Genomic DNA, 72089 nt, shown 5'->3' with positions numbered 1-72089 from the left:
CCATGCTGGGGCACCACCTTCAAGAATTTTTCAGTCGAATGAATCGACCACAGTGTTGTTTCTCTGGTTCTTTGTTTTTTCTTTTTTTGTGTAAGCTTAGTACTTATTCTATCAATCTCTTTTACAAAACCATCAAGTTACGAGGATGTAAACACACCAACACCAGATGTCAAGCAGTGGTTGGGGAACAAACAAACAAACACTACTGAAAACAGTACCTCTGCCTTCGCAAAGGCAGAGGTAATAAATAAGTATTACAGTTGATGGAGTCATCTGAATGCTAAACAGTTAATACTACAGAAACTAGCGTTAAGGCCTCTAGTTCTCAGGTGTGGCATGTGGTAAGAAGCTTGCTTCCCAACCACATGGTTCCAGGTTCAGTCTCTCCTCTCTTTTCTTCCTGGGGTACAGTAAGACACTTATTGCTATTCCTCTATCATAATCTAACCTCTCAGCTGGCATAAAGGCCCTTCCTCCAGTTCCACTCTCTCTCCCAGCTGAGAGGTCTTCGTCTCACAAGTTACTTGGTGACCCTGCTGGTGTAGGTGCCACATAAAAGGCTCCCAGTAAACTCTGTGAAATGGTTGGTGTTAGGAAGGGCATCCAGTTGTAGAAACCAGGCCAAGGCAGACTATGGACCCTAGTGTAGCTAGCTCTCCAGCTTGCCAACCCCTGTCAAAATGGACAGCCCATACCGGAATAGAACACAGACACTAAATGATGATGAAGACAGCAGGATGTGACTTGAGGAAATTTAGGCTGCTATTTCTAACAAGTGAAGCGACCACATAGGGACTCCCTCATCATTTTGGCTTGTGTTATCCCTAATTTGAAACCAACGGGAGGCTGCTATAGAAAATTTGTAAGCCATCAAGGGAATATGATGAAACTGTTTCATCAGTTAATTATAATAATCATGTGTAGCAAATGTCATTATCACAGTTTCTGCTGACAACTGTAAACATTCAGATGGCATATGCCGGTCAGTCGAGCACAGAGTGAGGCTGTAGAAGATGCTGGAACATATAACAAACAAACGTTGACTGCTATGGACCATGATGGTTGTAGAAGTAATGATGTGTGTCCAACCATAGAAAATTTGCTTCAAGTACATCTAACCATTGCAAAAATGGAAAATTGGACATTAAGTGATATATATATATATATATATATATATATATATATATATACAGGGTTGTCAAGTGATGGTGGGGGAAAACATAGACACACACATAAATACATACATACATATATATACATACATATATATATATATATATATATATATATATATATATAATGAATTGTAAATGCAATATATATATATATATATATATATATATATATATGTAGGTTTACAGTTATTCAACTATCTCTTTCGCATTCATACATTAAATATTTAGGTCTTAATTACAAAAAAGATATGAAACCATTATTCAGCAAGATGGAGCACTTAAAAGATGGAGCACGTAAAAGCACCCATTACACTCTCGGAGTGGTTGGCGTTAGGAAGGGCATCCAGCTGTAGAAACTCTGCCAAATCAGATTGGAGCCTGATTAATCGACTTAATCCCTTTGTCTGTCCTTGTTTGTCCCCTCTGTGTTTAGCCCCCTGTGCGTAATAAAGAAATAAATATAACCATACTGAATAATCACCATACGAGTGTGCAGTGGCGGACTGGGTCTAAAAAATATTGGTTGCCAGGAGACTAAGGGGGCCCACCCGCAACTACAATGCTATCATTTAATTTCTTTTCTTTTTTTTCGTTAAAAGTATTCTTTTTAACTGTCTACAAACACAGCCAGGCTGAAATAATTAATGCATTCTTCCAGGAGTGAATAAAAATTTATTTCTCAAACTTGAGGGGAAGGGCCCCTTAGATACTAACATGGGCCCCCATATATGGATTCTAATGGCGCAGGGGCCCACTTGCCATCGGGCAAGCTGACAACCTGGCCAGTTTGCCACTCTGTGTGTGTGTGTGTGTAGCTTGCTGAAACAGGCGCTCGTGTATTTGCTAATAGAGTGTGTGTGTGTGTGCGTGTGTTGATATTTATACAGTACAGAAATTATTGATCCTCTTCCTAGTAGCCCTTCTAACAAACCCCGGTATTGGGGTTTCTCCTACCGATTCTCATGGGCGAAACCGATTCTTAAAAAAGTGGGCTGAAATGGATCTATAAATACCGAATTATATTATATATATATATATATATGAACGGATAAATGTTTATCCCGAGTAGCAATGTACTTAATTAAACACAAATCTTTTGTTTCAGGTTTTCGTGATTGAATATTTTAAATTCAGTAGCAAAAATATCATGTCGGAATGTTGTCGAGAAAATCCGTCGATGTTCCAGAATGAAACGTGTATTTACAACATGAGAATCCGACATATGATAACATTTTTACCACATGGCAGTCAATGAAAAGATTAAACTACTACCATTTTAATTCGTAATCACATTAATTTCAAGCCATATGTTTTCATAAACAAGAGATTACGATTTCCATTCCGATTACAGCCTGAAATAAAACTTTCGGCGATCGTTGCTTCTTCCTACGAACCAATGACAACGCCTTTTCGCGGCCACGCGATCTGCTAGAAATAGCAACCAAATTTCCTTCAAAACGCACCAAATCGTCGAAAAAAGGATGGAGAATACGTTGGCTAGCGTAGTAGTTCTGGAAACAATTGGATTACTTTTGAATATAGGTTTGCTTTAATCAGGACTGAACTTGGGCAATAACAATACTAATCTACCTCTCTACCTATATATATATATATATATATATATATATATATATATATATATATATATATATATATATCGCATGTATATTATAGCGAACATTTAAAAGGGTTAAAATTTAAGGAAACTTCCTCCTCCAGAAAATTGGTTTCCATTCCAAGTTGTGGTTGCCAGCCAACAATGAAGCCTCCACATGGTCACTAGCCTTGCAAAAAATACACCCAAATCTTCCACAAAACACATTCTAACCATTTTTGAGGAAAACAAAAATAGATAAAGGACATATTGTCTTAGATACAGTATGTCTGAGAAAATGATGGGGCAATCACGGATCATTCGATAGGAATTTATCTGGGGCCCTAAACCAAAAACGTTACTGATATCGTTTATGCGTTTGTGAAAAATTTTAACGTAAATCTTGTTTCCTACCGGCTTTTGTTGTTTTTTTAATATTTTTTTTATCTTAATTATTGTAAATAGTTTGGTTTGGACGAAAGGGCCGTACCAGTAACCTTTGCAAGATCTCCAAATCCAGTGAGATTGACACAGATGGTCTTTTTGAATATCTACAAGAAAAACTTGATTAGGGAGGGAATTTGAAGGTGTCTGGCGTTTTGGGGGAAAGAAGGACTGGTCGGTTGTAGAGTTAGAAGTGAAGGGCCAGATACGATATGGATGGTGAGCGGAGAGAAAAGTGGGGGGGCGGGGAGCCTCACGAAGGACCAGTCTAAGGTCTTCAAAAGGAGACATTGGATAATGTAGTGCTAGGTTCTTTGCATATAAGGAGGAAATGGGATGATCACGGGTGGAAAAAAGCCTCTTATATAGTCTGCTCGACCAGTTGAACACAGGGTTCGATCTAATCAACTCTGGCCCTGTTCCAAAATTTGAAACTTTTGTTATTATAAAGCCAAAAAAAAGTCGGACGTTCTGAGTTCAAATTCCGCTGAAGTTCATTTTGTCTTTCATCCATAAAATAAGTAGCAATGAGGTACTGGGGTCGATTCCCACCAAATTTCAGGTTTTGTACCTTATAGTAGAAATTATTATTATTATTATTATTATTATTATTATTATTATTACTACTACTACTACTACTAGTACTTTACGGTAATTCCATGAATTGATTCCTGATAGAGACACCTGAAACAGATTTACTGCCGAGAAAAGGTAAATATAATTTGTGACGATCGTTGTGTTTTCAAGGGCATTAAGTAGCATGGTGGAACGACATGGAATCGAAACCGGGTCATGGACACTCCCAGTCAAACAGGAAATTACTTACTAAAACGTACAATGCTTCACCACTTACATGATAATAATATCTCGACAAATGTTATTTGCGTGTGTGTGGGTGTGTGTGAACATGTCGATGATTCTATGAAGGTAAATCAGACGATGACAGGCTTCAAAGGAATGTTTCATACACGTGTTATGCATCACCTGTGAGTGTACGCTTGATTGCACACCGAACACGCCTGAGAGAGAGAGAGAGAGAGAGAGAGAGAACAGATACATGCATAACGAGCTACATAAATAGTTACATAGCTCAGTATATATATATATACATACATATATATATATATATATCGAGAGAGAGAGAGAGAGAGATTATACATCTACTAAATAGTGGTACTAATCCGCCAGCTATCTGTTTCATGCCATTAGAAAATATAATTATCCGAAAACTTCTTCATCGCGGCAAACAAATTAATTACTTTTGAACTATAGAGTTATATTAATTTGCTTGGAATGTCTGTTGAACCCCAGGTCAACTCCGAAAAGCAAGAACTCCGTTCAAATGTAATTGAAGTATGAGTGCTCGACGTGTTCCTTCATTTTAAAAGTAGTGTGTGGCAAGAGTTGAAGGAGATTTAGTTGCTATTTCTAACAAATTGGGCCAACTGGTAGACATTTCCGCGTGGCTTAGACAGAGAGGTAGAGAGGTAGACAGGTGCGTAGATAGCTAGATAGATAGATAGATAGGTGTGGGGTATTAGAGGTAGATAGATATTTAGATAGATAGATACACAGGTAGGCAGGTAAGATAGCTAAATAGACAGAGCTAACAAACTGGAAAAGCAGGAAGTTGTACAACATAGCCGAAAGGTTTTTAATGAAATGGACAAGTGTCTTGCGTGACACCAAACATGTCACTCCAGCATTGTCACACTGACAAATAAAGACGTCAGCAATAACATGTCTATGTTTTTATATCCCTAAATGTGTGTGTGTGTGTGTGTGTGTGTATACATATAATGTGTTATATTTTTTTTATCGTTACAGGTGTATATTATACATAGAAACTGACACATTTGCAAAGCACCTCTCCACGTCATTAACAAGTATACATGAGTGAAATAGATTTTAACTACGTGTGTGTGTATACCTATGTGCGAAGATAGATAGATAGAGACATACAGATAGATAGATAGATAGATAGATAGAGATACAGGTAGATAGATAGAAAGATAGAGAGAGAGACAGACAGACAATGTGATAGAGAGATAGATATGTAGCTAGATAGATAGGTATGTAGGGTGTTCTTTAACCAGAGGTAAAGACACTGGACACACCTACCATCAAAGGTATCACATCTGTGTGGGGCCTCCCTCCCTCTTTTTTAAGGTAGTTGGGCGTTGAGAGATTTGACTGTTGCTTCTAGCGAGGCGAGCGACCACACATATAGATTCTTAGCAGAGCTTGTATGTATATACATACATATATATATATATATATATATATATATATATATATATATATATATATATAGATGAGATAAACAAAATGTGAAAACAATCGTGTTAATGTAAACTTACCGACATAGTTGTAATATTGTAATATCAGTGTCATAAACCTCTAGTATCAAATGTAAACATCACCATTATTATTATTATTATTATTATTATTCCAGCGATATTCATGAAATGTAAATATATAATATCACGGTGTGAAGTCTCCACCAAGGCAGGACATGTTTTCACTTTCCTTCATCATAGTAAATAAAACTTTGCCATACACCAGACGTCGCTTTTCGTATTAAGACGAATACCACAGGTTAACCGCTGGTAAATTTCGCTTTGATTGTTTCAGAATGTGTGTGATAAAGATGAGTTAATGTTTAAAGTAAAGAAAAGGTAGTTTGGGGAATGATAGAAATGAAAATACTGAATTCCTGTGGAAAAACTTAAACAATTCCGATGGAAGATAACGAGGTTTTTAGAACAGCGTAAAGAATCATGGGTGGGGGGAATTTAAGGGAAGTAACTCTGCATCTACTACTCCCCTGACATAGGTGCTGATCAAATTTTTAAAATCTTTGATATGTAATTTATGATTGCATAGTATTGGCACAAGGCCTGGAATTTATGGCGAAAAAAACTGTCGATTATATTATTCCTTGGTGTTTAGTTGTTACATTATTTTATTGATTTTGGAAGAAAGAAAAATGAAGTTGACCTTAGCGGGTGTTTGTACTCGAAATTAAAAAGCCGGAACAAATATTCCAATGTTATAAGATTCTCCTGAGAGAATACTTTTAACGAAGGATATTGTATTGCTCGGAAGTTTTTTGTTTTGTTTTGTTTTCGTTTACTTTTTTTGCAGGGTGGGGTTTATGACATCACACTACGTAGTCCATATGTCCGAAAAAGAAACGCACTCTAAAGTATTAGAGCAGTAATATATATTTTTAGGAAGTTAAATGTTACGTCCAGTCATAGAGTGACCATTAGTTTCGCACCTGTAAAGCGCTTAGCCTATACTGCTAAGCATTTTATAAGTTCAAAGCATATGGGAATTGTATGAACGGCCATAACATATAACTTCTAAGTAAGGCATGTGTAAAATTTGAATGAAATCGTTTGGGTAGTCCTCGAGTTTTAGTGATGTGCACATACACAGACACACATTCTCAGTTATATATATATATATATATATATATATATATATATATATATATATATATATATATATATATATATATATATATATATATATATATATACCTGTGGTTTAGTTCCTGTTTTTAAGGAACTAAACCACAGTTATTTTGTGTTCTTTGCTACATTGGTTTCTATTAACCCATTTATTCTATCAGAAGAATTTTTATTCATTAAGATAGAAGAAATACACTTAATTATATATATATATATATATATATATATATATATATATATATATATATATATATATATATATATATATATATTAGGCCTATACAAAAAATTTTCGTCAATTGATGTAATGTTATAGGTATGTATTTTTTGAGTGTTCAATTTGGTCTTCCACGAAAACTCCAGCTTGAACTTCAACTGCAAAATGTGGTTTAGAAATTGCCTATCAAAAGTGGCTGGAAGTGATTCATCATTGAGCAGGTAGATATATATTAAAACAAATAATTAAACAAGCAAAACATTTAACATCATTTTAGAACATTTAATCTACCATATAGCCATAGCGCAATGTAGTTATGATATATATGTAAAGTTTCTTACAGCTGTTTCTAGAATAGCGGAGCATGTGGACCATATGTTATTGAGTTCAGAAATCCACGTTAGCTATCCGCCATCGGAGAGAGAGAACTGCGATCATACTGGAGCACTGCCTTGAAGGGTTTTAGTCAAACAAATCGACCCCAGGACTTACTTTTTTAAAACCTAGTATTTAATCTATTGTCTCTTTTACCAAACCGCTAAGTTACTGGGACATAAACATACCAACACCAGTCGTCAAGCAGTCAGGTGGGAAGCAAACACAGACACAAAGAGACACAACAGACTGTTGAGGCATGTTGACCGGTTGAGATTGTTGAGACATTTTAACGGATTGTTACTATTCTATTGGACCTCTGTCTAATCATTAAAACACTGATTTAATTGATCCAGCATTAAGTGCTGCAACATGCATTTGCTGATCTTGAGAAAATCTCATCTCGCTTCTCTCTTCAAACATTGTTCATCTTCCTCATCCTACAACTTGCCATTATAACAACAAATTTTTATCGTTACGACTACCGACTCCGACATTCCATATTGTTGTTTAACTCATCAATCTTACCCGTTACCATTGGTAACTACACTAATTAAAACCTAACCGCAACATTTGGTGACCCTCGACTTCAACTAAAAACTTAACCGTTACATATATATATATGTGTGTGTGTATGTATATATATATATATACATATATACATACACACACATGTATATATGTATATATGCACTCATATATATACATCATATACATATGAATATATATGCACTCATATATATACATCCATATATATGTATATATATATATATATGTACATCCATATATGTATATATATGTATGTATGTATGTATGTGTGTGTGTGTATATATATGATATATATATATATATATATATATATATATATATATATATATATATATTATATATAATTATTTCTAGCCCACTCTCTATATATGTACATTGCATGCAAATCACACAGACATATGTGTGTGTATACATATACACCCCACGTTCGCCAGCGCGCATTTTTGTTTTCATATTCGTTTACTAAATACACTATCAAAAAAATTTGTGGGGGGGGGGGCTGTGATGAGATGACTCGGAACATTCACGATGTGAATTTTCCGATTCCCCTCCCCCTTTCCCCGTTCGCGAGCGCACATTTTTTTTTTTTTTCATATTCGTTTAGAGCAAGTTGTTTTACACCTATTACACTATTTTTTCTTTTTGCTCGGGTCACACCCTTTAGTTTGGTCATATAATTTGTGAAAATATATAGAGCATATTGCATGCATTGATGTGGTACGCTATATTCAAACATCGCCGAGAAAGAAGAAAAAAAAATCGCTTACGCAGCGCAACGTCAAAATAAAGAATTCTTCCACTATTGCCAAGCAATGTAACATCATCTGAAGCTTGATAAAACGACAGAAATAAGCTATATTTAGACATTATTATTAATTTCGCTGCCTTAAATGGAATAAAAAACCACCTGCTACAAAAATAAAGAAATATTGCGGATAATAACAAAATATTTTTTGGTACTAGTAAAGAATTTTGGACCCTGAAATTTGTCAGCGTCGGTGGTGTAACGGTTAGCATGGTTGCCTTCCAAGCAGTCGATCCGGGTTCGACTCCCGGCCGACGCAGGCGATAGCTTTTTATTTTTTTTTATTTTTATTTCAATTGTTTAATGGAATAAGAATACTGCTTCTTTCTCATCGTGTTGCCTTTCGTATATTTCATACACAATTTTAATACTGCTACTGTTTTGGCAGAAAGACAGAATTTCCTTCCTACAGTTGCCACCCTTCATTTACCTTTATTACTCATCTCATGTGCGACGGCCCAGGAAGGATATAATTCTGTCTCCGTAAAAGCATATGCTTCTTTTAGTTTGAAAAGTTCGCATATAATTCCTAAGAAAGAAATAGCGAGACGAGACAGAAAGTAGAACATACTTTGGTTAATGTCGGTTACGGTTAATGAAGTTGTAAACATTAACCCATACTTCTTACACATTTATTTGATATTTTTCTCAGCGAAGGTATTTTCCCGAAGGTCATTACAAAACGATCTTCAAAACTATCATCACCATATACCGTTTATAACATCACAATCGGCGTAGTTCCAACCAGTGTTTGGAGGTGAAGGTAGCCCGTGTGAAAGTTGAAAAGCTGACGGACAAATTGCCGTATTAAATATGATTTTGCACTTTTTTTGCACTTTTTAAAAACTTGTCTGAGTGCTCCACGGCGAAGAAAGATAAAATATATGGTTGCAAACACGTGTAGTGAAACTATTTTTTTTTTTGTCTTCTAGTTAATAACGGGGAAAGACTTCCGCCCCCCCCCCCATATCTCCGAATTTTTTTCTTTTCTCCGAAAACCCACGTTTTTGGCTACGGAGATTCCGGGAAAATGCCAAAACTCGGCATTTTTAAATTTCGGTCCCACCTCCCGTCCCCCTAATTTCATTTTTGACTTCTTTCAGAATTTTTTTTTTTTTTCGAAATATGCGGAAAAATACGGAGATTATGATTCTGAAAAAAATTTCTAAAAACTTTTGTAAAATTTCAACTCAGAAAAAAAAAAAAAAAAATTACCCCTCCCCTCCCTCGCAGTCTATAGCATAAACAGGAAGTTTTGAAACCCTTTCATTGCGCATGCGTTGACTGCGACGCTAAAAGTGAAACTTTGGAAGTGGTGTGGTGATGGGTGAGCGACATGGGGGTGAGGAGCCTGTTGTATGTGTATATATATATATATATATATATACACATACAACCGAGACCTTTGGAAATGGGCTGTGCGTGAGAAGACCCGGCAAGCCAAGTAAGATCGTTGCCAGTGCCCCTGGACTGGTTCTTGTGCGGGTGGCACATGAGATGCACCATTTTGAGCGTGGCCGTTGCCAGTACCGCCTGACTGGCTCCTGTAGGATTTTCGAGCGAGATCGTTGCCAGTGCCCCTGGACTGGCTTGTGCGGGTGGCACATAAAAGACACCATTTCGAGCGTGGCCGTTTTCGTGCGGGTGACACGTAAAAGCACCCACTACACTCTCTGAGTGGTTGGCGTTAGGAAGGGCATCCAGCTGTAGAAACTCTGCCAAATCAGACTGGAGCCTGGTGTTGCCATCCGGTTTCACCAGTCCTCAGTCAAATCGTCCAACCCATGCTAGCATGGAAAGCGGACGTTAAACGATGATGATGATGATGATGACAACATATATATATATATATATATATATATATATATACATACAACAGGCTTCTTTCAGTTTCCATCTACCAAATTCACAAGGCTATAGTAAAGACACTTGCCCAAGTTGTCATGTAGTTGGTAAGCAAGCTACTTACCAAACACCCACTCATATATATATATATATATATACACACACACGTGAAAAGACATTCAAGCGAGATCGTTGCTAGTACCGATGGACTGGCTCCTGTGCAGGTGGCACATAAAACACACCATTTCGAGCGTGGCCGTCGCCAGTTCCGCCTGACTGGCCTTCGTGCGGGTGGCACGTAAAAGCACCAACTACACTCTCGGAGTGGTTGGCATTAGGAAGGGGCATCCAGTTGTAGAAACTCTGCCAGATCAGATTGCAGCCTAGTGTTGCCATCCGGTTTCACCAGTCCTCAGTCAAATCGTCCAACCCATGCTAGCATGGAAAGCGGACATTAAATGATGATGATGATGTATGTATGTATATATTTACATGTATCTTTGTGTTTGTCCTCCACTATTGCTTGACAAACATTCCTTTAACTTAACAGCTCAGCAGAAAGGGCCCAACAGAATAAGTAGCAGGTTTAGAAATAAGTGCTGGGGTTGATTTGTTTGACTAAACCCCCTCAAGGTGGTGCCCCAGCATGGCTGCAGTCCAAGGACTAAAACAAGTAAAACACAAAAGACAAAAGAATAAAGATAATTTGAATGAAATATAAATTTATTGCAAAAACCAACAGGTCTTAATACCATATACGGCCTTGAAACTGGACCTTTTCTTTTTTAACTCGTTCCTTTTTGGACAATGCTACTGGATCATAGACATCATCTATGGACAGGTTAAGATCTTTCAAATCTTTTTCAATTTCGCTCAGAGTTTCAGCTTTGTATGCATCGAATATAATTTTTTCCTCCCTGTATTTTTCGCGGAGTTTCTCAATCTTTTGTATTTTCATTCGGAACGCTTTTTTGTGTGACCTCCTTTTCCTGTTGCCTTTCTTGGTCATAGGCCAATAGATATATTTAGGTACAGGAGCATATAGTATTCTTAGTTCCTTCGTTAACCATTGGAAGTTGATCATGTTCTGCTTTTTCAGAATTTTCAACATCTTTCTCCGTTTTGCTATCTTTTCAGACAACATACTTTTGGAAACTTTATCCTGAAAATGAAAAAGAAAAGAAACAAAATTAGCAACCAACATCATAAATGACACAACAGCGATGACTCCTACTTGCTCGTTAACCCTTTCATTTCCATATTTATTTTGAGATGTTCTGTGTTTCTTTCAATTAATTTTAAATATAACAAAGAATTTAGTAAAATAACTTCATTATCATTAACCCTTTAGTGTTTAAACTGGCTATATCCGGCCCAAATATTTTACTCATTTTATGCTCAAACTGGTCAGATCTGGCTTCTCACACCTACCCTACAATGTCATTCTAAAAATAAACAATTACATCTTTCAACTCTTGAAGCTACAGGATAATACCAGATTAATTTTTTTTAATGTAAATGAATAAGGATTACTTTTGACATATTAATTTGAATGGTAAAGGGTTAAGTTTGTGTTAGGAACAAAAATTGTGACTAAGGTTTGGTGGAAGATTTTAATTCAAAACTTATGAAAACAAGACATTTGTACACAGAGCCAGAACCAGTTTGAACCGGGTTGGTAATGAAAGGGTTAAACCTTTAGCATTTAGACTAGCCATATCCAACCAAAACCTGTTTTATATTCAAACTGGTTAGATCTGGCCTTTCACACCAACCCTACAGTATCGTTCCAAAAATTAACAGTTACCTCATCAAAATCTCACAGCTACAAGATAATGAAGGATTAATTTAAAACAATGTGAATAAATAAGCATTACTTTTGACAGAATAATGTGAAAGCTAAGGAGTTAACCCTGGTGCTACCATATTTCCATTGCAATCTACGGCCTTCGTTTCAACAAATTTTGAAAATAGTGAAGAATTTAGTAAAATAACTGTCATTGATATCATTGGTTCTCGTGAACTGCATTAGTTTTCAAGTCCCAGCCGTGGGACTTGAACCCACATTCCTTGAGACTTTGGCTGAGAGCTTTGTCATTAAGCTAAACTGCCTGCAAATTCAGACACAAAATAGCTAAATGGACAAAAACTCACCTTTCTGAAAGAAGTCAGATGCTTTTTCAAAGCTCGAATACGTAGAGTGAGGTAAGCAACTGTTAAATAGAGAAGAATTTTTCATTAAAATCATCACATTTAGTTTAATTAATCAGTTTCTAACAATCATTATCATTTACGTCCACTTTTCCATGCTTGTATGGGTCAGATGGAATTTGTTAGGTCCCCTGTGGGCAATGTGGAGCTGACGGGCAATATGGAAGCTCAGGAGAGACGAATGGTGGATGAGAGTTGTACAAGCCATGTACAGGTATGTTATCAGTAAGGTGAAAGTTGGCAATGAGTAGGATGAAGTGGTGAGACAGGATCTCCGGATGCTGGGTCTCACAGAGATGACAAGGGACTAAGACTTCCGGTGATTTGCTGTGCTTGAGAAGACACATTAAGCTAAGCAATATTGTGGCCATCCATACATACAGGTATGTTCCCTATGTCCCTCTTTCAGCTGAGAGGTCCTAGTCTTGTGGGCTTATGGGTGCTGGTGTCATGTCAAAGTACCCATGCGGTACCTTGTAGGCACCCACGTCGGTGTCACATAAAAGAAACTGTCCTGGTGCCCCATTTAAAGTTGTTGTTGGCACTCCGTCACTTACGACGTCGAGGGTTCCAGTCGATCCGATCAATGGAACAGCCTGCTCGTGAAATTAACGTGCAAGTGGCTGAGCACTCCACAGACACGTGTACCCTTAACGTAGTTCTCGGGGAGATTCAGCGTGACACAGTGTGACAAGGCTGACCCTTTTGCATTACAGGCACAACAGAAACAGGAAGTAAGAGTAAGAGAAAGCTGTGGTGAAAGAGTACAGCAGGGTTCGCCACCATCCCCTGCCGGAGCCTCGTGGAGCTTTTAGGTGTTTTCGCTCAATAAACACTCACAACGCCCGGTCTGGGAATCGAAACCGTGATCCTATGACCGCGAGTCCGCAGCCCTAACCACTAGGCCATTGCGCCTCCACATACATTCAAAGCACCCACTGCACAAAACAAATAAATGGAACTTGCTTCTTTTTTCCCAAAGAGAATCGGGTCCCAGAGTGTTGTGGATTTTCTCCAGCAACTCATGATGTTCATGATCTCTTATTTCTTTCTGAAGAGAGAGAGAAAAAGAAAGAGTGAGAGAGAGAGAGAGAGAGAGAGAGAGAGAGATAAAAGATAAAAATTTAGGAAAGAAAAACAAAACATGACAGCATTTCAACTTCACAGTCGTTAAGCAAGAATAAATTAAAACTGAAATTCAAAGAGGAAATAATAATAATCCTTTCTGTGAAAGCCAGAAGGCCTGAAATTTGGGGGGAGGGGACTAGTTGATTACAGCGACCCCAATGTTTCACTGGTACTTATTTTATTGACCCCAAAAGGACGAAAGGCAAAGTAGACCATGGTGGAATTTGAACTCAGACTGTAGCAACGTGTGAAATACCTATTTCTTTATTGCCCACAAGGGGCTAAACATAGAGGGGACAAACAAGGACAGACAAAGCGATTAAGTTGATTACATCGACCCCAGTGTGTAACTGGTACTTAATTTATCGACCCCGAAAGGATGAAAGGCAAAGTCGACCTTGGCGGAATTTGAACTCAGAACGTAAAGATAGATGAAATACCGCCAAGCATTTCGCCCGGCCCCCTAACGTTTCTGCCAGCTCGCCGCCTTAACAACAATAATATTACTAAAGGTACAAGGATCAAAATTTGGGTCCAGTCGATGTTGATTACACTGACCGCAGTGCTCAGCTGTTACTTTATTTTATCGACCCTGAAAGGACGAAAAGCAAAGTCAACCCTGACAGAATTTGAACTCAGAATATAAAGAGCTGGAAGAAATGCTGCTAAACATTTTGTTATGATTCTGTCAGATCACTACATCATCATCATCAACATCCTCACCATTTAGCGTCCACTGTCCATGCTGGCATGGGTTGGACGGTTTGACCAAGGCTGGTAAGCTGAGGGGCTGCACTCAACTTCAGTCTGATTTGGCATGGTCATAATAAAAAATTATAATAATAAAAATAATAATAATAATAAACCTTTTTCACTTTACGAAATTTTAAGGGGAGAGGGTTAGTCAATGTAATCGACCCCAGTATATGACTGGTACTTTATTTTATCAAGCCCCAAAAAGGATGAAAGGCAAAGTTGACCTTAGCAGGATTTGAACTCAGTGCATAAGGAACTAGGGAAAATACCACTAAGCATTCTGATTGATCTGCCAGCTTACTGTAAGGGCCAGCAAGTCAAAGAATAGGCCCAACATTTTCCTCTGGAGAAAATTTACGGAATTAAAAACAACAGTAATCGATGATGGAAAATTTAAGTAAGAAGGATTAACTTACACGATTTGCAAATTCAATTGTGAACAACCTCTGGACATGGTCAGGTGCACTGGAAAGAGAGAGCAAGGAAGAAAGAGAGGTGAAAATGAGGAAGTTAATACAAGAGAATGGACTTTTAGGACTGGAAACACACAAGGGGCTACTGAAAAGTTCCTGGTTTCAAAGGTATCGCAAAAGGCTTTGCTTAGAGGCCAAACCTTCCAAGTTCCTTTACAAAGGTGAGAAAAACTGAAGGACTGCTGCAATGAGTCAATAAGTGTGTAAATCTGAGAGGGAAACGTGTTGAATAAAATCACAATTAACTGATCCTCTATTTTCTTTTACCCAAAACCAGGAATTTTTCAGCACCTTCTCGTGTGTGTGTGCAAGCATGTGTCTGTGTTTGTCCTACACTACTGCTTGACAACCGGTGTTGGTGTGTTTACATCCTCATAACTTAGCAATTCAGCTAAAAAGGCTGATAGAATAAATATCAGACTTTTAAAAAAATATACATACTGGGACTGATTCATTTGACTAAAAAATTCTTCAAAGTGGTGCCCCAGCATGGCCACAGTTTAATGACTGAAACAAGTAAAAAAATGTTTTTAATTTGTTCTACTATTTAACACAGTGTCTTGTTTGAGAGGAACCAAACAACTGTGATAAACAAGGATAAATATAGAGTCTTCCAAAGATTTACAAATATTATGCATAATCTACACTCTCTGAGTGGTTGACGTTAGGAAGGGCATCCAGCTGTAGAAACTCTGCCAAATTTAGATTGGAGCCTGGACGTTAAACGATGATGATGATGATGATGATGAATCATAATGGACGGTTTCGTTTTTACTTACTCTTGTAGTTCTTTGACGTCTTGGCACCAAAATTTGATAGTAGAATCTGGCAATGGTAGTCTCTTCATTCTGTCACCTACAGTAATTAAAAAATGGTAACATGTGAATAGAAATTTTTAAATCTTCAAACTCTCTTGATACCAACCTAGCAGAGACTGTCCCTGGTTCTGTAATATAAACTTCCATCAAAATTTCGTTTTATGTTCTAAACATCACCTAAATAATGCCAAAAGTGATTCCACTAAATTCTTCATTATTTTCAAGTAAGACACCAATATCTGTTCCCTTTGTACCTCAAATCTCTCAAATGCTCAATACTACTCTCCCACCTCCCAGTCGAGGTGGGGGTGGGTTGTCTTGCAAGGTACTTAGTGACCCTATTGATGGTGGTGCCACATAAAATGCACTGGTACTGGTGCCATGTAAAAGGCACCCGGTATACTGTACAGAGTGTACTGCCTGCTTTCAATGGTGAGTGGTTAGGGTTAGGGTTAGGGGTCTCACTGTAGGATGTGCGACAATGGAACCTGGTCTTGCCAGCTCCTGTCAAGTTGTCCAAGCCATAAGATTGGACGTTAAATGATGGGAAATGGACGTTAAATGATGGGAAATGGACATTAAATGATGGGAAATGGACGTTAAATGATGGGAAATGGACGTTAAATGATGGGAAATGGACATTAAATGATGATAAATCGAAACAAAGGTAATATATTTTCGGTGGTGACGACAACAACGACGATGATGACATCGCAAAAATACCTTAGGAATAAGAACCAAAGTTCGAAATTTCCCCAAGACACATGATGAAGGCTGGAGGGTATATCAGCCAAAACGTGTTAACAACAAACAAGACGAGGACAAATATCCGTCAAATGTAAATAATGTACATAATTCCTCATCTCTTAAATATAGAAAGGCAGTATATTTCAACAGGAATAATGGTAACAAAAGGGTGAAATAGTGCTGCTAAAGAAAAAGATATAAAAGAGCTTAGTGGATGGGTGGGTGGGTGGACGGTAGAGCATTGAAGAAAGCACTTTGTGGTATTTAGTTCCATCCTTTTATGCTCAAAATTCAAATCGTATTTGTCTTTCGCAGGTCAATAAAATTAGGGGGTCTGTATAATTAACTGTACCCCTAGAAAGCCATTTACCCAACATGGCCACAGACCAGAGATTAGAACCACTCAAACAGGAAAAGAACAGCCTTATCCTAAAATATTCCCATTTCTTCTCTTTTTCTTAACCTATTAATATGTAGGATAACGCTATTTGGTGGTGGGGTAACAGCATACCCGAGAGTAAAGAAGACAAATAATATAACTGGTACAAGAAGTTGATGATGATGATGATGGTGGTGATGGTGATGGTGATGATGATGATGATGATGATGATGATGGTGGTGGTGGTGGTGGTGGTGGTAATGATGATGATGGTAATGGCAAAAAAAATCCATAATGATTCATTTTGACAAACCTGATCTAAAAAGTTTAGGGAACAATGGACGTTCTTTCTTGCGGACTCTAGAATAATATCGTTTGTCTCCCTCGCTTGGAACATTCTGGAAGTTGCCTAAGACAAAAACAAATTCAAAAGTATTTAAGTTGGTTCCAAATAAAACAATAAACAAACAAAAAGACAGAATATAAAACAATAATAATTAACGAGAATATAATTATTCAGACTGTTAATAACATTAAAAGAGGAAAGATTTCACATTATCTATAAGGGAGTGCTGAAAAGTTCCTGGCTTTAAGGGTATTGTGAAAGGCCTGGTAGAAGGGTCAACCTTCAGAGTTCTTTTACAGGGCTTAGAAAAACTGAGGGGCCATTGCAATATGTGTGTGAATCTAAGAAGGGAATATGTTCAATAAAATCATAATTAACTGATCCTCCTGTATTTTCTTTTATCCAAAGCAAGGAACTTTTCAGCACCCCATCGTACATCTATGCTGCATTGTAATCAGTTTGATGTCTCTTCCGTTATCATTCATCATCATCATCATTTTAGCATTCATTGTTCCATGCTGGCATTTGCTGAGGTGAATTTTTTAAAGCTGTTTACTCTTCCCGCCACCAACCCTCACCTATTTCAAAGCAAAGCAATATTTCAACATGGTCAGACCTGTTTTTCACAGAAGACTGGAAATAAAGAACACCGCTTGCATGACGGTGACACTTGCTTACAACTATTAAGTTCTGTGAGTTTGAGTGTGTGTATGTATATATATATATATATATATATATATATATATATATATATATATATATATATAAATCAAATCGCTGATGTAGCCATTGACAGTACCACCTGATTAAAAGCACCATCCAGGTGCGATTATTGCCAGGGCCGCCGACTGGCTCCCATGCCAGTGGCACGTAAAAAGCACCATTCGAGCATGGTTGTTGCCAGCATCGCCTTACTGGTATCTGAATAGTTAGTACGTCGGACGAAATCCTTAGCGACATTTTGTCCGTCTTCACGTTCTGAGTGCAAATTCCGCCGAGATCGACTTTGCCTTTCATCCTTCGGGATCGATAAAATAAGTACTAATCAAATACTGCTGGCCCTGAGCCAAAATTTGAAACCATTATTATTATTAAGGGGTGAGCCGACGAGTTACAGCATTTTAAGTTCAAATCCTGCCAGCTGATGTTTCGGAAGTGTGTGTTTGTCATATGAATCTTCGGACATTTCCCCATTAAACTAGTGTTCGAGTTTGGGTAGATGATTATTGTTTGACCTTGCCACCACAGGTCGTTCTGATTGGAACTAAGATGTTGATGTTTAAAGAACAGAAACTACCACATGTTCACAACGATCGCCATCCAAATCGAATGGGCGAGGAAGCTTCTTTCTACGCGGTTGATCGACTTATTAGAAATAGCAACCAAATCTCCCTCAAACCTTATAAAAAGATAGGGAAGGACATGCAGGATAACGTATTCCTATATATATACAATGTCTTAAATAAAATAGCAAATAACCATTAACCGAATGCCTCTGAACAAGGCTGTTTAAAGGCTAAACAACAAACTTTCTATACAAATTAACAAGGGGTTTCGTATGCTAGAAATAACAGCTATATCTCTTCTCTCAAATCACATTCTAACGTCTTAATAAAGAAACAAGACATTACATGATGTAATGTAGCCTTAGGTGATCTTTAAAAGACTAGAATGCCTTTGGATATTTGATCACGGGACTACGCAAGAGGAGTTGTGGAGCTACAACCCAAGTTTCAATAAATAATTGCATTTAAAAACGGTAATTTTTTACGATTACACCAGTCTCGTGAGACAGATATGATAGTAAATATTTACCAGAAAAGGGCATGGAATTGGGTGTGAGAGAGCAAAACTGTTAAAAATTATAGTTTTTGGACCAAAATTTCTTCTACAGAAGGAAATAACCATCCAATTCCTTGTCCTTTTTTCTTTTCCATGAGGTAGTGATTGCTATTCCGAAAGGTGTAACAGTAAAAATTAACCATAAAAAAAGGAAAGCTTCGATTTTAATTTATTTGATACCTATAGGTTACCAATAACGTAAATCACATTGATAAAACATTGATTTTATTTTTAAATACACAATTTAAGCTGATAAAACACATAATTAAATACGATTTGACCTGACGTCCTTGTAATTACCAAAGTTCCGATTTTGGTAATAATGTAATAAATGGTGGATATTAATGGTAGATAGTGCATAGACATATAGACATGTGTTTTCTTTAACTTACCTGACAATAATGGGGCTATAATTCGAGGCTGTTGTATTTTAAATAAATGATTTTCTGCCAGTAGGATATTCCGAATGAAAAACCTCGCAGCCATCGTTAATTACATGGCGATTAGAGTTCACTCCCCTTGGTCAGAATTACTCTTCTTGAAACAAACATCCTGAGATGTTGGCAGGTGCATCGTCTAAATAATGGTTGCTATTGTAGTATACAGAAGACCAATTTTGAGGAAAGGGGATTAGTCGATACCGCACCGAAAAATGTTATTCTTGGCACTCCGTTGCTTACGACGTCGAGGGTTCCAGGTGATCCGATCAACGGAACAGCCTGCTCGTGAAATTAACGTGCAAGTGGCACTCCACAGACACGTGTACCCTTAACGTAGTTCTCGGGGATATTCAGCGTGACACAGAGTGTGACAAGGCTGACCCTTTGAATTACAGGCACAACAGAAACAGAAAGTAAGAGTGAGAGAAAGTTGTGGTGGAAGAGTACAGCAGGGTTCGCCACCATCCCCTGCCGGAGCCTGGTGGAGCTTTAGGTGTTTTCGCTCAATAAACACTCACAACGCCCGGTCTGGGAATCGAAACCGCGATCTTATGCCCGCGAGTCCGCTGCCCTAACCACTGGGCCATTGCGCCTCCACACCGCACTGGAAAATATGCTTATCAGTATTCTTTCTAGCTGTTTACGCTCTGAGTTCAAATTCCGCCAAGGTCGATTTTGCCTTTCACTCTGTCGGGCTCCATAAAAAAAAGTACCAATTAAGCAAGGGAGTGGGGGGGGGGGGCAATGTAATCGACTAGTCCGCTTTCCCTTAAATATGTGTGTGTGTGTGTATGTTTGTGTGTCTGTGTTTGTCCCCCCAACATTTTTTCTGCACAGTTACCTATCGGTATAGTGGTCATTTGCAAACTCCAGAGGCGACACTTTCATTTCCCTTTACTCCAAACGTCACACGTTGTTATTTCAATTGGGTCATGCCTTTCCAATTGCTATAGATCCGTAATGAATCTTAACAGCTGAAAATGAAAAACTTTAAAAATATTTTGCGACATACAAGGACAGGTTTAGTAATGTATATAATCACGGGGGTTTCTTCGAATACTACAAGTGAAAATACAAGTCCGTAGTGACATAGTTACAGTTTGGTCTCCCCACTCGACTTTGATTCCTCATAACTTTGTGGAAAATACGTGATTTTTTTCAATGAAATTTTAGAGATGCATATTTCAAGATTGTAGATGCAGTTTACCTTGATAAAATTCTTGTTTCGGATCATTCTCCACCCCACCTGACATTTTGACTTTGTTAACACCAATTTCTGTAATTTAAGTTGTTTTTTTCTTTATTCAGATTCATGTTTAAAACATCAACTTTACGTATTTCTATAAAATATCGTTTTTAAATATACATTTTAAAGAACGAGTTATGAGGAAGTAAAGTCGGGAGGAGGTTGAATAAGCTGAAAGACCTCTAAAAAAGAAAGAAAAAAAATTAAATGTCAAGACATTCGTAATTTACACCATCGAAAGCATACCTCTACAAAATTTCATTAAAAAAATCTGTAGCTTTTATAAGTTACAAAGGAACAAAGTTGTGGAGCATCAAACTGTAATTATGCCATTATGGTTTGCAAAAAAAATCGACGTAACAACAAACCAAATTAGTAGAAAACTATTTTATTTTATCGCCGTGTTGTCCCGCCGAAACCAACTGCTGCCCTTGAGTCATCATCGTCACTCGAATCACTTGAAGATACATAATTATGCGAGGACTGAGAAGTTCCAAACCAGTCTGACGGAGGATGGTAATCACTGGAATGGTGATAACCAGGGGAAGTGTCACAACGGGAATAACCAGGCTCTTTACCTAGGACGTAACCCAACACACCACCAGTTCCCATACCAGAAAAGAAGCCTGGTTGTTGAGAGTCTTCGAAACTATTAGTGTTTTGTTGCGGGTAATATTCCGGCCTAAAGCCGTAGGGTGGTGGTGGATCTCTCGGGTAAGTTCCGGGTGGCATTTCACCAGAATTATTTGAATTTGTAAACATTCTGCACCTGTTATTATTACGGCTGAGACAGAGACGATATACAAGTAAGATGCAAAGTAATACGCAAAGTATCCAAATAATTTCACCAAACTCAAAACCGGAGTTAATAGAATGATGAGAGCTTTTAGTAAATTTGCTTGAGTGTTTACGGTGTGTGTTTATGTAGTCAATTTCATATTCCAAACCACAAGATCCTGCAAGAATATAAGGGTCATTGGGGTAATCGTAACCTTCACAAGACACAGCAATCTTTCCGAAACGATATTTTTTCTTCATGTCTGTTTCACATTTCCATTGAATATCAAAACCGTCCCATCCTTTGTTGTAACACTGGACATTGTTAGGGACGAAACTACGACAACCTGCCGATCCTCCCGTACATTTCAATTGTGGCACTGGCGAAGATCTTCTTGCGCTGGTCATTTGGCCTTGAGTTAATGTTATGGTTTTAATGTCTCTCAAAAGTACTTTCCTTCCTTCTGTTTCTTTCAAACATATTAACAGAAGTACATAAATTAAAGAAAAGATACTCATCACAACCGTATTCTGTATTCTTCGTTTTCTTTACCAAAGATAAAACGTTTTGTTTTGTTTGTTTGTTAGTTTTTTTTTTAAAGCTGATCAAGAAACAGAAACAATAACTGTTGATTTAAAGTTAAACATATACCTTCTAGTATTTCCCAGTTAATCAGAAAATGTTTCCGGAAGAGAGAATATTCAAAGTGAAACTGAAAATGTGAATGTAAATAAATAAATGGGGGAGAAAAAAACCTCTGTCGGTGTCCGTTCCAATCGTAATTAATAACACCTTCTTCTTTAAATCACAACCTGTCGTCTCAAAAGTGAAGGAAGAACACTTTAGATAATAATGTAGCCTTCGATATATAAAAAGACGGGATGGTCACAGCTGGAATGCTTTTGATCGTGTGTCAGTTATAGCATGTCTTACCTGGGGTTAAACAAAATTAACAGAAGCTAGCTTTAACAGTTATACTTTGTCGTCGTCTCTGAAATTTACCGATTTTTCTAATAACGACAGGTGGCCGTTTTGTTTATAGTCAAAGCAGAAACACGTGTCACTTAACGGTATTTTACGTCGGAAGCTAAACATTATTGATTTCTGTGGAATATATCTCAGATCGAGACGAGGGCAAGAAGAGGCGGGGTGACGATAACCAAGCGAAGCGGGTGGAGGCTGCAGAAGAAATATAGTCGCCCTTGTCATTAATGCTGTAATTATAATAAATTACCTGTTCTTTGTTTGTTAATAAATTTTAACTCATACGGTGGTATCATTTCGGTTTATGATCACGAAATGAAAGCGGAAATATTGATACTATCCGACAATATCCACGTGTTGACTAGGTACCCTTCACCCTTATCATATTTTATTTTATTCATTTTTTTTTTTTTGTAAATATTTAACCAGACTCCCACGTCTTCAACAAAAAAGATTACAATTTTGCCGAAAAAAAATGTTTTTCAAATTTTTAATTCTTCCCTCAACCACACCTTTTTTTTTTTTTTTAACCTTTTTCGATATTTTTTTTTTTTTTTACCTTTTTCGATATTTTTTTTTTTTTTACCTTTTTCGATTTTTTTTTTTTTTTACATGTTTAAAAATACGAAGGTTACGATTCTGAATAAAAAAAAAATTTTTCTAAAAGTTTCAATTCTTTCTAATGTTGATTTCTTACGATAATTTCTCCTTTCCTTTTGGGATCATAAACCAAAAGAATACCCACAGGGTGTCTTTGATTCCTTTTTGTCCCTAGTCATGCTGTAAATTTATTATGCTGTTGGTCTATTCACAAAAATCCTCTAATTAGATACTCCTCTAATCATTCTAAGATCTGCAGAAACGTTTAGGTTATGTGTTGCTGAAGAGGTCTAAATAAAAACGAAACATATGAGGAGTTATCCCCTATGCAGCTAAACTCTAGATTCCCTCCTCTCCCATTTCATGCTATGCATATGTTTTATATCTGTTTTCCTTTCTTCCAAGCTAACATGGGTTCAATTTTTACCTTTCATTATCCATCCTGAAGAGTTATGTTCTTGATTCAATCCAGAATAAAGACAGAATTACATTAAAAAAAATAAAAAGGGTTTTGTGGAGAGAGAGAGAAAGAGAGAGCGAGAAACAGAGAAAGAGAGGAAGCGGGAGTGTATGTGTAAGTGCATCTATGTATGTGAATACATGTGTGTGTTTGTGTATGTGCAAGTGTACACACACACACATAAATATATATAGATTATCCAATAATATAACACCGAGAGAATTTTTTCCTTTGGTTTATATTAATCAATTTTATTTACAATTTTTTTTTTTTTTTTGCAATTAAAAAAATTTCCCTCAAGAAAAGTTGAGAGATAACAAGAACATCATCATAATAACAATCATCAACATCATTATAATCAATTTTAACAGAGTTAATTAGTAACATGTTGGTTACACAGCAGAGCGCCAAATAGTCTTTTGCCTATTCAAAGCATTTTCATAATTTTGTCCTAAGCATCCATGTTTATATGCAGACGTTTAATTAGCCCTTGTTTCAGACATTCTGGGTAAGCTTGAAAAATATGGGGTATGTGTATTATGTGTGATGCATGGATGCTAGGGAAATATTTTTGCATGTCACATGTGGTACACAAGACAGGCAAAAGAATGTGTCATATATATAGGAACCTGACAGGCGTGAAGTGGATCGAATCCACTTCACGCCTGTCAGGTTCCTATATCTTTTATGCATAGATGCTAGGGAAATATTTCTTGCATATCACACGTGGTACACAAGACAGGCAAAAGAATGTGTATAATATATGATGCATGAATACCAGAGAAATATTTCCTGCATGTCACATGTGGTACACAGAGCAGGCAAAGAGTTGAGGTTGGTAAATTCTTCAAAAATCTTTTCCTAGGGGCATTGGTGAATGGTGTAATAACAGTGTCTTTCGATAAAGCTGAAGGCATATTTTTAAGGGCAGGGGTAGGAATATGGGTAACTGAACAGACATCAGTGTATTACAGGTACTTTCTGAGCCTGAATGGAAAAGTCAACAATGATGGAATTTGCCAGACTACAGTTTGTGAGGCAACAAGCAATGCAATTAGACTGATGTTTCTGAACAGGGGTGAAGAACCATTAGTAGTGGGAGCAAATTGCAGGTGAACAAGAAACTGGCCAGTGGGGTGGGGGTGGGGGTATCTGTGCTGAGAAAAATATGAAATCTTTCATTTTACAAATTCACAAATGGTGAGCTGGCAGAATCATTAATTTAACTGGTACTTTATTTTATCAACCCAGGAGGAATGAAAGGCAAAATTGACCTTGACAGGATTTGAACTCAGAATGAAAAAAGTCCGCAGAAATACAGCAAAGTATTTTTTTTTCTGATGCTCAAATGATTCTGCCACTCCACAGCTCTAACAACAACAATTCTTTCTAATTTTGGCACAATGCCAGCAATTTTGAGGGGAGGGAGCAAATCAATACCATTCGCCCCAGTATTTCACTGGTATTTCATTTTATCAACTTTAAAAGGATGAAAGACAAAATTGACTTCAACAACATTTGAACTCCTACTCTAGGCACAAGGCCTGAAATTTCGGGGAAGGGGTCTAGTTGATTATATTGACCCCAGTATGCAACAGGTACTTAATTTATCAACCCCAAAAAGATGAAAGGCAAAGTCAACCTCAGTGGAATTTGAACTCAGAACATAAAGACAGACAAAATACCGCTAAGCATTTCACCCATCGTGATAACAATTCTGCCAGCTCACCACCATCTTGACAACAATAATAATCCTTTCTACTCTAGGCACAAGGCCCGAAATTTTGGGGTAGGGGGCCAGTCGATTAGATCGACCCCTTCTTGACAATAATAACAATCAGTGATGTATGGTGGTTGTTGCATTGGGTGTGATGCCATACCAAATGCTACCAAATTTCAAGCAGGTGGGGTATAACAAAAGTTTTCCATTAAGATTTCTAATTAAATTAATTACTCAGGTTAATATTTATAATGAATTTGCCATTTTCGATGGGTGTACAGCACACACCTAGCACACCCAGAGTATACACCTCTGATAATAATATTCCTTTATAGTATAGGAACAAGGCCTGAAATTTTGCAAGTGGGGAGCAGGGTTAGTTGATTACATCAACCCCAGTGATCAACTGGTACTTATTTTATCAACCCCAAAAGGATATAAAAGGCACAGTAAACCTCGGTAGGATTTGAACTCAGAACTTAAACATGGACGAAATGTTGTTAAGCATTTTATCCAACAAATAATTCTGCCAGCTTACCGCCATCTTGGCAATAAAATAATAATAAAAATAATAATAATAATAATAATAAAAATAATAATAAAAATAATAATAATAATAATAATAATAATAAAAATAATAATAAAAATAATAATAAAAATAATAATAATAATAATAATAATAATAATAAAAATAATAATAAAAATAATAATAAAAATAATAATAAAAATAATAATAATAATAATAATAATAATAAAAATAATAATAAAAATAATAATAATAATAATAATAATAATAATAAAAATAATAATAAAAATAATAATAAAAATAATAATAAAAATAATAATAAAAATAATAATAATAATAATAATAATAATAAAAATAATAATAAAAATAATAATAATAATAATAATAATAATAATAAAAATAATAATAAAAATAATAATAAAAATAATAATAAAAATAATAATAAAAATAATAATAATAATAATAATAATAATAAAAATAATAATAAAAATAATAATAATAATAAAAATAATAATAAAAATAATAATAATAATAATAATAATAATAAAAATAATAATAAAAATAATAATAATAATAATAATAATAATAAAAATAATAATAAAAATAATAATAATAATAATAATAATAATAAAATAATAATAAAAATAATAATAAAAATAATAAAGCTTTAATCAAAAAAGTCATCCACGTCAATTCCAGGTTCTAAAAGATTTTCCTTAAAACAGGTGAGATCCATTTGGTTAAGAATGAGATTTTCAAACGTTTCCTCCATATCGGTCTCTCCAATGAGGACTGCTCCTTGCATTCTGTTGTCACTTAACACAACTTTCAGATATTCCTCATCTGCAAATTAAAAAAAATATTGTCAATATATTGTTTATGTTTATATATATATATAGCAGAGTGAGCACATAAATGTGAAACAAGGTGGAAAAAATAGTACTCGAATACCAGAGGTAGAGTAATATGCTTTATTAAAAAGAAGCAAAAATATCACAAAAACTGTTACTCAGAGTTTCACGTTCCCATTCGTCAGAGAGTTTTGTTTAGAATCTAAACAAAACTGTCCAACGAATGGGAACGTGAAACATCTAAGCCTCGACTGTAAGAGACACCTGGCAAACAGATCTGCCACTTATGGTACCTACCTTCTGTTACTCTTAGAAGAAGTTCATAATTGTTACCAAGTCCTTGGGCATTGAATTTGCCAAGCAGGATAACCTGGAGTAAACGGGAATGGAAAGACCATAATTTTAGTGCAGCAAAAAAAAGTTTTGAAGAATTAAAGAATGTGAGCATTAACAAAGATTTCCAAGAAGAAGAAGAAGTATATTTACCTTGGAATTGAAAAATTTAGTGACGTGTGAGAACAACTCAAAACAAAAATCCATTTCTATATCTTCCTGGTTTTCACTGGCAACCATGCATTTAGCAGCATAAGCCCCCATCTGCCTTGCTTGAGTCCAAAGACGCATCTAATAAAAAAAAAGATACATGTATATATACATATATATATACAAGAGAAGGCTACACCAGGCTCCAATCTGATCTGGCAAAGTTTCTACAGCTGGATGCCCTTCCTAACACCAACCACTCCAAGAGTGTAGTGGGTGCTTTTACATGCCACCAGCATGAGGGCCAGTGAGGTGGTTCTGGCAATGACCATGCTCAAAAGGTGTTTTTATGTGCTACCTGTATGGGGGCCAGTCCAGCGGCACTGGCAATGACCATGCTCAGTACTTAAAATATGTAGAAGAAAGTATTTATTCGACTGAAGCTGAACAAGTCCACACCAATGGCAGCATGAAATTACAATACAGAAGATATCAATTCGTTTTCTCACTTACCTGGAACCAATGTTCAGCAAGTTTCCAAGAAGGAGTACAGACATCTCCAGCAGCAAAAACATTTGGTACTGAAGTCAGCATCTTTGAATTGACTTTAATTCCACCATCTTCACTACGGTCAAACTAAAACAGAAGGAAAGGTTTGAGTCAGGCTCAGAATCTGAGTTAAACTTGAGATCCCTTACTTAACAAACAGGTTAAACAATGCTTCAATTAATATATTCACCTAACCCATGCTCGCATGGAAAAACTGACATAAAAACAAATATTCATGTATATATATATATATATATATGTGTCCACACACACACATATAAACGAGTATTAATATATTAATATATTATACAAAATACTTACAGAATTTCCCTGAAGAAGAAGTTCTGTGTTTGGCACCACACCTGTAGCACTCACTACAAAATCACAGCCATAGACTTTACCATTTGTTAGAAGCGCATAGATTGGCCAATCAGCTGAAAATTAACAAATAAATTATCATAAAATAGGGGGTGAGTTGAAAGCGAAGTGTTTCAAGAGAGAGGGAGAGGTAACTGTTAGCATAGAAGGACAATCAATGTGAAGTATGAGTGGAGAGGGACGGTGTTAAAAAGTGAACTTGGATGTCAAAGGAAGTGATTCCAGGTAGTGAGATATATACAAGTGCAAATAAGTGCAAAACAAGGTGAAGAACATGGTACTTGAATACAAAGCTGGTCGTGATGATGATGATGATGATATATGGATATATCATCATCATCATCATTTTTATGTCAGCTTTCCATGCTGGTATGGGTTAGATGAGTTATGATCTGAATTAGTTTTTATTCAGGGTTGCTGCTCGCCTACGAAACCAGAGGGCCACATCTCACTCAAAACCTTCCTTATTGTGGTTTCTATGGCTGGACGCCCTTCCCAACATCAACTATTTTGAAGAACATAAAGGACTGCATTTCATCATGACGCCAGCAGAGAGGTTGCCTTGTGTCCCACAAGACCCAAAGAGTCATCAGTGGTCTATGATGTCTCCATTCCTTCAAGGAAATATCTCGAACAGAGGTGAGAGCGGGTTGGGGATGGAGGAAGAGTAAGGGGGGAGAGGGAAACAATGATGAGAGTGAGAGGGGGGTGAGGAGGAATGGAAAAGATACAGTGCTGGAGTGAGATAATTAGAGGAGGGAACAGAGTGACGGGTGATAGAGTGAGAGGAATGATTGAGAGATGAGAAGATATCAGAGAGCATCATGGGAAGAAATATTTGTATGTGTGTGTGTGTGTTTATAAGTAAGCACAAGGTATAAACTTTCCATACTTGTTGTCACATTGTCTTTATCTTCAAAAGAAGAGCAAGTCTCTTGTTTTCCAGATTCTTTGAATTCATCAGAAGATAAAATTTTTTCCACTTCTACTTGAAATTCTACATGGACATTGTGGGAGATCTGTAAAGGGAACCAATCCAATGAAAAACATTCAGGACGCATCACAAAATAAGGATTTCTAAACATTAACCCTTTGGCATTCAGATTACTCTATCGAATGTACAAAGGGGTGCCGAAAAGTTCCTGACTTTAACCCTTTCGTTACTGTATTTATTTTGAGATGCTCTGTGTTTCTTTGAATTAATTTTTAAATATAACAAAGAATTTAGTAAAATAACTTAGTTATTATTACGCTAGTGTTAGGAACATAAATTGTGACTAAGGTTTGGTGGAAGATTTTAATTCAAAACTTATGAAAACAAGACATTTGTACTACAGAGCCAGAGGCAGTTTCAGTCGGGTTTGGTAACGAAAGGATTAAGAATATTGCAAAAGGCCTGGTTGGAGGTCCAACCTTCTGGGTTCTTTTACACAGCTTAAATAAAATGGTGTGTGAATCTGATAGGGGAATATGTTGAATAACATCATAATTAACTGATCCTCCAGTATTTTCTTTTACCTAAAACCAGGAACTTTTCAACCTCCACTTATGTATATATATATATATATATATATATATATATATATATATATACACCAAAAAAAGAATTATTATCATGATTACAATCCAACTTACTGCTTGGACTCCTGACATGACTAAATTGCTTGACCAGTCTGGTCCTAAGGCTCCACCCAAAACAGACTTTGAAGCTTTGTCTGCAGCTGAAAACAAACAGCACAAGTGAGCACTTCATTAATGAGAATCATTAGGAACATTATTTCTTAAATATTATTTTAAAAACAACAACAATGAAACACAGATTAATTACTAGAAGATTACATATGCATGAAATCAACAGTTAATAAGATGAGAACATATTAAATACAGAGCAAAATAAACCAGTTGTTGCTGCCACTGTCATGATGATGACAATGACGACCACCAAATCATCATCATCATCGTTTAACGTCTGCTCTTCTTGCTGGCATGGGTTGGATGGTTTGACATGGAGCTGGCTAGTAGGGAGCTGTCCAGATCCCAACCGTCTGTTGCAGCATGGTTTCTATGGCTGGATGTCTTTCCTAATGCCAACCACTTAAGAGTGTGTGCTGGGTGCTTTTTACATGCCACCAGCAAGGGTGCATTTATGCGGCACCAGCACAGGTGAGTTTTTAAGTGGCACTGGCACAGGTGCATTTTAAGTGGCACTGGCACCTGAAAGGACAAGTCTGCATGTGTGGAAGACAGCAATTTTACTTAGCTTGATGTGTCTTATCAACTACAGGAAAGGGACCATCTCCTGGTCTCTTGTCATTTCTTCAGTGAGACCCAACATCTGAAGATCCTTTCTCACCACTTCATCCCATGTCTTCCTGGATCTACCCCTTCCACAGGTACCCTCCCCAATTAGAGCTCAGCACTTCTTTATGCAGCTGTCCTCGACTAATATTTTCACCATAATCGTCGTTATCATCACAGTGGAATCAAACTTCTTAACGACCCAATTATGCCAAAAACAAAAACAAAGCTAGTGATAAAAATAAACAAAACAAAGGATAAAATTAATTAGCATCCAAAAACAAATAACCAATATATAAAAAAATGTGTAAAATATAGAAGAAATAAAAAATAAATTTGCATATTCACCACTGATGTTGTATTTCATTCTCTTTAAAATTGGTTTCTTTTGTTCTTTTTTCTTGTTTAGTTTCTTCAAGAAGAATTCTCCTGCGCCAGCATCCACAAAAGTGCTGCTGATTGATTTGTCTTTGATTGCCCAAATCACTGAACACCCTTCAATCTCATATCTAAAAAAAATCAATAGAGAATCACACAGATTAATAAGTCTAATAAAGAGGTGGAAGAAGATATTTGATTCCAAACCAAAAGGGAAAATAAATGACATTAATTGCAAATATGTATTGTTGTTATTATCATTATTATTATTATTATTATTATTATTTGTAGTATTTGTTTATATTACTTAGGTCACTTTCAAAGAGGTGAGCTGGTAGAATTGTTTGAGCAATAGGAAAAGAGTTCAAATACCATCAAGATGAACTTTGTCTTTTGTCCCTTGAGGGCTCAATAAAACAAAGTACCAGTGAAGTACTGGGGTCAATGGTTTCAACTAAGTGCTCCCCTCAAAATTGCTGGCTTTGTACCTAAATCAGAAACCATTATTTAAGTTACCTTCAGATAAGCCCTCCAATAGCATCTCTAACCGTTTCAGGCCTCCAGACATCTTGCAATTCCCCAATAATTTTTGCAGGGCAAAGTATTAGAATACACTCCGTAGTCGTATTTAACCTTCCCTTCTTTGGGATTTCATTTTCATGTTGTCCCCTGCAGTAGGGATTTGCCCCACTGTTTGTAGCATGGTTTGTATACAGACTTGCTACTAAAAGAATAGGGTTTTCAATAGCAGCTTTCTCCATTTTTAGGGCTTTGCACTGTTGTTTAAGGTCTCTAGCATGAAGACTCCTGCAGTGCCATCTAAAGGTCACATGTGTTAACTGTGAACCTTGTGGCTCCCAGGCTAAAATTTAGTGCATATCCGAGCAGTAGTAGGCCCAAGGTAGAATGCATACAGCCCACCAGTCTCTGAACATACCCTGGCATCACTCAACCATTGTCCCAGCTTTGAGCTAAGAGCCAAGTACAAATGGAGTACGGCTATAAATGGTTACCCTTCCAGGAAAGGTCATTCTAAACAAAAAACCATGTTCAGAATGAACTGCTCAGAACTGGTTCCATTTCACATGGCACCTGAAGGTCTTGGAGTAAAAAGTGCATAAGAGCTTATACCAGAAATGGTTAAAGTAATTATAATATTAATAATGGTTTCAAAGTTTGGTGCAAGGTCAGCATTTTGGGGGGAGGGGGTAAGTTGGTTACAACTGGTACTTATTTTATTGACTCCAAAAGAATGAAAAGGAATAAGGAATTCCATAATTACTTACACCATTTCTGTAGCTATTCCACCATTTCCAATAATTATGACCCTCCTAGCTGAAGAAAGTTTTTCTTGAAAAGTCTGAAATGAAACAAAAAACAAAAAAAATGGTCAGATGGAATGAGAAAGACACTCAATACAAGAGACTTGTATTTACAGAGCTTATTTTGTGTTTCTTTTTTTATTTTTATTTGTCTGTGTGTGTGTGTGTGTATCTCTCGAGTAGGTCCATTTTTTATCTATGGACCTCTTTGATTCCTATGGCTATTAGAGTCCCCCACCAACTCGGAGTGAGGGGTACCTTCATAGCCATATGATGTCTAAAGACTCTTATTATATTTTTATGATTGAACATTCTCTTTTACTCTTTTACTTGTTTCAGTCATTTGATTGTGGCCATGCTGGAGCACCGCCTTTAGTCGAGCAAATCGACCCCAGGACTTATTCTTTGTAAGCCTAGTACTTATTCTATCGGTCTCTTTTGTCAAACCACTAAGTTATGGGGACGTAAACACACCAGCATCGGTTGTCAAGCGATGTTGGGGGGACAAACACAGACACACACATATATATATACACATATATATGACGGGCTTTGATTAAAACTTATTTTTATTTTACTCACTTGAACACTTTCAGTATCTCTGATTCCAAGAACATAAGGACTGTCTACAATTACCTACAGAAAACAGATACAGAAAAATGAATATTAATTTAGTCACAAAGATCACGAAGTAGGGTTGCTCCTACATATGAGGCAAGGGTGGTAAAATTGGGGGCCAAACAAATAACTCGAATAGAATTTTTAAATCTGTTAATTACAAGAAAACTTGACTCAATACTCTTGACTACACTCAATATTGGCTACAAGTAAACTCCACTCAGCACTCTGACTACATCCAGCCTCTACTCAACACTAACTGTACCAAATTTCAACATTCTGATGATGCCTAAACACCATTCGACATTCCTCCTCCTCATCATCATCATCGTCGTATATGTATTTGCCATGCTGGCATGGGTTAGACGGTTTGACTGAGAATGGTAAGCCAGAGAGCTGTGCCAGGCTCCAGCCATCTGTTTTGGTTCGGCTTTTACAGCTGGATGCCCTTCCTAATGCCAACCACTTTACAAAGCGTACTGGGTGTCTTTCACATGTCACTGGCATGAGAACCTTTTATGTGGGACTGGCACCGGTGCCTTTCACATATCACCATCATTAGCAACAACCACGATTCACTTAGCTTGACATATCTTCTCAACATTCATCATTTAATACCCGTTGTTCATGTTGGCATGGGTTGGACGGCGCTGCACCAAACTCCAGTCTGATTTGGCATGGTTTCTATGACTGGATGTCCTTCCTAACGTCAACCACTCCGAGAATGTAATGGGTGCTTTTACATGCCACCAACATGGGTGCCAGTTGCATGGCACCAGCATCAACCACATTGCATCTGTGAAGCCTAACACTTGAATGGTGCTTTTTATGTGTCGCATTTTTTACATGCACACATTCATTTGTCAGCAAGCAGGTAACATACTTGTCTCCAGGTATCCATCAACCCAATCACATTGACAAAACATGAATCACTCAGGCGTGGTCTCTTCTCTGCTGCGACACAACCTTCACTAACCCAAACACTGGCAACATAAAAGTGAAATGGTGACTCACCTTTGGTTTACCACCTGTACAAATACACAGTTTCTCATATGAAATCTCACTTCCATCAGCGGTTTTAATGTTCTAAATAAATATGAAAAAAAGGGTATTTATATGAATATTTTGTTTAAATGATCTGAAATCAAGTGGTTCAATATGAACTTCCAAATAATTCCTATGCATCTAAGTTTATATTTAATACTTAATAACTTGCTTACCAAAATAACACATGCACGCATGTATGTGCACGCACACACACAAAAGCACATATACACATATACTTTTATACATTGTCAACATTTTAATCCATGCAAAAATATTTCAAAACTGTAATTTTTTGAAATATAAATAAAAATGATAATTTCAAATTTTCGCACAAGGCCAGCAATTTCGACGGCACCAGCAAACCTAGGACTGGTCCTGTTCTCAGTTGCAACATGAAAAGCATCATTTAATTACCAGGATCCAGTGGGAATTTGAAAATATGAAAATATATTTTGAAAAATACATTTATAACATGTTAAGCTGGATGTTGTTATGAAACTGTACCTGTTCCACTGAATCCAAAGATACGACTTCTTTGTGTAATATCACAATGTTCTTATTGACCGTTTCGATTTCAGCAAAAGATTTTTCTTCCACATCAAAGACTTCTAGAGTCTTTGAAATCTGAAACGATAAACAAAATGGTATTATTAACTTCTGGAAACATTTTTTTATTTTCATATTCACTTTTGTCAAAACATGGAATAAGCGGTCTACATTAGTTGGCTACTGTCAGAACCACTAGTGTAGGTAGAGTGTGTGCCACCTGGGGCACCCCTTCTGTTTACAGTCTCTGGACCCCACAAAAAACACATATTGCCTACAGCAGACCCAAAAGTGCCACCTGGCGGACCGCCCCTACTGCCCCCCCCCCTCCCAGCTATGCTAATGATCAGAACACTGAATTCTTCAAAAATTCCATGTTTCCTGAAATTCACCAATGCTACTCCTGACAACTTTGGCCACTTTTTTCAATTCTACTATCACAAAGAATGAAAGACAAAGTTGGCCTTGGCAGCATTTGAACTCAGAATGTAAAGAGTTGGAAGAAATGCCACTAAGCTGGACTTCCAAATTTTTAAAGTTGTCCAACACAGAAGCAAAATAAGAAGAATTATAGAAGGCCGGCTCTGGTTGTTATTTCATTAATAAAGGGGAAAGAGCTAAAAAAAAACGTCACTGGTATTTTTTGAAGGTGTTTGTTGTTGTGATGGGGTTGGTGGTGGGGTTGGAGCCTGTTAATTTTGAAAACCAGTTTGTTAACGAATGGTACCTGTTCAAAGTTATGAGGACTGGACTGACAAGAGTTATCTATCTTGGTTTTGAACACTGCTTCACATCAACAATAAGATACGAAAGATTTAACTCATTTTGAAGTAGTGAAACCAACATTTTGTCGGCTCAGTTAGGAATGACAATAAAAATGAAACATTTAGCAACATTTTAGAAGAATGAATCAAATGTAAAATATATTTGCTGTCATAAATTCCATGTTACTAAGAGTCTGATGAATTTTCCTATACAAACATCAATCATATGATGACAATGGCAAAGAATATATTACAGAATTCCTTTATTGCAGTTTTAATAAAAGAATATTAAATTCATTAAAAGATATTCAGGAATATCAACTGAAATAACATAAATCAGGTTTTCAAATTTTGAATGGATTATCGCTGAATAATACCTTGTGATTGAATTTGGTAGATGGAAACTGTGTGGAAGCCCATGTGTGTGTGTGTGTTTGTCACACACCCACAATTTCACTACTTCACAACCAGTGATGGTTTGTTTACATCCCTCATAACTTAACAGTTCAACAAAAGAGATAGAATGAGTACTAGACTTTAATAAAATTAGTGCTGAGGTCAATTTGTTCAACTAAAAACCCTTAGAGGCTGTGCCCCAGCATGGCCACAGTCGAATGACTGAAAAAAGTGAAAGATAGAAAATAAAAGACAAAATATAATATTGGTTTCAAATTCTAGCACAAGGCCCACAATTTTGGGGTCAAGGTTAAGTTGATTATATCAACCCCAGTGTACAACTGGTACTTATTTTATTGACTCTGAAACGACGACAGGCTGAGTTAAACTCGGCAGAATTTGAACTCAGAACATGAAGACAGATGAAATGGCGCTAAGCATTTTGCCTGACATGCTAATGATTCTGCTACCTGAAGACAAAAAATAATATTAATTTACCTGATTGAAATTAATAATATTAATTTACCTGATTGAAATTTGTAACAGCTTTCACCAGACTCGATGCAGACAAAAGAATTATAGTTTCTTCTGGACATAACCATGAAAGCTGAAAGTAGAAAATTCCATAAACTGTTTAGAGTTTGATGCATACATGCTCTTTGTGAGAACAAAAAAATTTCAGCTTCATTTCACGAAGAACAACCGCTCAAAATTATTTGACAAGAAATAGCAGCCACATCTCAAAATCATTCTTTACAATCATAAAGAAATGAAAGGTATCTTATTCAACCTTTTTGGTAGCGATCTGTCTGAGGGTGTGTTTCATTCTATGATTCTTATGAGGCAAACTTCATGCTTTAACTCTTTAGCATTCAAATTATTATCAAAAGTAATGCTTATTGATTCACATTATTTTGAATTAATTCTTGGTGACTGAGTATTCCACAGACACATGTATTCTTAATGTAATTCTCAGCCAGAATCAGCAAGACAGTATGACTGGGTTGTACATTTTGAATTCGAGATACAATCCACCACCAGACAGGATTCTGTACTGTTACCTTCAGCCCAAAATTCACTCACAAGGCTGTAAGAAAATGATGTTTGTTCAAGTTTGTCCAAGATGCCACACAATGAGATCGAATTTGGGACGTGGATGTAGTAGATGGAAACTAATGGAAGCTCATCATACATATGTATGTATGTGTTTATGTATTTATGTATGAGTGCGTGTGTATGTGTGTATGTACGTATGAATGCATAGTAGTAATAATAATAATAATAATAATAATAATGAAATTGTGTATAATCCCTTCTACTGGAAGCACAAGGCATCGAATTTGGGGGAAGGAGTTAAATTGATTACATCGACCCCAGTACGCAACTGGTACTTCATTTATCGAGCCCGAAAGGATGAAAGCAAAGTTGACCATAGCAGATTTTGAACTCAGAACATAAAGACAGATGAAATACTGCTAAGCATCTCGCTCGGCGTGCTAACGATTCTGGCAGCTTGCCACCTTAATTATTGTGCACAGTGCTCAGGTGCACAGTGCTCAGGTGCACTAGAACTTATCAAAGGTGCATGTATATGTATGCATTCTTGCATGCATGTGTGTGTATGTATGTATCTATGTATGTGTGTATGTATTATGTATGTGTGTATTTATGTACGTATGTGTGTGTGGGTTTGTCGCCACCATTGCTTGACAACCTGTGTTGGTTTGTTTACATCCGTGTAACTTAGCAGTTTGGCAAAACAGACCACTAGAATAAGTACCAAACTTGAAAATAAGGACCAGGATCGATTTCTTTGACAAACCCCTACAAGGCTGTGCCCCAATCCAATGACGGAAACAAATGTTAAAGAAAAATAAAGAAAATAAAGAACTGTCCATAGTTCTTTATTCTCCCAATTGAGGCCATTCATCTCTGACATTTCTGAGTCAAAGATGGTTTGTTCAGGAGGATGGTCGACTGCCAACTGCAAAATTAATTAGTTTTGTATCCAGTCAATGGTACTCTATTATGTCTATGACCAAGACAGCGCTTGCTGGCACACTTTGTACCAGGATAGTAATAATTATATACTGTATAATTAAATATAATTTTCTTAATTTGCAGTTGAAGGTTGGTTTAGACTGTACAAAACACTTTCAATGTTTGCTATGGGTTAGAATAAAAGTAATGCTTTTAAGACAATCTGGATGAGGAATTAGAACACAAATTTGGAACCCAAAAATAATAGACTAAATACAAGCTGTGTAGTTAATTAGCTTGCTAAATATAGCAGTCAAGTCTGACCTAAAAATCACACCCTGCTGCCTTCAAACAGAAAAATAAAACACATTGAATAATGTAATCCAAGATACAGCATTCCTAAAAATAGATGGGATGGTGACAGTTGTCACCTATGATCAAAGGACTTTGGTATGTTCAGTTAGGGCCCACCTGGGGCTAAAAACAGTATCTGGCAAAAGATGATGTATTGATGTAGTTGCTTTCATTAATTCTGTCATCATCCTTCCAATCTTAATCGACCAAAAGTTACAAAACATTCTCTTTGCAGAAGATAATTATTTGTTATTATACGTCTCTGCTTAGGGTAGGTGACCTGGCAGAACCATTAGCACCACGGGCAAAATGCTTAGCCCCAAATTACCTCTGGTTGAGCTGATCTGAGACCCAAGACGGTCGATATTTGATCATCTCCTTTTTTTGTAAATCCTGGACTACACTGTCCGATGTATCATCTTTTTTTTTTTATGTAAGACGGCGAAGCGTTGAGATAGATTTGGCTGGTATTTCTAGCAGGAAGCGCGATCACTTCCTCGCCGGCTAGTTGACAGTCGTTTAAACTGACATGGAATGTCGTTCCAGAGGACACTGACCTTATCCCTTTACCGTAAAATATACTCTATCATCAATATTTCAATACTAAGATAATAAATTAAAACGAATTGTCTGATACTAATAAAGTTAATTACACTAAGCTTCAAATGATCCCACATAGAATTATGTATTAGTGTTACCGTCTCAGCACAAGTCACACCAGCAATTCCTCCACCAATAACGACATATTTCGCTTTTGAGACATTCATCTTCCTTGGAAATCGATCATCAGCTGTTGCAATAATGGGACACAACTGCTATTACCGGTGTCGAGGGAATTATAGTAAACCTTTCTTTTAAAGTCCTGTTGACGTAATTTTTAGAAGACAGTAATATTTACTTTCGTTGTTGTTGTTGTTGGCACTCCGTCGGTTGCGACGACGAGGGTTCCAGTCGATCCGATCAACGGAACAGCCTGCTCGTGAAATTAACGTGCAAGTGGCTGAGCACTCCACAGACACGTGTACCCTTAACGTAGTTCTTGGGGATATTCAGCATGACACAGTGTGACAAGGCTGACCCTTTGAATTACAGGCACAACAGAAACAGGAAGTAAGAGAGAGAGAGAAAGTTGTGATGAAAGAGTACAGCAAGGTTCGCCACCATCCCCTGCCGGAGCCTCGTGGAGCTTTTAGGTGTTTTCGCTCAATAAACGCTCACAACGCCCGGTCTGGGAATCGAAACCGCGATCCTATGACCGCGAGAATCAAGATTGCCAGAGGATGCTCTCAAAGTTCCTGTTAATAGAATCAATGCAGATTTAGTGGGCATGGTAGAACCCTCTGGTTTGCCAGCTCATGTCGAACTGTCCAATCCATAACATCATGGAAAATAGACATTAAACGATGATGATGATGATGGTGATGATGATGATGATGATGATGATGATGGTGGTGGTGATGGTGATGATGATGATGATGGTGATGATGATGATGATGGCGATGGTGATGATGATGATGATGATGGATGATGATGATTTTTATGACAACGACGACGATGATGATGATGATGATGATGATGATGATGAGGAGGAGGAGGAGGAGGAGGAGGAGGAGGAGGATGATGATGATAATGATTGAGTGTGGATGATGGTTGAGGAAGGTTAGGGAGGAAATCAAGGGTCATATCATCTGCACAAGAGTGGGCCCTGTTGAATGGGGCAGAAAGAGATTAGGGGAACAAAACTAAACCCCCCCCCCCCCTGGTAAATACCCAGAGTTGATTGAGAGTTGGTCAGAAAGACTTCCGTCGTCACATATCATGATGACACAATCCTATAGGGAGCTTGGGAGCTCACCATTCCAAGGGATGAAAGATGGGTGGAACCACCTGCAGACAGGAAATTATGATAAAATATTCAGAAGCCAGACGTTGAGACAAGAGCTTTGCCGACATCTAGAATGGCAACATTGATTTCACTGAACTTCTGGAAACTATTGTTGGGCAATCAATTATCAAATAAAAAGGCAATGATTTACATACAATAGTTAAAACAGTTTGAAACCAGAGGGAAAAGTAAAAATAAGAAGAGAAGGTGAACATGTGTCTATGTACCCACATATCTATATGTGTTGCTTTGTATGGGGTTGTGCAGAGATCAAGTCTATGCATGCTTGTATTTGCATATGAATCTGTTGTGAAAATGTCTTCATGTAACAATGTTATTTGCAGGTTATTTTGCATGTGGTGGGGGACAAAAATATATCCGTTATTATGTAAGCTCACGTATTTGCTGTAACAAAAGGCATTTATGTATTCTTGTCAAGCGTTCAGCACTAAACAAAAAGACATAGGTAAACATACACACACATATGCATACACGAACACACACACACACACACACACATCTATGGACACATACATACAAACAAACAGATAAGCGCAAATGTGTATATGAATATACATCAGTGCATATGCAAACATAGCATTTTGGCTTATAAGAGTGGGATTATATATTACAAAATATTATATGCTACCTCTATCTATATATATGTGTGTGTGTGTGTGCGCATGTGTGCACATATGTGTATGTGTGTGTGCCTGCTTGTCTATCTGTTTCTCTTTTTTTTGTTATTAATTTTTCTGCACATATTTCTCTATCATGCTATATATGTATGTATGTATGTATGTATGTATGTATCTATCTATCTATCTATTTATATATATATATATATATATATATATATATATATATATATATATATATATATTTGTGTGTCTGTGTGTGTCTGTGTGTGTCTGCTTTCAGGTATTCAAACTCTCCATTTTTTAAATATTTTATATATATATATATATATATTTGTAATGAAAATCCTCTCTGAAATTCAATCTACCAAGCTTTCAATTATTCACTTATTGTGGACCTTGGCTCATTTTCCCATGGTTCCCCCTCCTCAACAATATATCCACCTGCAGGAGAAAGAAAAGTAAGTTCTGTTTGACCTTTTTGATTTCTGTCTCATTATTCAGCAACCCAAATGCCAAATGCAAGCAGGGACAGAGTTAATTCAAAAAAGTAATTGGAAACTTACTGTAACAAATAGCTTCCTAGGTTCAAAGCCAGGATTTGAAACCAAATCTACATTTTACTACCAGTTCCTTTTCCCACTGGATGCAGCTTTTGCGGTTAGAAATGGATGAGTCCAAATAGCAGCCGTTTGAACTTGAACAATCCACGGTGCATGTTGGTTGTTAGTAGATGTGTGCTTCATTCTTTCAGGGTCAATAAATTAAGTACCAGTGATACAGTGGGGTTGATGCAATCGACTAGTGCCCCCCTCCAAAATTTCAGGCCTTGTGCCTTTAGTAGAAAGGATTATTATTATTATTATTATTATTATTATTATTATTATTAGTAGTAGTAGTAGTAGTAGTAGTAGTAGTAGTAGCAGTAGTTGCAGTAGTAGCAGCAGCAGTTGCAGGAACAGCAGCAGAGTGGTAAAGACAGCAAAAAGCATGACTAAATACCAAACAATGCTGTGTCAAGGTCAACTTAGCCTTTCATAACACCCAGTGACTTATAAGTCCCACCCCGTCTTCTCAATCCCCTTTGCTTGTAAATAGATATATTTTACAGTGTGTGTGTGTGTATGTGTGGGGGCAGTGCCAAGATAAGTGTACATAAACCCCGAATTAAATTCACATAATTATGTCACATGAGCTGAAGGGACATGTTGCAGATTAAGAAGAACTCAATTAAACGACAATATGTGATGTGATCGTTATCAATGATAACGTTGATAAACTGATATAATAATTCAATGCCAGGGAAATATATGTGTGCACGTCCGTATGTCATCGTCATCATCATCAGCAAAATCATCATCATTATCATCATCATCATTTTATGAGGGGTTGCCGAAATGTTCCTGGCTTTGGGTAAAAGAAAGTACAAGATTAAGTACACCCTTAATTATGATTTTACCCAACGTATTCCCCTCTCAGATTCACTCACTTATTGCAGCAGTTCTACAGATTTCTGTAATTACTGGAACTTTGGTATCTGTGCCAGTGGAATGTCAGAAGTACCATTTTTGCTAGTTTATTTTGCCTTCAGATTGGAGCCTGGTGTAGCCATCTGGTTTCACCGGTCCTCAGTCAAATCGTCCAACCCATGCTAGCATGGAAAGCGGACATTAAATGACGACGACGACGACGAATAATTTCGATTTCGTAACTACTGGTAGCTACCTATACAATTATATTGTCTTTCTAAGAACTTTCAATAAAATTAAACCCATTGCCCCCACAGCAAAAAGAAAAAGAAAAAAGGAAATGGCATTAAAAAATATACTTGAAACACATAAACAAAACAGTTTCACAAAACATTAAAGTGCCCAGCGTCACCTTTCTGGCACTTGTGCCCGTGGCATGTGTAAGGACTTTCGAGCGAGATCGTTGCCAGTGCCCCTGGACTGGCTCTTGTGCAGGTGGCACGTAAAATACACCATTTCGAGCATGGCCGTTGCCAGTACCGCCTGACTGGCCTTCGTGCGGGTGACACGTAAAAGCACCCACTACACTCTCTGAGTGGTTGGCGTTAGGAAAGGCATCCAGCTGTAGAAACTCTGCCAAATCAGATTGGAGCCTGGTGTAGCCATCTGGTTTCACCAGTCCTCAGTCAAATCATCCAACCCATGCTAGCATGGAAAGCGGACGTTAAACGACGACGACGACGAAGCCTGATCAAGAAGCTTGATTAGAAGGACTTTTACTCTTTTACTTGTTTCAGTTATTTGACTGTGGCCATGCTGGAGCACCGCCTTTAGTCGAGCAAATCGACCCCAGGATTTATTCTTTGTAAGCCTAGTACTTATTCTAGCGGTCTCTTTTGCTGAACCGCTAAGTTACGGGGACGTAAACACACCAGCATCAGTTGTCAAGTGATGTTGGGGGGACAAACACAGACACACAAACATATACACACACACACATACATATATATACATATATATATATACATATATATATATATATATATATATATACATATATATATATATATATATACATATATACGACGGGCTTCTTTCAGTTTCCATCTACCAAATCCACTCACAAGGCTTTGGTCGGCCCGAGGCTGTAGTAGAAGACACTTGCCCAAGGTTCCATGCAGTGGGACTGAACTCGGAACCATGTGGTTAGTAAGCAAGCTATTTACCACACAGCCATTCCTACGCCTATGGTGATATAAAAAGAAAACTACAACACACGTCAATTTGGCATTTATTCTTTGAATATTCCATGCCAAATTGACGATGTGTTGTAGAGTTCTTTCTGAAGGCACAGTGTTATTTGCATTGATAGAAACATTCCTGGAACACCGTTTTTTTCGGATAGCAAGCAACTACCTCATCACATTCTCTTGAATTAACACAATGTCTCCAAATCTTGTTCCTGTCAAGTGGGGTTTGATTTTTGTCTTGGTTTCATGACCGTAGCCATAAACCCCACAATTTGTCAAATGCTATGAATGCTTTCAAACAATCTTTCTCTTCCTCACCATAATGAAAGAGATCCTGTACAGCTGAAACCTGATCTTCTCGAGACGATCACACACTACCTCTAAGAAGCACTGCTATAAACCAACAAAAGTGCGACGACATTATAACTTAAGATGCATGGGAAACAGAGTTCAAGGTCAATCTGTGCCAAGAGGCTTCACTGTGTACTTTAGCTGTTACCATAGCAACAGTCCCAAATACTTTTTGATCAGATCTCGTACACACACACACATACATAATTAAATTAAAGCAGTAGGGTAAAAAATTGGATATTAATTAATATCACTTTAATACCAGGGAACAAACACATTCAAAGAATCAAGGAGATTCAGAAAAAATATTTGAGATCTCAAAGGATTATTGTATATATAAATATATAAAGGAGACCACAGTGGTCTCCTTTATATATATATATATATATATGTTGTTGTTGGCACTCTGTCGCTTACGACGTCGAGGGTTCCAGTTGATCCGATCAACGGAACAGCCTCCTCGTGAAATTAACGTGCAAGTGGCTGAGCACTCCACAGACACGTGTACCCTTAACGCAGTTCTCAGGGATATTCAGCGTGACACGGTGTGACAAGGCTGATCCTTATGAATTACGGGCACAACAGAAACAGGAAGTAAGAGTGAGAGAAAGTTGTGGTGAAAGAGTACAGCAGGGTTCGCCACCATTCCCCTGCCGGAGCCTCGTGGAGCTTTTAGGTTTTTTCGCTCAATAAACACTCACAACGCCAGGTCTGAGAATCGAAACCGCGATCCTAAGACACTTGTACAAGATGCCACATAGTGAGATGGAACCCCAAACCATGTGGTTTTGAAGTGAACTTCTAACCAGTTATGCTGTTACCTAACAAATGATGATGATTTATCACAATAACCCAAGTCATTAAATAAAATTCTGTTTATCTAGTTGGTAATTATTCAGTTTAATGATAATTTATCTTGAGCTCTTTGTGTTTACATCCGTTTGTTTGTAAAGTCACAACTTATCAGGGTGGGGTGGGGTGGGGGCTTTTAATGTTAATTTTCTTCGTTTTCCTCCGAACGGTTTGGTATGTTTGGTTGTTCTTTGCTGTTATCATTAATTTCAAGTTTGCGTGTGTTTATGTATGTAATGTGTTATCTTCAGATTTCTGTGTGAAGTGGTGAGTTGAGTTTGTTCTGTAACCAATGAGTGTATGGTTCACATAGAATACAGCTCCCACATCTGGGATGGTGACATATATATATATACACATATATATATATAGACAGAGAGAGATCAAAACTACACTCCCTCTCCCACAAAAGGCTGTCAGACTGGTTGCTAAGAACTTACAATGCCACTCCAGTTTCTGACTGCTGTCTCCTTTAGTTCGCAGATATACAATGTGCCATCTCGGCTACAAACTTGCTGTCTCCCTTAGCTCACAGATATACTGTGCCCCCTCGGTTACAAACCTGCTGTCTCCCTTAGTTCACAGATATATACTGTGCCCTTTCGGCTACAAACAAGCTGTCTCCCTTGACCCATAAACTGTCCTCTTTGAACCCTAGCTCTAGTTCCCTCTGGCCTACAGACATGCTGTCACCATTGGTCCATAAACATAGTATTACATCAGGTCCTCTCTGACCCAGCGACATACTCATTCACATACGACGATGCTCATTCACAACCCTCCTGTGATGTCACAGGGGTGCACACAAATACACCTACACACAACAGGCTTCTTTCAGTTCCTGTCAACCAAATCCATTCACAAGACTTCATTTGACCTTGGGCTATAGAAGACGCTTTCCCAAGGTGCAGTGCAGTGTAACTGAACCTGTGACTACATGTTTGGGAAGCAAGCTTCTTAACCACACAGCTACCATTGGAGCAAGCAGAGCAATGAACTCAATGACCACAGTGGTAAGATTTGAACCTGTGATCATGTGGTTAGCAATTCTAACACCTTTAACCTCATTACCATTGTTATTTTCTTGTAATCAGACCCACCACAACTTAATTATTCTTTCATTATAAGTTAAATTCAGTTAACAATTGAACGTAGCTTCTATAGAGATAAACAGTAGTAATTAAATGCTCGTTAACCTCAAACTTGTTAGACATTAACGGTAGCTCCAATTATACATGTAGTTGTCATTGTCATCATCATCACCATCACCACCTCATTACATTACGCTGCAGTATACACCACTACAATATACTATGCTGTACTGCAATTCACCATCACTACACTAGGTTTTGGAGGTGCATGGCTCAGTGGTTAGAGCATCGGTCTCACAATCATGAGGTTGTGAGTTCGATTTCAAGACCAGACTGTGTGTTGTGTTCTTGAGCAAGATATTTTATTTCACTCAGCTGTAGAAATGAGTTGTGATATCACTGGTGCCAAGCTGTATCGGCCCCTTTGTCTTTCCCTTGGATAACACTGGTGGCATGGAGAAGGGAGGCCGGTATGCATAGGTGACTGTTGGTCTTCCACAAACAACCTTGCCCGGACTTGTGCCTTGGAGGGGAACTTTTTAGGTGCAATCCCATGGTCAGTCATGACCGAAGTTACACAACAATACACCACATATTATTTAAAAGGTAGCAGATATTGTCTGATGACGGAAAACGGTAATCACATAATTCACACTTGAATCTGCCAGAACATATCGAGAATAGATACGTTCCTGTTCTGCATCCACCTCAGGAATTGTAACCAAAATTTATTTTATTAAATCTCTCAAAATGAAACCAATTTGTGTATTTCGTTTAAGAAAAACAGTCAAGACAAATTTGAATCAATTCATTTTATTTTATTAATATAATTAATTGATCATTCAAGTAAAGAAACACATGAAAGCAATGAATGAAGAACTACAAAGAACATAGTCAAAGTGTTTGTGGTTTCTCTACTTGCAGCAACTCTTCTCTGAGCCATGCTTGCAGCCGGAGTCACATTTGCAATTGCCTGAAATAAAAATTAGAAACTTAGCATTAGGAAGGGCATCAAGCTGTAGAAACAATGCCAAACTAGACATAGGACTATGTCAGCACAGAAGGCAGATGTTAAATGATATTGACAAACTGAAGATTACGAAATAGAATTTAAGAGAGAAGAGATTGAAAGAGCTATAGGTCAACAAAGATCAATTAAATGAAGAAAAAAAAAAGCATTGTTGCAATGACAATCCTGACATTGCCCTGTTCTTTCTTTTTCCAAAACATTGCCTAGAACTAAGCTGTCTTTAAGGCAGTAAGGTGTGAAATCTATTTATATTTTTCTAGCAGGAAGTGTGACAAGATAGGGTTCCCTGCCCCCATGGTTCATAGTGTTACTTGTTGCTTACCCACTGATCAAGAAAATTTATGGTCAGCTCTAACATCTTGCTTTCTGTTCAAGCAGAGTGCATCTGGGATTATAATACATGTTCGTTAAAATGGAAGGATTTTGGTTGCCATTTCTAGTTGGTCATTAACAATGTAGAAGTTTGAGAAACTACAATGTTAAGAAAAGCAACATTTGAAAAACTAGTAATCACTAAAATATTTGTGTAAATAAGTTCAGAGAGAAAATACTGAAGACATAAAATTAATTAGTTGAGATAGTTTATTTTTACAATAACTTATTTCAGAACTCCAAATAATGTTTAAAAAAAAAAAAGGATTACTCGGGAAAACTGTTGGTTATCTAGGGTGACCAGATCATAAATATTAAGATATTTGTAGTCATCCAACAAGGACCAGATTAGAAATATAAACTAAACAGATGCTTGTTGTGTTGTGAGATGATGGACCATACAGCCTAAACTTTAAAATAGGTCCCTCCTTCAATGAGGATCCATGCTCTTATAATAATTCTTGTGGTGAACACCATAAAGCCAGAAGTAATCTATAGTTGGACAGTGAGCTCTCTGTCTTGTGGTTTAGTTTTAATTACAATGCCTGGAGGTTTCCTCAATCTCCTCTCTTTGAGATTAAGGAATTAGGTAGATTCAGACAAGAACGTTTCTGATTTTACCAAAACTGAAGGAGACCAAGCTTTAAAAAAAAAACCATGCCATACCTGCCCAGTTTCAATTTTATGTATCACCCTTCACAAGTCAGTAAAATATATACTGGAGGTCAATATAAATGATTAATCGCTTCATTGCTAGAAGGTAGTGCTCCAACATGATTGCATTCTAAATTTAGTGTATATTTGAGGGGAGGGGGAAGGGAATGATTATTCTTTTAAACATGTGGACTTTAATATTCTTTTATTCTTTTACTTGTTTCAGTCATTTGATTGCAGCCATGCTGGAGCACCACCTATTAGTCAAAGAAATCAACCCCAGGAATTACAAAGTATAAAAACCACCATTCATAATAATTTCCGTAAACAGGAAGAGGGCTGCAAACTTTGAAAACAAAATGTTTTGACTTGGTACTATTATTTTATTAATGTACATATTTTCATCCACCGCATCCCCCTATACGCACACATTGAAATGAATGAACCATTTTGTGGGAATCAAAGACAACATGTTACAGATAGAAGGAGTGACTCACCCTCTGAGCACTGGCACTTGCGTCCCTTACAGTCCTTGCATTTACAATCGTCACCACATTTACATCCTGTATTATCACACTTGCCGGTTTTACAGGATGAACTGCAACCACATTTCCCCCCTGAAAAGAAATAAAATAAAATCATACTTTGTTATAAATGGATTGACATACATTATTAAGCTCTGGTGGTGATCATCGTCGTCACCATATTTTAATTGCTTTAATACTTTTATAATTCATTAAAAACAGAAATTTTTATGATCAGGTTACAACTGATGGTTTGTTGCAAAGGCAGTAGAAACCCACACATCAAAATATAAAGTTACCACAAGACTAAAGACCTGGTCCCAATGCTTCTGACAATGGACTCTGCTAAAAGGCGCCAAAAGGTCGCATGGTGGATTTATGATTTCTCACAAAGACATACAAAAATAGTATTTTTTTTTGTTTGAGAGGCGGGAAGGAGTAAAGTTGATTTAATTGACAACCCTCTCCTCAACCCTGCTATACTTGATTGGTACTTATCTTTATCAATCACACACAGACACACCCTCAAGCAGAGAGGGAGAGGCTATAAGTGGTTTTTATCTATCATAAAATAGATTATTTGTTACTATAAAGAGCATACAATCACAAAATTAAGATGGGATTGTAGGGATGTTATCATATGAGAGAATGGGTGGCTGTGTGTGTATGTGTGTGTAAGTTAGTGGTGGAGGGAGTGATACGAATAGCATTGGTCGCAGTTGTAATGGTGGTGGTGTGAGGAGCTGTACAAATATGCTTAGTTTATATACATGCCTAAATGCATGTATGAGGGAGAGAGAGAGAGAGAGAGAGAGAAAGGAAGAGTCATTATACTTTTAAAATAAAAAAAAACAGCAAATAAATTTTTCCAGAACAAAATGGAAATATTTTTTTTAAAAACAGACTCTCACAAAGCATGTGACGACTTGCTAAAACTTTTGCTGTCAAAAATAAAAACCTAACTTCTCCTGCAGGTCATTGTTGCTTTGGCATGGGGATTGAATGGGTCTCCAGATTCCAACAAACAAATAGAAAAGAATAAATTAACAGTTAAGTTCATATTAGAAATTGAATACATAGAGTATTAAAAGTCTTAAATATATTATTTATTGGTGTAGAACATTAAAAATTCTTCAGAAATTAAATAAACTCAGGGTCGTTATTCACTTGAAAAATAACAGCTAATTTAATGTTGACATATATTCATGCATGGAATATTTAAAGTCTAAAAATAAAGATTTTACAAAATATTGTGAGAAAAAACTATCAGTTGGTAATTTTTTTTTTTTGGTATGAAATGTAGAAGAGTAAAAGTTGCAAACAGGTTTTGGACTTATTCTGTCCTTATTAGCAAATCAAGAGAACTTCATTCTTCATCTTCCACTAAACAGCGAAGGATTTACTTAGTAAACAGACATGATTAACACAGTGGTGTAGGAAAATAGAAATCGTTCAGTTGCACAAAAAGATTAAAAAACTGGCACGTAAAGGCAGTGCTCCAGCATGGCCGCAGTCAAATGAAACAAGTATAAAAATAAATGTCAACCTATTTGTATTTAATGCGTGGAGTGTTTAAAAAGATAACTGCAAATAAATACATGGTGAGAAAATAAGACGAAAGAAAAATGCTCTATTAGTAATTTTACAGGCAATTATGAGAGAAACATTTTCCAGGATATGTTTCAGTGTTATTCTGATCTCATCAGCAAAAAGTACATAGTCTTCGCTGTATTTTTTGAAGTAATGATGAATGAATGACTCACTAAATGAATGCACCAGAATGTAGGTCTGCTGATATAGGGAAACAGGAAGCACAAACTGGCCCAATACTGGTACTGGAGGTTTGAAAAAAAATATATTCATGACATTTATTGCCACCAAAAATTAGAAAACAACCCACCCAATATTGTTCATGATCTACATCCTAGTTCAGTCTATGAAAGTGTATGGTTAAAGCTGTGTCTGCTCAACAGCTGTTTCATTAGTACGTAATTAATTTGGAAGTGATGTTTACCCAAATCATCTGTAGAAAAAATGGTAACCAGAAAACCATTATCCACCAGTATTTACTGCATTGTAATAACACATTGGAATTTAATTGGTGCATTATCAAGTTCTTAATTATCATGAGTATATTTTTTTGATGCGGATACATCAATTCTTGCTATACAAATATGACTAAAACCTATTTGGATATGTTTCCTTCAAAAACCGTCTCGTCTGTGAGAACAAACATCTTGACAGCAATCTCATTTTGATACGACTTTCAACAAATTTCCAAGTATTTACATTTTCATATGTTGAACTTGAAAATTATTTGAATGAATAATGTCCTTTTCTTTTTTTTGTTTGATCTTGTTCTAGATAACAATATCGGTCAAGTAACATTTTAATTTTATTCCTATATTTATTTTGGCGGTTTATCAAATATTCTTACACATACACATGTATGATAATGTGGTTAAAAAATTTGTTTTCCAATCACATGGTCGCGTGTTCAATCCCACTCTGTAACACTTTGGGCAAGTGTCTTCAGCCTCTGACCAAATTCTGAAGTGAAATTCAATAGATGTACCACAGACTGAAGCCTGTGGTACCTTGTACGATTTAAATTTGATCAAGTTATCACTGTTTTTATACAAATCAATAAAATAAGTATCGGACAAACTACTGGGGTCCACATGAAGACCCTCAAACAATAGTGGCATGATATGGCCTTAGCCCATGATTGAAACCAATTAAAAAAAGTATGTCTTATGCATGTGTGTGTGTGTGTGTGTGATCCTTTCACAAAAATAAATCTGTCCCATCTATCAAAGGAGATCTCTTTTACTTTGAAGGTTAGCAAGTTATAAGCCAAAACTATCAGTGCTGGTGTCATGATAAATGCACCCAGTACACTCTGTAAAGTGGTTGATCTTTGGAAGGGTATCCAACAATAGAAACCATGCGAAAACAAAGATATTAAGCAAAACGTGATCTTCCAACTTATTGGATCCTGGATTATGGACATGCTAGGATACTGCCTTAAGGTTTAATCAATCATATTTATTGTATTAATTTCTATCAAATGGGGCTATGTTACCTCTTAACATAAAGTGGGTATAATTTTAAAATCCCAGTTTATACATATGGGAAGTATCTTCTCTGGAATGCATAAATGTCTTGCAATATTTATATGCAGGTGGCAAGCAGGCAAATTGCTTAGCCGCATTTCATCTCTCTTTAAAATCCTGAGTTCAAATTCAGCTGAGGCCAACTTTGCGTTTCATCATTTCAGGGTTAATAAAGTACCAGTTGAGTCCTGGGGTTGATGTAATCCACTCGCCCCCTTCCCTGAACTTGCAGGCCTTGTGCCAAAATTTGTAATCAATATTTATAGCTATCATTCCAATATCTCTTACATGGCCTTCAAGGGAAATGCTATTAAAATAAGTTCACTATTTATCTGGGTGAACACCTTGCTTGCAGCCAATAGCAAGGATCAATATGTTCTGATTAATTTTATGCACGGAACAGTATTATCAAAATAACTATTGTCTGGCTTTAAATTCGATCCAGTCATCATGGCCGGATATCTTTTTGAGATCAATAAGATAGGTAATCAAGTTGATTTCATTGACTCTATTTGTTCCAAGGAAATTTCTGATTTGGCTATTTTTACACCCAAAATAAGTATTGCTTTGGTCTCCATCGAAATTCCACATGGAAGAACTCTTTCCTCAACAATTGTGGTTCAGAGCCAAAAATCAGACATCAATATTTCACAATTTGACGAAAAAAAAACAAAAACATTTCAGATTTCAAAAAAATTCAAAATAGTTAAATTAGCTTTTATATTGATATTAACGAATTTACATAATTAAAATATGTATAATTGTTTTATATGCTTATATTTATTTTTGTTAATGAATCCTCTTGTTATGCACAGCTGGGGTAAGAAGTTCACTTTCCAGCCCACACTTGCGCAAGTCTTCTACTATAGAAGTGGTTCCCAACCTGTAGTCTGCTAAGGTAGTACTGGGGGTCCGTGAACATGTTAGCTGACAGACGTTTCTATACCCTAGGGGGTCTGGGGGAAAACTCCTTTAAATAAAAGGAATCCTTGGTAGTGAAAATGTTGGGAAGCATTGTACTATAACCTTGGCCTGGCCAAAGAAGTTAATTTTGTATACGGAAACTGAATGAAACCTGTCGTACATGTACACACACACACATATATATATATATATATATATATATATATATATATATATATATATATATATATCTATATCTGTGTGTGTGTGTGTGTGTGTGTGTGTGTGTGTGTGTGTGTGTGTGTGTGTCCCCTCCGTTACCGCTTGACAAGTAGTAAAATATTAAAATTTGAAAATTCTAAATCGTTTTAAAGTGCGTCATTCCATGCATTATGTTCCCTGACAGCTTGTGGAGAATTATATAAAAAATAATCATTATTAATATTATTATTTTTAACCTGTCTAAAACAGAATCGTTTAAAATACGCAGTTTTGTAGAAACCGAAGAAGTATAGGTCAGCTTGAAGGGCATGAAGGGGGCTTGAAATAAAAATTAACCAACTCCATAACAAACAGAAATAAAACGGATTTTTATTCATAAGGGGAAAGATAAGATAATTGAGGAGAGAGAGAGAGAGAGAGAGAGTAAGATATATAATGACGAGGTTAACGAACTTTAGAGAGATATAGAGAGAGAACGGGAGATGGGGGGGGGGCAAGTCGGAAAGAGAAAGAATGACATATAACGAGAGGGGGGGGGGGGTTATAGAGTGAATCACGAATTTCAAAGAAACAGATATAAGGAGATGATAAGAGATAAAAAAAAGATAAGAGAGATATAGAAAGATGATAAAATTAAATCATGATTTTTAGAGGAAGATTTTAAAATATGACACCTTATGGAAATATTTTTCTTAAATAAATTAGATTAATCGTTATGAGATTTCTTTTAATCGATGTCTGTCTAAAGATAGATTATTTTAAAATTTGTGTTAATTGATATAGATACATACACACATGCATACATATATTTACATAGACATTCACTCATTATAAGCAAATAGTTTCCGTTTTTTTTTTTTGTTTTTCTAAGGAGCATCGGGAACTACATTCTCGATGTCCCTAAAAAACGGAATGGCCAAGGTTAGAATGTTTTTAATCTCAATATATTTCCGCCAAATCCTAGGAAACTGTTCGGGTGGTTTTTAAACTAAATAGAAGACGAGAGAAAAATCACACTAAATGACTCGAGCAATGTTTCCGTTTCATTGTTTTAAGATTTTGAAAGAAAACTGGATTTTTTTCTCTCTCACCCAAGTAATGTCTATTTGCATAAACTGTCATTGCGTACAACCGATTCATTCAACCGTTAATCATATGCGACATCAATTACTTGTAATTATTGTTTGTTTTTTTTCGTTTTATTTAAATGAAAAATCTAAAGCCCACCCCCATCCCCCGTTACGTCTTGGTTCTCAGCCAAAACTGTGATTTTTCTTTTTTAGTCATCCCGCTTCTATTATTTTTATAAACGGATTTTTGGGCTGTCAATTCTAATACTGGCCATATCGGAATAACAGGCCAAAGGCGGCGAGCTGGCAGAATCGTTAGCACGCCGGGCGAAATACATAGCAGTATTTCGTCTTCCGTTACGTTCTGAGTTCAAATTCCGCCGAGGTCGACTTTGCCTTTCATCCTTTCGGGGTCGATGTAATCGACTTAATCCCTTTGTCTGTCCTTATTTGTCCCCTCTGTGTTTAGCCCCCTGTGGGCAATAAGGAAATAAGAATAAAAGGCCAAGGTGGATAAACTCTAAGTCGAAATTTGAACCAACAGTGTAAAATATCAAGGAAAACACAAGCTCAAAATCTTCAATTCCATTTTGGGAATTTAAAAGCTGTTTTTGAAAATCCGAGTGTCGCCATAGAAGACACCAAAATATATTTTAACCTGTGAACACCAGAAAAACTTGCAGCGCTTCTTTTAGTCATGCAAAATTAAGAATATAAAATGTTGAACTTTTGTTCTGGAAGCAAAAGTCCGTTTGCCTGTCATGGACGAACGCTCCTCTCTATTCTCAGCCAACACATTTTTTAAATCAAACAGAAATCATTAGAATCATTACAATTGATATTAGCTCAGGATAAAGGTTTGCTTTAGCTATTTCATTATTTATATCTAGCTATATATCCCAAACTTTAACCTTAGAAACCAAAGTTTTGAAGTTTATTCTGCTGACATCTCAAATATGAAAAGACTATGACGACCAAAAAATTTTATATCTGCTTTAAATGTCCAAATCGAAGCCCTTGACACCAACATCCTAAGATGCTTTCTTGCCTTAGCCATCAACAATCTAGAACAAGTCTTTTGAAAGACGTCACTGAAATCACCTCAGATGACATGATTCAAAAACAAACTTATACAAGTGTGCCCCTCCCACCACCGACTTTGTTTCCTCATAATTTTAAGAAAAAATAGATTTTTTTTTAAATGGAATTTTCTACATATGCGTTTCAGATGGTGTAGATTCTAATATAATCGGTACCTACTTCATCTGCAACGTTTTTGTAGAAAATTTCATTAAAAATATCCAGTTATGAGGAAACAAAGTCGGATAGGAGACACTTCTGTAGACATGCTATATATATATTATATATGTGTGTGTGTGTGCGTGTATAAACGGGATTCAATGTAAAAGATTGTTGGGCGCGCGCACACAAATACTATATTACAAAATGAAGCTTAATATTTTGTAGATATATATGTGATGTATGTCAGTATGTGTGCACACCCATTTTTCCTCCCCATAAAATTCCGATCTAACTGGAATCTACACTCTCTGGTATTTGGAGAACATTTCATTAAAAAGCAGCCGTTTTTTCTGAAAGTTATGAGGAAACAAAGTCGAAGGGTGCATACATGTGTAGATATATTTTTATATACGTGCATTTATACATACACACAGGGGTGTGGGTGAGCGCTTGTATAAGAGTTATTTAGGCTGAGGTCAGCTGTGATCCAACAACTGATTAAGCAAAGATGTCCCCGGCTCAACTGCCCGATCTTTTTTCCTTTCTTTCAGGACTATAACAGATTATTTAGACTTCAATTTGTTTTTTAAGGCAGAGAGATTAGGTTAATATCTTCAGCAGACACTAGGTTGACAACTAGACAGAAATGTTTTTTTTGTTTGTTTTTTTTTTGCGAAATTCTGTGGGTTAATAGTATTTGCAACATTATAATTAAATAAATAATTACTTTAACGAGCATGGCAGTCGTTACTGACAGACTTCGAAGATATCTCACAAAAAACAAACTATCAAAATATAAACAAAACTTGAAAGTTCAAATATATTTAAATCAAACTGCCAACGTGAGTTTATAAACACACACAGACACCGCTTCTGAACGGCTCTTCCCACTCGAAACATTGCGTACGGCCCATTGCCTGGTCGTCGTAAGCTTGCCGAAGCATGCTCAACATCTCTGCAGCGGACTTTCCAAGTTCAACGCAAATGTTTCACGTTGGCATTTTGTTCCAAATTCCGGTAATTTTTCATATTAGCACCCGCACGATCTTCACTAGGGTGTTAGGGTTAGGGTTTTAGAGTCAGGGTTAGGGTTTTAGGGTTTGGGTTAGGGAATTCCGTCCGTAACCGTAACCCCAACACCCTAGTGAAGATCGTTCGGGTGTTAATCTGAAAAATTACCCAAATTCCTGCCCATGACAAAAATCGCAGACTATAGCAAACACGTAATCACAAATTTTACAACTTGCTAAGTAAACACAGCGATGTCACTCGGCACATTGCCTTATAAAGGCCACTTCGAGCTCCCAGTGCGAATGCGAACGTGCTGTCATCTATTGGCGCGCTACGGAAACTTTTTTGATACCATTTCGTATGTACGTACAAAGGCAGCTCAAAGGTCACCGTTTTAACACCGTTGTCGAAATCCGGAACGAATTGCAGAAGGTCCTCGATTCACTTACGGAAAACGACTTCCAGACCGGATTCTAAAAGTGGCAGGAACGCTGAGACCGGGGTAGTGCTGCGCAAGGTTACTATTTCGAAGGAGATGATGTTAAGGCTTAGGTAAATAAGCTTTTTTTTTTTTATCAAATATAACTGGTCCAGTAACTTTTTAATATCACCTCCTATACATATGTATACATACACCACATACACACACACGTAGTTTGGCGCACAAACTTTAGTACAATCTTAGTTTAGGTAACCGATTGAGTGATCAATGAGAATGCACAACAATTCAATAGGTAGTCGGTGCTACAACTTTGTACATGTTTGAATTAAACGAATGGAAAGAATGGATCTCAAATATTATATAGTAGTTCTGTTTCCCTTCACGAAAACATTTTATGCTTGTAAGCCATAAGACTGGCTGTATAAAGTTAAGAAAACTAGATCAACCCTTCAGACCCCGAGGGGAGAGAGAGACATCTGGGGTAGAACTGTCCTTCCCTTCACACTGAAGTTTGATTTCAATTGAAAATTTTGGCTACTATTTCTAACAAGCCGAACGATCACGTTGGCTCGCGTTTCCTGGACTCCGTGTTTGTTGTCCAAATGTTATGGAAACTAACGCAGAAGCCGCTTACTGTGATCACTTGAAGCCTTTTCGATAATAATAACTGGTTGACAACATGAAGTAAATATAGTATATATATAAGACCTAATTTGATAGCAATAACCGATTGATAACATTAAGCGAATAGGGATTCACTAATTTCTATAGCAATAACCAGTTGATAATACTAAGGAAATAAAGTGCTTAGGGTTCACCATATTTCGATAACAATAACTAATAGCAAAATGAATGACCTTAACCGAAGTATATATATGAAATATTGAAACGCATATCTTCGCCATTTATAAGATCTTTTTCTCTCTCTGTGGATTCAACGAAGTTGCTCCTTGATAAGGGCCGTGGCAGGCCCCTTACAGCAACCCTTTATTCAGAGAGGGTTTACTGAGGGGCGGGGCTGTAGGGTTTTTGTCATAAGCAAAAAGCAGTAGAATGATACGGGACTGTCTGACGACAGATCGGATCGGTTTGTAAGTACAACACAGAATGGAAATAAAAGATAGAATGATAGCTAGTAAAGGACAGTTGATATATTGAAAAGAATTAGAGACAGATAGATAGAGAAACAGATAGATGGATAGAGAAATAGACAGATAGATAGACAGAGAAACAGATAGATAGATAGAGAAACAGATAGATAGACAGATAGATAGATAGATAGATAGATAGATAGATATAGACGGACATAAACAGGTAGAGAAATATTGACAGACAGACAGATAGATATAGATAAATAGACAGACGCCCACATTGGATCATACTCGAGCCAACATGTAAATAGACAGTAAGACATAGACAGATATAGACGGACATGAACAGGTAGACAAATAGCTAGACATAGACAGAAAGATAGACAGACAGATATTGATAAATAGACAGACTCCCTCATTAGATCATACTCAAGCCAACATGTAAACAGTTAGACAGCAGTGAAACAGACAGATAGACATAGATAAACAAAGACGGACATGAACAGGTAGACACAATAGCTAGACATAGACAGATAGATAGATAGATAGATAGAAAAAAGGATGAAGGACTGGTGTGTGTGCCTTAAAACTTACCCTCCAAGGTACAGCAACAACTGTCTGGCATGATTGATGCTTTAGAAGTTTTATAAATTCAATGGAAGGACAACAAAGTCTGCTTTGTTGTTGCTCTGGTGAGTGTGTATGCTGCTGTAGTAACGGAAAAAAGACAATCTATAACTGCGAACAACACGTATTATAGACGGCTGCCACTGATATATATCCTATATGTATATAGAAATATATATATGTATTTATGTATATGTATATGGTGTGTGTGTATATATATATAACTTTAAATACAAGTGGTCATGTAGACATATATGTATGTATTAAAGCTATTTAATGTCTGCCTCGCCGAACCACTTTTGACACACGAATAGAGGAGGTGGGAGGAAGAGGAGGTTCGCTTTAAACTTAGGTACGGAAAAAGAGGGAGGGGAAGAAGGAGCGGTAAGAGGGGAAACCAGTAAGAGACGCGCGTACGCTTACGTGTAGAACGTCATAAACGCAAAGAAGAGAATGACATGTAAACACTTATACACATGCACAAACTCACACACACAGCGCCCGCATTTGCAGTGAGAGATACACACACACATACGCATATATATAATAGATACACGTACACAAAAGTGCACATGCGCAAATATAGAGACGCACATACAGGTATACACATATGCCCATACACGCGTAGCTATACACACGCACACGTGTACACATATGCACATAAGCATACATAAGCATACATACGTGTAGATATGTACACACACACGGAAATGTCCAACGAGTAACGTGTGCAAAGTCAATTTAATCTTAGGGTGGGTTGGTCACAAGTGACACACGCACATACACACACACTACATACACATACATATAAAGTCATACACGTACATACATTCATATGTGCTTTCACACATGCATACATGTAAATGCAGCCTGCTACCCCCTCACTCCCTCATTGGATCATACTCGAGCCAACGACAGAAGCCTGCTAGAAATAGCAGCCAAATATTTCTCTGCTAGAAATAGCAGCCAAATCATTTTCTGAATTAAAATAAATATAAAATAAATGTAATTTATTTTATAAAATAAAGGTGATTGTGGATATATTATTGTTTGTCGTTGGTAGAATGAGTTTGATTTACACTCGCCAATATAGTTTTTTGCTGATATGTATCAGAGACTTGTTTGGTGGGAGGAAAGTGAATCCGAAACGACATTAGGTTTTCACCCATTACGTCATTTTGTTCTTATGACCAGGAAAGTTGCCTAGCTTGAAGACACTCATATGTAGCAATAATAACAGCAATTGAAAGGAAAATTTGCAGTATTGTTATTATATCTGGAACCGATTTTCCAAGGTTATACTCTTGAATAAATTGCTAAAGCTCGAGACGAAGGAGGAGGAATCTTCTTTCGATGTCTGCTTCCCGTCTTTAATAGTATAAACAGCAATAAAATACTGGAGTCTTCATCAATAAATGGGCTAATGATGGCATATTTCTGAGCAAGTTCATGAAAGCTGTTGAAGTCTTCGTTATTTTTTGTATCACTCTATCGAGCAAAGAAAGCATTCCTCTCCTCAATTTAATGTCGTATGGCAATTCAAGATCTTGTGATTCTTCACCAAACTTTTGTTTCTTCTTCTGCAGTGTAAAGACATAAAAACAGAAAATTTCAAACTACATGGCAAGGCAAAAAAGAGTGACTGTGGGCATACTTATACAAATGTGCCCCTCGACTTTGTTTCCTTATAACTTTCAGAAAAATAGATATTTTCTAATAAAATTTTCTACAAACACGTTTCAGAATGTGTAGATTACGATTATATCGGAATTTAGTGAAAAAAAGGAAAAGAAAATTGGTGGGCACGCGGACATAGATAGAAACAAATATCACATTTTTAAAAATTCCATTTCATTTTGTAGATATGTATGGGTGCGCCCTCCGACATTTTTCTTTCTTTTTCACATTAAATTCCGAAATAATCGGAATCTGCACCAACTAAAAGGTATTTACAAAAAAATTTCACATGTGTTTTTTATAAGGTTAAGAGGAGACAAAATCTCGAGGGTTCACTCGCAAAGTGAATGGGTTAATGTTGCAGTGAATCGACTATTTTGCTTCTCCTCTCCGTTATTCTTTGTATCTCGTGAAGTGTCATGGGTAAAAGATGGATAATGGGATTTAAATAATTTCTCAAACGCTTTAAGTAAACACGAGAGATCTGCCACACAATTATGAACGCCAAATATCGTTGAAAACATTCTGCTCTACTCGACAGTATCTCTTACTTATTTCAGTCATTGGACTGCAGCCATGCTAAGGCACCGACTTGAAGGATTTTAGTCGGTTACCTCTGATGAGCGTATTTATATATCTGGATTGTTACCTAACAATCCATTATATTTTTTGTGTGAAACCTATTGGTATGATCAGCTATGATGGATACTTAATACTATAAAATTCGGATAATATATATAAATATATATATATATATATATATTAATAATTATCGCCAAGCCAACATGGCAGTCCCAAATATAGGACGAATGCTACCGTGGATTAGCTCCAAGAGGCCATCGCCTCTAGCTAACTATGTGACACATTGACAAGGGGTAACACCCTGAAACTAGTTTAGCCTGCAGATGCCAAACCAGCAAGGGGAAGCTGCTGACCTCCCCTGTTCGAAGGTTATAAAGGACACAGATTCGTGTGTCATATAGCTAGCTAGAGGTGATGGCCTCTTGGAGCTAATCCACGGCAGCATTCGTCCTATATTTGGGACTGCCATGTTGGCTTGGCGATAATTATTAATATCCAGTACCGCTGCCGTAGTCTCCTTTAGAGAGACTTAGAAATATTAATATCTATCTATCTATCTATCTATCTATCTATCTATCTATCTATCTATCTATATATATATATATATAGTCACTATGAGGATATTTAGATCTCTTACAGGAATATTTTTTATCCAAGATACACTGATTTAATATATTGTATTCTGAAGAGATATTTCTTCAATGAATATATTATATAAAATGTCATAATATATCAAATATTATTAAGTTTGAAAAGGGAGAGATTCAATGGATACAAATTAATACATTAATTAATTATCACCGTTGCCTACAATCGTTTCATTTCACATTCAATTCAAACTACAAAACATATAAACATATGATTGCATTTCAAAATACCTTGGGTGGAAAATCACCAGAGCATGAAAAAAGGACAATACAAGGATTACATTAGGATCTGTTGGAATACTCCAATATACTAGGAATTGTATATACAACAGGCTTCTTTCAGTTTCCGTCTACCTAATCCACTCACAAGACTTTGGTAGGCCCAAGGCTGTAGCAGAAGACACTTGCCCAAGGTGCCACGCAGTGGGACTGAACCCAGAACCATGTGGTTGGGAAGCAAGCTTCTTACCACACAACCACACCTACTAAGAACCCATGAAGGTGGTAGTGCTCCAACAAGACTGCATCTTTACAAACTTCCTTGATGGCATTCAAAATCAAGAGATTCCAAACACGCTAGCCCACAGACATGCTGCCTCTACTCTGCATTTTCACCCACTGAAACAACCGTTCTTGGTCTTCAGACACCGACATATTATTGCTCCTCCTCTTATCACCTAATTGTATCCATACTTTTAGATTCCATACCACCTTAAATTCTTATTTCCCCACAGCGTTGTCTCTCTGGAATTCATGTTTTTCATAGCAAATACTCAAGAACCGTACCCAGTTGGATTTTCCCGATTTTCTTGGAGGTCTGTAAGGGCCAAGGACTCAAGGCCAGATAACAAAACACACACACACATGCAAGTTGGGTACTGTAGGATTTGAACTAAAAATGCAAAGAGCTGGAACAACTGCCATGAAACATCCGAATCGACTTTCTCACATTTGTGTCATTCCACTATCTTCGATTTGTACTTTTGATAAAAATCGATTGCAGAGTGAAGAAAGCAAAGTTGACCTTGAGGAGATTTTAACCCAGAGCATACAATACGAAAATAGCTAGCCATGCTGTTCTGGCATTCTAAAACAACATTGCCAATTCACCACATAATGACCGAAACTAGTAAAACAATAAAACAAAAAAATGCTTCAGATGTATATTTGTATTTATTTGTGTATAAGTGTGTGTTTATGTGCATGTAAATATATTTATGTATGTTCACATACACACACATAAACACACGTATAAACAAAAGCGATTAAGCTGAGTAAAAAAGATTAAAGCAATAAATATTTTTGAAGGAATTTGCTGAACAAATACTTTCAGTGTTTCTCTGTAAGACCGACCTATTTAATATTTGATTTCCATTGAAAAGACGGCACCGTGTGACTTATACACGGGACAAAGTTGATATCAAGTTTCAATATGGCAGGGAAACGATGTTGTATCCGGATTTAAACCTAAATTATGGGTGCAAAAAAAAAAAAGGAAGAAAAATAATATTAAAAGTATAAAAGATTAGATTATCGAGAACCCCACCCCCTATAACTATCTCACCAAAGTAACGAAGAAAAAGAAAAAAAGGGGGGGGGGAAGCAGAAGATGGAAGAAAGGTGAGAAAAAATGGCGGGTTTTCCCGCGCTTCGCGGACTTCATTGCAAGGGTGTTGCCGCGGGGAATGGTTACTCCTTTATAGCACTGATTTAAAGAACCACCAAACGACAAGCAGCTCTGCTGAACAATTTTTTTTTTCTTCAGCCAGTTAATACTTCTTGCAGAATTTTTATAAGTATTTTTGAGTGGTGCAACTTATACGCGAGTAAATTCGGTAAAAGCCGCCATGACTAATAATAACGAAACAAGGGAACTTCTATGGAGTCAAGCAACCTACAAGAAATAGCAACCCAATCTCCCTCAAATCACATCCTATTCTACAAAATGAGGGAATGTGCCAATGAGGAAGCTTTGGTGAGGCCAGAGATAGCAGCCAAGTCTCTTTCAAATCACACTCATCATCATCATCATCATTTAACGTCCGCTTTCCATGCTAGCATGGGTTGGACGAAATATCCTACAAAATATCAGAATGCACCTAAGAGAGGCTGGGGAGGACATTAAAAACAAGAACAACAACAATAATGCCATAATTGTTATTGATCATGATGATGATGATGCTGACGATGATGACGATAGTGAGGACAATGATGAGAATTGATGACGATGACAAAAACGATGACGTTGATCATGATGATGAAATGTCACAAAGAAAAACTTTGTTCTTTAGTCTTAAAAAAAACTAATAGCTTTCTGTCTGTCTGTCTGTCTGTCTCTCCTCTCTCTCTCTCTCTCTCTCTCTCTATCTATCTATCTTCTTTTCTCTTAACCGCAGCTGTGAGCTGGTTTTCTTTTTCTTTTGTTCTGTCTCTGCTGTCAATCATTGGACTGTAGCCGCGGCCATGATGGAGCACCTCATCACTTATGTTTTGATATGATGTCCTTGTTTGTGACACGTTTCTAGCTTCTTGTGTTTCCTTTTGTATTAGGTGATGAATCATCCTCCTCCTCCTCCTCATCATCATCATTATGCACAAGGACCTCTAACGACATATTCACGATAAAAAAAAGGTGGGTTGAAAAGATCCTAGCTTTAAGGGTGTCATGAAAGGCCTGGTCAGAGCCTGGTCAGCCTTCTGAGTCATCAATTCTCATCATTGTCCTCACTATCGTCAGCATCATCATTCATTATCTCCCAACCTCTTCAATTGTCATTGACTTTCTATATATATATGTGTGTGTGTGTGTGTGTGTGTGTGTGTGTGTGTGTGTGTGTGTCTATGATGAAGGCTTCTGGTGAAGCAAAATATACTTTGTCATATTTATGGGTATGAATAAATTGTATGTGTGTCTGTATGTGTATGTATACATGTGTGTGTGTGCTTGTAATCAAAGGCAATTTGAAATATGGAAAACAAACAGTGCCAGTTAAAGACTGAGAAGACTGGACAAAGTGCCAAATGCTGACAATGGAAAGTACTTCCGCTGTCCTCTTGGCATGAGGTGACCAACACTGACAAATAAGAAAGTGGAGTGTTCATATCTATGAATATGTTAGTTTTCACAGACCATGTGACAGAATTAATAGGATTAAGGCGGTAAGCTGGCTGAAACGTTAGCACGCAGGGCGAAATGCTTAGCGGTATTTCGTCTGCTGCTACGTTTTGAGTTCAAATTCTGCAGAGGTCGACTTTGCCTTTCATCCTTTCGGGGTCGATAAATTAAGTACCAGTGAAACACTGGGGCTGATATAATCAACTAGTCCCCACCCCACAAATCTGAGACCTTGTGACTTTAGTAGAAAGGATTATTTTACTATTATGTGAAACAAAATAGCCTCAAACCAGGAATAATGGCTGCTTTGTTACCATTGATTTGTTGATACTTCATCACCTCAAATATTTTCCTCCTCCTCTTCCTTCTCTCTCTCTCTCACATAGTTTGTCTTGTCTCTCTCTCTCTCTCTCTCTCTCTCTCTGTTTACTTTCCATTCTTTAGTCTCTGTTTTCTGTCAACTACCATGACCTAATTACTCTGTAGTCTTGAGTTTTTAAAAACAATTGCACTGAGTTATTGAAGAGAATAAAACTAACAAAAAATGTCTGTCTTGCTATTTACTAACATACCCCAGCCTGTATTTTAGCCCAATATATACATATTCAAATGTGTCCAATACCTCCATGAATACAAAATGCTTATAGTAGACAATAGACATTTATGAAGTGAATTATAAACAAAAAAACTTTATTAATCTGAGAAATCATCATCGTCGTTTAATGTCCGCTTTCCATGCTAGCATGGGTTGGACGATTTGACTGAGGACTGGTGAAACCAGATGGCTACTAGCAATATTTTGAGAACAAAAAATATGATGAGGAAGTCGTTATCATCATCATCATCACAATTCTCATTATCATTTTATGTTCATTTTCAATGCTTGTATGTGTTGGTAGCTGGACAGGAGCAGATGCATTGGAGAACCTTGTGTTGCTCATACGTATGTTTTGGGCATGGTTTTCTGGGGCTAGCTGACCTGCACATGCACATAAATATCCTCCTTGTCTTCCTCTTCCTCCTCATCATAACCATCACCACTACCATGATGACTGCTGTCACTCCTACCACCACCATTTTAATGTCTGCTTCACTATACTTGAATGTTTAGGGAGGTCTTCTCCAACCTTACAGATTACTACATATTTTGGTCCCCGAATCATTTCTTCCATAGGGTGCAGTTTCTTGAGACCAGTCTTCACCACTTTATCCCATGTCTTCTTAGAGTCCCATCGTCTAAGGTTCTATCCATTTCAGGTTCTTAGTACTTTTATACACAACTGACATACTCTAAACACATCACATCTTCAGTCGAACAAATCAACCTCAGGACTTAATCTTTGTAAGCCTAGTACTTATTCAATCGGTCTCTTTCGCAGAACCGCTAGTTTACAGGGATGAAAAGACACTAACATCAGTTGTCAAGCACAGACACAATGGTTATAAGTAAAAATTATGAGTATATTTGGGTATAAACCTTGTAATATGCAGTGTCAAGCACATCAACAGTTATTGGTTATCTAATGTTAACATCAGCAGTGATGCATATGCTACTGGATAAGCTTCAGGAATTTCTTCGTGTCCATGGAGTTTATAGGAATAGATCAGATACAGTAAATGGAATTCACTAGAGTCTTCATTAAAATCCACTACAAATGTTTCGACTCATTCACTATATTCTTCTTTAGAATCACTACAAACGTTTCGACTCGTCCTGCACCTGTACCCCACAGGTGATACGCCGTGTAATCAATTTTCTTGCATCACAGGTGCAGACTACACCTCCTCAGGTAACTTTTTAAACAAGTACCTCACTCTTACTTCTTTTCATTTCACCCAGGTCTATTAAGATATAAGTAAGTCTGCTACATTCAGTTTCTTACGTGCATGAATGCGTGTTTGTGTATGCACGCGTGTCTGCATATGCATATGATACTAAATTATTCACAGAACGAATATACAATCTTATGAATTCACAACAGCAATATGTGTTAAACATGTGAAACTCTGTAATCAGACACACACATATATATTTCTTTATTGGCCACAGGGGGCTAAACACTGAGGGGACAGACGAAGGGAATAAGTCGATTACATCGACCCCAGTGCGTAACTGGTACTTAATTTATCGATCCTGAAAGGATGAAAGACAAAGTCGCCCTCGGCGGAATTTGAACTCAGAACGTAACGGCAGACGAAATACCGCAAAGCATTTCGCCCGGCGTGCTAACGATTCTGCCAGGCACACACATATATGCGAATATGAATTACTAAATACACACATTAAATATGCATAATGCAGATATAGTTACGTGGGTGTATGCACATGCTATTTATGAACTTCAAACTCAAACTTAATATTTGATACAAGGGAGATAAAAATTTGGGACGTATTCGCCTTCTCCAAAAGGGAGATAATAATTCGAGACATATTCGTTTACTCCAAAATGTATATCTACGTATACGAGTGTATATCTGTATGGTTCTATACATATACATAAATATATATATAAATAAATATATATATATATATATATATATAAATAAATATATATATATATAAATAAATATATATATATAAATAAATATATATTTATGTATATGTATAGAACCATACAGATATACACTCGTATACGTAGATATACATATATATATAAATAAATATATATTTATGTATATGTATAGAACCATACGGATATACACTCGTATACGTAGATATACATTTTGGAGTAAACGAATATGTCTCGAATTATTATCTCCCTTTTGGAGTGAACGAATACGTCCCAAATTTTTATCTCCCTTGTATCAAATATTAAGTTTGAGTTTGAAGTTTCTAAATAGCATGTGCATACACCCACGTAACTATATCTGCATTATGCATATTTAATTCGTTTACTCCAAAATGTATATCTACGTATACGAGTGTATATCTGTATGGTTCTATACATATACATAAATATATATATATATATAAATATCTTTACACGTATATATGTATACACACATATATCGATATATGCATACACACACACATATATATACACATACATATATATTTATGCTTTTACTTGTTTCAGTCATTTGATTGTGGCCATGCTGGAGCAACGCCTTATAGTCGACTTTTAAAGCCTGGTACTTATTCTGTTGGTCTTTTACTGAACCGCTAAGTTACAGGGACATAAACACATCAACACCAGTTGTCAACTGGCAAGGGGTGGGGACAACACTGGCACAAAAACACAAACACACATAGATACATACATATACATATATATATATATATACGATGGGCTTCTTTCAGTTTCTGTGTACCAAACCTACTCACGAGGCTTTGGTCAGTCCAAGGCTATTGTAGAAAGATACATGCCCAAGGTGCCACTCAGTGAGACCGAACCTGGAACTATGTGTTTCAGAAGCAAGCTTCTTCCTACACAGCCATGCCTGCATCTATCTATCTATCTGTGTGCATATGTGTATATATAAGTTTGTATATGGCTGTATCTTCCATATAAGCCATCCCTCAAAAGTTATCTTTTAAGATTCTTCCTCATCTCCCTTTATCAGCACAGACAGTCCCATCCCACAAGGGCCATTCTGACTAAAACCTCTCTCTGGAAAAAGTCTTTAACACAAGTGCCAAGGGGAAATGTGTAAATTGGTCCTGTGTGCCACACGTGGTTTTTTTCAAATTCGTATAGTATTTCAGTGGTATACAGTTCATTTTTCAATGAGAAAATATGTATATAATATAACATTATTGAGCTGTTGTTTGGAACATAAACATGAAATCTTAATGGAAGATTTAGATTTAGACCACTTTATCCTTTTAGCATTCATATTGCTCTTTAAAATGTAATCATTATTTAACCCTTTGGAGATGGAGCCTCATTTGGAGTTTCAGTGACAAGACAATAGAGCCATTTTCATAAGCCTTACAGAGGGTATGCATTTTTTTTTTTTTAATAATAAAAAATAATTACTTTTCATATATAAAACTATATATATTCTTGAGGGAACGCGAATGAACTAATACAATCTTCTTTGTTATTGGACTTTTCGGTTGATACATCGGTTCTGTTGTCTCGTAAGGGTTGACCAGATTGTTTTGAATCAATCATGCATTATCTCATAGCTTTGAGATTTCGATTATGTGACTGTTTATCTTTAGGGTGACATTGTAGGACATGTGTGAGAGGCTGAATCTGGCCAGTTTGAGCAAATAAAACTGGTAGAATATTTCGGTCAGATATCATCATCATCGTTTAACATCTGTTTTCCATGCTGGCATGGGTTGGATGGTTTGACTAAGGTCTGGAGAGCCAGTGGCTGCATCAGGCTCCAATCTGGTCTGGCAATGTTTCTACAGCTGGATGCCCTTCCTAACGCCAACCACTCCGAGAGTGTAGTGAGTGCTAAAGAGTTAAAAATTCGCAAATATTCTATTAATTTCTCCATAAACTGCATCTGTGAGGAAATTTTCAGTAGAATTGCACCAAAACTATTGAAACTTTTAAGAGGAATCAACTTTTCTCAAATCACTCATTTGTTACTTACCAATTCCATTTGACATGGAATTTTGTTTTCCAAAAACAGCTCCAAAGACTTCAGAAAGCAACATAAATTATTAAAAAATTTTAATGAAACAATAATATTATTATTTACTAATTTTGATTTTCTCGTTTTTCCGTTTTAAATAAATAGATTTTTAAGAAATTTTATTTACTTTCAGTTACAATTTCATTTTGATTTTTGTTGTTAAGTCTTTCTATGGATAAAATAAAAACATGATGAACATTATTATAACACCACATATAGATAACGAGACAACACAAACACGAATGAACACCACAGCATCATTAGCTATGATGTTTTAAATGCTTTAAAATTATTTGTACAGTAGTAATATTAGGGGTAGTAACTTCCAGTTATCTCCCTTTAATACTAACGTACCACTACTACTATTATTATTATTATCATTATTACTACTGTTAAGTTACACCGAGAGATATTTCATTAATTATAATAATTACTATTAATTTTCTATATACATCATCGGTGTCCATGTGTGTGTATACTACAGATTACACACACACTATATTTTAGTGTGTACACACACTATTCCTAGTGCATGCACACAGTTGTACAAATACACACACACACACACACACATTTCCCTGTACACATACACATATTTACAAATGTATACACATTTACATGGATGACGCAGATTAAAGAAACACGCACGCACACACACACACACGAATGCATACACACATTTACACAAATGAATGTATACGCACAGGCATTTACACAAATACACACACACAGTCCACCACAGGGTCCAGTCCTTGCTGCAATGTGGTGACTTGCAGGCCTCAATGACCTTGGGAGCTATGACGGTGAAGGGACAAGGTTCTGGTAAGGTCACCCATGCAAGACAAGTCAAAGGACAGAGGCCAGAAAATTATGGACCAAATCTTTCCAGAAGCAAAAATGGGTTTGCATAGGGCCAACCTCACCTCATCTAGAAAGAACAGCAAAGACTACAGAGGCATCAATGACAATCCAGAACCACCAAGACCTAGAAAAGGGAAGCCTTCCTTGAAAAGATAGCTCAGAGTGGAGAACAGTCAAGAAAAGTCATCAAGGGTCTATTCTCTGTAAGGCGTAAAAGATTTAACATAACACACACAGAGTTGGTGGCCGAGTGGACAGGATGCCAGCCAAAAGGTCTGAGGTTCTTATCTTCTATCAGTCAGCAACATTTTGTGCACCTCAGTCCACTAAACAATGAATAGGTTCCATGAAGTGGAAATGTCCATCTTTAGTAAACGGCAGGAACAACTGTCACCCTACGACTGTTTCATTAGCTTGCAGTGTTGGTTTCAAAAACATCCCTGTGTAAGGGATTATGAGTTGGGCTCCACCAGCAGGGTTACCCTCCCTGCATGTAATTCTTGTTTCTGATTTAGGTACAAAGCTAGTAGCTTTGAGGGGAGCTGGGTTAGTCAACTCCATGAATCCTGGTAATTCACTGGTACGCCTGACCAACTCTGGAAAGATGAAATGCAAACTTTGAACGTATTTAAAGAGCTGGAGTGAATGCCACAAAGCATTTTGTCTGATGCTGTAACAATTTTGCCAACCCATCCCCCCCATCTACCCCTTCTCACGCATAATGCCACACTGAAGAGAGAATCAATCACTAGAATACCTACTCATCAAAAAGTAGGGCCGTTGCCACTATCACATGTTCGGATAGTGCTTTTTATGTGCCACCAGAATGGGAGCCAGTCAGGGGACACTGGCCACAGCAACGATATGGTAGGTTTAAATGCTAAAGGGTTAAAAATTCGCAAATATTCTATTAATTTCTCCATAAACTGCATCTGTGAGGATGCAGTTTATTCAAATGTCTATTCAGAAGACCCAATTTATTATTGTTATTATTGAGTGAGAGAGCAGCATATGCCATCAAAGTGACAATGGGGTAAAATATAGTAGTTATATATATATATATATATGAGGGTTTTAGCTCCTCTTTCTAGCAGGTAGGCACCTTGTGTGCCCTGTGCCCTTTACATGGATATGAATATTAAATCTTAATTCTATAGCTATCTAATGCTATTTAAGGCCTGCAACCACCTATATTATCGTTGTTGTTATCATCAACTATTTATATTTACCGCAGATAATAATAACAATAATAATATCTATATAAATATTCAATTCTGAATATTTATTCCTTATTAGTATATTTATGCTGAAGCTGTTCTGATTTCGGCACAAAACAATTCAGAACACCAGCAGACTTCAACGTAACGAGTTAAAGGATTCTTTTTCAGCTGGCAAAACTTGCTGATGAGGGTTCAGGCTTTTTGCCAGAACCAGAAATCACAATCCAAGTATATCCAAATACCAAAATATTTAGCTTTGTGCTGTATTTGGTACGTCAAAATTGTTTAACCCGTTTGCCTGCCTATGGTCGTTTTTCTGTTGAATTTTTTCAGTGTTGTTGGTGGTTTAACTGAGAGTTTTAGCTCCTCTTTCTAGCAGGTAAGCGCCTTGAGTGCCCTTGTGATGGACATAAATTTATATATATATATATATATGTGTGTGTGTGTGTGTGTGTGTGTGTGTGTGTTGTGAATCTGCCAAACTGCTGCTTGGATGAACGCCAGGAATCCTAACAATTAGACTGTACCTCTGTGTGTGTGTGTGTGTGTGTGTGTGTGTGTGTGTGTGTGTGTGTGATTAACCCAAGTTAAAAATAAGAGAAGGAAACAATTTTGTAATCAACATCATAACAAAAGACAATGACAAAGACACTCAGACTTCTGGAAAAATGTTTGGGGTTTTCCAACTTCATTTTCTCTGTGTGTGTGTGTGGTTTTGCTAAGAAACATCTTTGCAGAAAGAGGACACAAGAAAAAATGCTGCATGAGGGAAGAAAAGGAAACAAAAAAAAAAAAAATCAACATTTATAAATTTCACCCAGAATCTAGGCATGGATACCCCACAGTTATTCTTGAAATATTTGTATAACTTACAAAAAATTTTTTAAAAACCCCCAGAAAAATGAAAAACACAAAAAATATGAAATTAAAAAAAGAAAAACAATAAAAAATGGGGGTGGGGGATGTTGGAAAAAAAGAAATAAATGTTAAACATCCAGCTAATATATTTATATTTTTTTGTTTGTTTATATTTATATTATGATGTCTTTTTTTCTTTAAAAATATTTATAAATATTTAAAAAAAAAAAAAAATTCAAACAAAACGTGGTTGACGATCATCTGAGGGTGAACGAGCAAGCGGAATGAGTAATTCCGACGATGAGGAGTCCAGCGAGTCTGTAGGAGTCACTGATGGCGAACTGGATTTGCTACTTGTAGGTTTGTTGGTGAGTGCAGTCTCAGAGGCCTGCATCTTTGGTTCAATCGGTATGATGGAAGTGAGAACAACGGGAGAATTGGCAGACACAGTCCGATGTACCGATGTCTTTGAGTTGGATGCAGAACTGGGAGAAATGCCAGGCAACAGGTCAAGAATTTCTTCTCGGTGTCGTGGCTGGTTTGGCTTCAGAGCCGTTGTCTTCACGCACACTTTTGCCGTGACAACAGGTGGTGACTTGATGTGGCGCAACGCCGACAGTGGCACTTCAATGTGCTCCGATGCCGGCTTGCCAGGTTTAGACGTGGTAGCTGGGTTAAATGAGGTGACAGTGTCCAGGCTTCTGGCAGCTGTCAGCCGGACTCCTTCATCTGAATGGTTAGATGGATAATAATGGATTTTAGCATCAGTTTTTTGTGATGTCGGAATAGCTC

At 36.9% G+C, this 72089-nt stretch overlaps 6 protein-coding genes and 1 non-coding gene across 20 annotated transcripts in view; 1 reads left to right on the top strand and 6 right to left on the bottom strand.

Moving 5' to 3' along the window:
- The window catches only part of LOC106869426 (uncharacterized), a 91860-nt gene extending 85442 nt beyond the window's left edge, over window positions 1-6418 (bottom strand). For 2 of the 6 annotated variants that reach the window (XM_089366379.1, XM_089366380.1), the window contains exon 1: window positions 5574-6418. In XM_089366379.1, the coding sequence (XP_089222505.1) occupies window positions 5574-5579 (6 nt within the window). In that variant the 5' untranslated portion in view covers window positions 5580-6418. The remainder of the gene's footprint in view (window positions 1-5573) is intronic. The other 4 variants (XM_089366381.1, XM_089366383.1, XM_089366384.1 and 1 more) reach the window with 3 other exon arrangements.
- Window positions 6419-8825: 2407 nt separating this feature from the next.
- Window positions 8826-8897, top strand: Trnag-ucc (transfer RNA glycine (anticodon UCC)). Its single transcript has one exon. It is a non-coding gene; the product is annotated as a tRNA-Gly (tRNA).
- A 2288-nt stretch (window positions 8898-11185) lies between these two features.
- Window positions 11186-22942, bottom strand: LOC106869436 (small ribosomal subunit protein uS15m). 2 transcript variants are annotated; one of them, XM_089366398.1, is made up of 7 exons: window positions 22882-22942; window positions 17309-17404; window positions 15831-15906; window positions 14995-15043; window positions 13661-13745; window positions 12638-12696; window positions 11186-11645 (listed from the first exon to the last, which is right to left on the bottom strand). In XM_089366398.1, exons 1-7 carry the CDS (start codon window positions 22925-22927, stop codon window positions 11229-11231), a joined length of 828 nt encoding a protein of 275 aa, XP_089222524.1. In that variant the 5' UTR covers window positions 22928-22942; the 3' UTR covers window positions 11186-11228. The 2 variants fall into 2 exon arrangements, with proteins under 2 accessions (XP_089222524.1, XP_089222523.1); XM_089366397.1 differs by lacking the exon at window positions 22882-22942 and adding an exon at window positions 19576-20345.
- Window positions 21238-22806, bottom strand: LOC106869434 (store-operated calcium entry-associated regulatory factor). The gene has a single exon (XM_014915179.3). It carries the CDS (start codon window positions 22163-22165, stop codon window positions 21263-21265), a length of 903 nt encoding a protein of 300 aa, XP_014770665.2. The 5' UTR covers window positions 22166-22806; the 3' UTR covers window positions 21238-21262.
- Window positions 22943-26588: 3646 nt separating the features above from the next.
- On the bottom strand, window positions 26589-38749 carry LOC106869433 (tRNA ligase complex-associated NAD(P)H dehydrogenase PYROXD1). 2 transcript variants are annotated; one of them, XM_014915177.3, is made up of 14 exons: window positions 38555-38749; window positions 36094-36174; window positions 34366-34485; window positions 33829-33900; window positions 32779-32832; window positions 32161-32234; window positions 30845-31005; window positions 29834-29919; window positions 29091-29217; window positions 28142-28254; window positions 27785-27907; window positions 27275-27412; window positions 27086-27158; window positions 26589-26780 (listed from the first exon to the last, which is right to left on the bottom strand). In XM_014915177.3, exons 1-14 carry the CDS (start codon window positions 38666-38668, stop codon window positions 26605-26607), a joined length of 1512 nt encoding a protein of 503 aa, XP_014770663.1. In that variant the 5' UTR covers window positions 38669-38749; the 3' UTR covers window positions 26589-26604. The 2 variants fall into 2 exon arrangements, with proteins under 2 accessions (XP_014770663.1, XP_014770664.1); XM_014915178.3 differs by having other exon boundaries at window positions 38600-38748.
- Window positions 38750-46234: 7485 nt separating this feature from the next.
- Window positions 46235-58196, bottom strand: LOC149131743 (uncharacterized). Its single transcript, XM_089366401.1, has 3 exons — window positions 57709-58196; window positions 47991-48110; window positions 46235-46410 (listed from the first exon to the last, which is right to left on the bottom strand). The coding sequence occupies exons 1-3, from the start codon at window positions 57737-57739 to the stop codon at window positions 46352-46354; spliced, it is 210 nt and encodes a 69-aa protein (XP_089222527.1). The 5' UTR covers window positions 57740-58196; the 3' UTR covers window positions 46235-46351.
- A 12901-nt stretch (window positions 58197-71097) lies between these two features.
- LOC106869429 (rho GTPase-activating protein 45) overlaps window positions 71098-72089 on the bottom strand; it is a 124273-nt gene continuing 123281 nt past the window's right edge. For 6 of the 7 annotated variants that reach the window (XM_014915161.3, XM_014915163.3, XM_052974752.2 and 3 more), the window contains one exon: window positions 71397-72089. This exon is cut by the window's right edge and continues 396 nt beyond it. In XM_014915161.3, the coding sequence (XP_014770647.1) occupies window positions 71533-72089 (557 nt within the window). In that variant the 3' untranslated portion in view covers window positions 71397-71532. The other variant, XM_089366386.1, reaches the window with a different exon arrangement.

This window comes from Octopus bimaculoides, chromosome 19, assembly GCF_046866305.1.
Source record: "Octopus bimaculoides isolate indiv1 chromosome 19, ASM4686630v1, whole genome shotgun sequence".
In the NCBI taxonomy this organism is placed as follows: Eukaryota; Metazoa; Mollusca; class Cephalopoda; order Octopoda; family Octopodidae; genus Octopus; species Octopus bimaculoides.
Note: the sequence above shows the minus strand (reverse complement) of the source record. Positions and strands in the feature narration are given on the sequence as shown.

Bases quoted from the DNA above. Each gene is read 5' to 3' on its own strand.
- LOC106869436 (XM_089366397.1), bottom strand. From the start codon at position 19,669: ATGGCTGCGAGGTTTTTCATTCGGAATATCCTACTGGCAGAAAATCAT. The intron at 15,907-17,308 runs GTTTGTCAAAAT...TAATTACTGTAG, and splicing joins CCCTAAACTTTTTAGATCAG to GTGACAGAATGAAGAGACTA. The intron at 12,697-13,660 runs GCAAGTTCCATT...TCTATTTAACAG, and splicing joins TTCTCTTTGGGAAAAAAGAA to TTGCTTACCTCACTCTACGT.
- LOC106869434 (XM_014915179.3), bottom strand. From the start codon at position 22,165: ATGAGTATCTTTTCTTTAATTTATGTACTTCTGTTAATATGTTTGAAA.
- LOC106869433 (XM_014915177.3), bottom strand. From the start codon at position 38,668: ATGAATGTCTCAAAAGCGAAATATGTCGTTATTGGTGGAGGAATTGCT. The intron at 33,901-34,365 runs GTACAGTTTCAT...ATATTTATTTAG, and splicing joins CTTTGGATTCAGTGGAACAG to AACATTAAAACCGCTGATGG. The intron at 29,920-30,844 runs GTGAATATGCAA...GTTTGTTTTCAG, and splicing joins AATGAAATACAACATCAGTG to CTGCAGACAAAGCTTCAAAG.
- LOC149131743 (XM_089366401.1), bottom strand. From the start codon at position 57,739: ATGCCAGACAGTTGTTGCTGTACCTTGGAGG. The intron at 48,111-57,708 runs GTAAGTTTTAAG...ATTTCTTTTCAG, and splicing joins TTGTTGCTGTACCTTGGAGG to GGGGGAAATGTGGTTGCAGT. The intron at 46,411-47,990 runs GTGAGTCACTCC...TTTTTATTTCAG, and splicing joins CAAGTGCCAGTGCTCAGAGG to GCAATTGCAAATGTGACTCC.